Source organism: Coffea eugenioides, chromosome 6 (assembly GCF_003713205.1).
Source record: "Coffea eugenioides isolate CCC68of chromosome 6, Ceug_1.0, whole genome shotgun sequence".
In the NCBI taxonomy this organism is placed as follows: Eukaryota; Viridiplantae; Streptophyta; class Magnoliopsida; order Gentianales; family Rubiaceae; genus Coffea; species Coffea eugenioides.
The window spans coordinates 13,780,344-13,841,291 of record NC_040040.1 but is presented as its reverse complement, the minus strand read 5'-3'; the positions used below and the strand labels follow the sequence as shown (position 1 = coordinate 13,841,291).

At 35.9% G+C, this 60,948-nt stretch overlaps 13 protein-coding genes and 1 long non-coding RNA gene across 14 annotated transcripts; 11 read left to right on the top strand and 3 right to left on the bottom strand.

Moving 5' to 3' along the window:
• Positions 1-5,507: 5,507 nt before the first annotated feature.
• LOC113774704 (EG45-like domain containing protein) lies at positions 5,508-6,609 on the bottom strand. The gene is made up of 3 exons (XM_027319306.1): positions 6,402-6,609; positions 5,828-6,101; positions 5,508-5,727 (listed from the first exon to the last, which is right to left on the bottom strand). Exons 1-3 carry the CDS (start codon positions 6,508-6,510, stop codon positions 5,721-5,723), a joined length of 390 nt encoding a protein of 129 aa, XP_027175107.1. The 5' UTR covers positions 6,511-6,609; the 3' UTR covers positions 5,508-5,720.
• Positions 6,610-10,607: 3,998 nt separating this feature from the next.
• Positions 10,608-11,808, top strand: LOC113773618 (F-box protein At3g07870-like). Its single transcript, XM_027318249.1, has 2 exons — positions 10,608-11,055; positions 11,198-11,808. The coding sequence occupies exons 1-2, from the start codon at positions 10,608-10,610 to the stop codon at positions 11,806-11,808; spliced, it is 1,059 nt and encodes a 352-aa protein (XP_027174050.1).
• A 1,227-nt stretch (positions 11,809-13,035) lies between these two features.
• Positions 13,036-13,788, top strand: LOC113773617 (xyloglucan galactosyltransferase XLT2-like). Its single transcript, XM_027318248.1, has one exon. It carries the CDS (start codon positions 13,036-13,038, stop codon positions 13,786-13,788), a length of 753 nt encoding a protein of 250 aa, XP_027174049.1.
• An 88-nt stretch (positions 13,789-13,876) lies between these two features.
• Positions 13,877-14,533, top strand: LOC113773615 (xyloglucan galactosyltransferase XLT2-like). The gene is made up of 2 exons (XM_027318247.1): positions 13,877-14,162; positions 14,238-14,533. Exons 1-2 carry the CDS (start codon positions 13,877-13,879, stop codon positions 14,531-14,533), a joined length of 582 nt encoding a protein of 193 aa, XP_027174048.1.
• Positions 14,534-19,243: 4,710 nt separating this feature from the next.
• On the bottom strand, positions 19,244-20,276 carry LOC113776501 (EG45-like domain containing protein). The gene is made up of 3 exons (XM_027321680.1): positions 20,155-20,276; positions 19,538-19,811; positions 19,244-19,430 (listed from the first exon to the last, which is right to left on the bottom strand). Exons 1-3 carry the CDS (start codon positions 20,261-20,263, stop codon positions 19,424-19,426), a joined length of 390 nt encoding a protein of 129 aa, XP_027177481.1. The 5' UTR covers positions 20,264-20,276; the 3' UTR covers positions 19,244-19,423.
• Positions 20,277-21,432: 1,156 nt separating this feature from the next.
• On the bottom strand, positions 21,433-24,372 carry LOC113773614 (EG45-like domain containing protein). The gene is made up of 4 exons (XM_027318246.1): positions 24,267-24,372; positions 22,871-23,017; positions 22,735-22,813; positions 21,433-21,520 (listed from the first exon to the last, which is right to left on the bottom strand). The coding sequence occupies exons 1-4, from the start codon at positions 24,370-24,372 to the stop codon at positions 21,433-21,435; spliced, it is 420 nt and encodes a 139-aa protein (XP_027174047.1).
• Positions 24,373-26,235: 1,863 nt separating this feature from the next.
• Positions 26,236-28,138, top strand: LOC113773613 (RING-H2 finger protein ATL56-like). The gene is made up of 2 exons (XM_027318245.1): positions 26,236-26,356; positions 27,747-28,138. The coding sequence occupies exons 1-2, from the start codon at positions 26,236-26,238 to the stop codon at positions 28,136-28,138; spliced, it is 513 nt and encodes a 170-aa protein (XP_027174046.1).
• A 2,456-nt stretch (positions 28,139-30,594) lies between these two features.
• On the top strand, positions 30,595-31,554 carry LOC113773612. The gene has a single exon (XM_027318244.1). It carries the CDS (start codon positions 30,595-30,597, stop codon positions 31,552-31,554), a length of 960 nt encoding a protein of 319 aa, XP_027174045.1.
• A 1,377-nt stretch (positions 31,555-32,931) lies between these two features.
• LOC113773611 lies at positions 32,932-34,005 on the top strand. Its single transcript, XM_027318243.1, has one exon. The coding sequence runs from the start codon at positions 32,932-32,934 to the stop codon at positions 34,003-34,005; it is 1,074 nt and encodes a 357-aa protein (XP_027174044.1).
• A 2,148-nt stretch (positions 34,006-36,153) lies between these two features.
• Positions 36,154-41,402, top strand: LOC113775776. The gene is made up of 3 exons (XM_027320787.1): positions 36,154-36,772; positions 40,814-40,850; positions 40,986-41,402. The coding sequence occupies exons 1-3, from the start codon at positions 36,227-36,229 to the stop codon at positions 41,399-41,401; spliced, it is 999 nt and encodes a 332-aa protein (XP_027176588.1). The 5' UTR covers positions 36,154-36,226; the 3' UTR covers position 41,402.
• On the top strand, positions 37,439-40,716 carry LOC113775777. Its single transcript, XR_003468933.1, has 5 exons — positions 37,439-37,524; positions 38,014-38,099; positions 38,679-38,782; positions 39,911-40,041; positions 40,151-40,716. It is a non-coding gene; the product is annotated as an uncharacterized LOC113775777 (long non-coding RNA).
• Positions 41,403-45,387: 3,985 nt separating the features above from the next.
• Positions 45,388-46,350, top strand: LOC113773610. Its single transcript, XM_027318242.1, has one exon. The coding sequence runs from the start codon at positions 45,388-45,390 to the stop codon at positions 46,348-46,350; it is 963 nt and encodes a 320-aa protein (XP_027174043.1).
• A 2,828-nt stretch (positions 46,351-49,178) lies between these two features.
• Positions 49,179-50,162, top strand: LOC113773609. The gene has a single exon (XM_027318241.1). The coding sequence runs from the start codon at positions 49,179-49,181 to the stop codon at positions 50,160-50,162; it is 984 nt and encodes a 327-aa protein (XP_027174042.1).
• Positions 50,163-52,533: 2,371 nt separating this feature from the next.
• Positions 52,534-57,206, top strand: LOC113775310. The gene is made up of 5 exons (XM_027320130.1): positions 52,534-52,640; positions 53,857-53,941; positions 55,720-55,833; positions 56,706-56,807; positions 56,915-57,206. The coding sequence occupies exons 1-5, from the start codon at positions 52,537-52,539 to the stop codon at positions 56,957-56,959; spliced, it is 450 nt and encodes a 149-aa protein (XP_027175931.1). The 5' UTR covers positions 52,534-52,536; the 3' UTR covers positions 56,960-57,206.
• The last annotated feature ends 3,742 nt before the right edge of the window (positions 57,207-60,948 follow it).

The following is a 60,948-nucleotide window of genomic DNA, read 5'->3' as shown; positions in this document are numbered from 1 at the left end:
ATTGAAGTAAAGAGAAAGTTCTTGGCAAAATACCTTGGAAACTCAAGAAAAATGGTAGCTTAGACTTTCCTCCTCCAAAACAACTCCACCAAAACCTTTAAACTTCCTAGTTGAGCACTTGTATGGTGTAGTTTGTAATTTGGGTAGTTGAAACTCAAGATTTGAGCAAGAATTGAGGCTAGAAAATGAAGAAGTTTCCTTTCTTGTTTTGCTCCTCAAATGGGTCGGCCAAGACCAAGAAAATGGAAGAAATTTGGGTCAAAAATTGGTTTTTAGTAAATGTGAAAATTAGGTCAGGGACAATAGGTTTGTAACACTTGGCACTTTGAATGTTTAATGCTTATCTTCTCACTCCCAATGGTTAGTCTATCTAACTAACCTCTAATCATCTCCTAGTACCTTGTAAAATAATAACACTTAACACAAAAATCACGTAATCACCAAAATTTTATCGCACTAGCGGGTCCCACGTCTATAATGCGTTTCAAATTTAACATACACTAATTTATACTAGAAAAATGATTTAAAACTGTACTTGCTTATAAAAATGAATAGAAACTTTAATATTTTAAAGGTAAGTATAAAAATGTAGGCAAAAATAAATTAATGCCTAGAAAAATGTGAACATTGTCGGATTCTCACAAAAACTCTTTTTTTTTCCCTTTTACTTTAGGGTAAAATACACGGAACCCCCCTATGGTTTCGCGAAAAGGCACATTACCCCCCTATTGTTTAAAAACATACACATAAACACCCTAAACTTCATAACTAAAGTGGAAATAGATTTTTTAACCGGTTGAGTTACTGGCTACAGGTCGAATATCCAAAATACCCTTATTTATAATAGAGAGAGAGAGAGAATCAAGAACTGACTCTCTCTCGTTCATTCTGTGTGAGAACAACAAACCCTAAAACAAGGGATTTGTATACTAAATTGTTGCTGAAATATCATGAATCTGAGTTGAAAACGGCGTGGTTGCATTCGGTCGCGAAGAAAAGAAGGTCAGATTGGTGGTTGTATCTTATCGTGAAGCTGCATTCGGTCGCGAAGAAGGGAATGTCAGATTGGTGAGGAAATCTGATCGTGAAACTTGTTCGACATTTCTAGGTAAGAATCAGAACTTATTGTTCAATATTCAATCCATTTGATGTTTAGGATTTGTATTCTTTTTCCAATTTGTTTATTCCTTTTCCACATTACCCCCCTATCTGTCATTTTATAGTTGATGGTCCATATGTGGGTGATTTATCAGAGAAAATGGGGTTTAAAAATGTAAAGTTCTTAACTTTTTTAGCTTTTTTGAAGAATGTGGGTCTTTTTTGAAGTATGTGGTTGATGTCAGGAGGAAATAATATGTGTCGGGTCTGGATTTGACTACTAAATCAGATTTCACTATATAATCTGATTGTTGTTATAACTAATTGTTGTTATAATCTGAAAGTGTGATGTAGCTTAAGATAGTTTATTAATCTATATTTGAGTTCTGAAAGTGTTGATTAAATAATTTAGGTTGGGGACCATGTCAGATCCTTTTAGGACAGTGGATATCCACATGCACTATGGTGGACGGTTTATACATCATCCTAATATTAGGTATACAAGTGATTTAGTGAGAGTGTTTCACAATTGCGACCCTGATGAGTTATCAACATTTTCATTGTTGAACCTGTACTCCAAAATTGAAAAAGAAGTGGCGTGTGCACAATTTTGGTATTCTATTCCAAACCATGATGTGGATGTAGGTGTTATCCCAATAAATGATGACGTGGACATAGAATTGTTGACTACCTATTATGAAGGGATTCCTTATATGCATATATATATGTAGAGACAGGTCAGACCCTTATCTAAATTGTCTCATCGGATAGCAAGCTCTTATTCGAAAGAGTGACAAATGATGGTCCACTTGCTTTACCATATAATGAAGGTTCTTCAGAAATCAATTTAGATCTGACTAGAAATCGTGCTGGAGTTTCACAAAATCCTGTTGATCTGACTGGTTCAGATCCATATGTTGGTGATGAAAGAGGGCAAGAAAATGACTTAGATGGCACAGCTACTGTAGAACTAATGATGGCACATAAAATTCCTTCGAAACAACTAAGAAAAACAGAAGAAAAGGGTGGTAAAACTCCAGTGAAGAAGAGGCAAACTGTGGTGCAACCTGTGAAGAGAGCAGCTAGAAAAACTGTTAGAAATTTATTTCAGCAAAATACCAGAATAGATGGCGTCGACAGCCAGCAAGAGGTTTCTTCAGTGAACCAAAGTGCAGAAGAATGTGGAAATCAAGGTAACTTTGACAGAACCTCTGTTGAGACCAATCAAGTCAACAATGAACAGCACCACAGTGATGGAAACGAAGAATCTGATCCGGATTGATTGAGAGAGGGTCTAGAATTTGCAGAAGATGAGGATATCTTTGCAACTGCTGGTTCAACTGTACCACAAGGTGACTTGAATGAGCAGCAGCAAGGAGGAGACCAATCAAATCAGCAAACTGATGACTTGAACGAGCAGCAGCAACAACATCAGGAAGCACAATGTGAGGAGTCCACAGCACAAGTTACAAGTTGTAGATTACCTGATATTGGGATGGTCATTACTTGGATTGAAATTTTGACCCAAAAAAAAAATTACTGGGATTGAAATTAAATTTTTTTTTTTTTTTTTTTGTAATTTCCAGTTCAAAGTTTACATAAGTTAAGAGTGATGGAAAACTCTAAACCGTTGATTGAAGAGTGACACATGACTCCTTACAGCTTAACCCTAGTACTACCCACACCATTGCAAAGAAATTAATGGGCACTTTTTACCTGGCAAATAAGTAATTAAAATTGAGAAAAATGAATATATTGATTTTGGGAGGGGATAACTCCACACCCTATCAATTAATTTAGATCAAAACTCTAAAAGTTAGCATTAAATTTTTAGTGGTTAATAGTATTACTTGCAACATCTTGCAATTCTAAATTTACACTCCAAAATTACTCCAACACTTGGTCTTGTGGCGATTAAATCTTGGAGAAAGTGATATTGTTTAAACAAGGATCAATCAATATAATGAAAATTCTGGGGATATAGTGGCAAAAGCCAGGCGCTGGTATGCACCTTTAATTGCGTAAACTGCAACTTTCTTGCTCAATTATTTTGATAAGCAATGAGAATTAAGATCATGGTGATTCAAACGCCATAGTGAAGACGCTTTTCAAGACGGCGAGGTTTTTCTTGAACTTGCAACAGAAATGGTCGAGGAGGAGAAATTTGCCAGCAAGTGCATTAATCAAATTTGACGGTATCTCATCAATTAAGTACTGCAGGCTATCTATTTTGAGTTTTGGAACCAAACTTTAATTGAAGAACATGGTCAAATTAATCGGCAAAACATTCTGCACTCGATTTTTGATGGGTGTATTGGGTGACTTCCTTTTGCAAATCCACATATGTTATCATATTGGCAATTTGGTATTAATGGTGTGAAGTTAGTATGAAAAGAAAATATCAAATTTGCCACTTCCACTGATATTGCATAATTTGGGTGTATCTATGTACATATAACAGGAAAAAGGAGACCAACATGACTGAATATTTTCTGCCAATTTTTCTTTCTTCTCTTTTTCCTCCCCATTTAAGGATTTCAACAAAAAGAAAACCTTATCGTTATGTTATCTTCTATTTAGTCGTTAATCTTTAATTGCACCATTTAATGTCCTTTCATAGATGTTTCGAGTCAATTGAGTCCTTTTTTGTAAAAAGCTCACTTCGTTATTACACCCAAAAGATCCTAAATATACGTTGACACAAAACTTCTGTTCTGCTATTGAATATTTTCCTTTTCAAAAAAAAAAAATTATATGACTAAACAATGTAGAACAACGCAATGAGCAACGTATAGATCATCAAATTTTTATCACTATAATGTATTAGTTTTGAGCACTTTCATAAAGTTTAATTTCTCGAGTATTAATTAGTTGAAAAAAGTGAAAGGTTCAATCCAATAGTGGTTTTTGATTGTATTGTGGTAGCAAATTAATTAGTGGAATAAACTGAGGACTTAACAGAAATTTTCAAAAGTTTTAGCATTTACTGAATCTTTTGGAACACTTTAGGAGTTTCAAAAGTAAATTTCACAAAATGAGAGAATCTATGGGGGGTCAAGTAAACTATCGGACTTGGGGCGAAAAGCTCCTTTTCTTCCCTCTCATTGAGCTTCGGTTTATGGTCCAGAAAAAATGCAAATGTTTCATCATACAAAATGAAAGAAACAAGCAAGTGTAACTAGAAGATAACGCATAAAATTAGTCATAAATTTTACTCCAAAGGAAAAGAAAATGGTAACTGAAGAAAAAGAAAAAGTTAAAACCATCATGTTCCACTCCAAAGAAAAAGAAAATGGCAAGTTAATTTTGGAAGGAAAAAAGAAATGTTTTTTAACAAGCCTGAAGATCATCATGTTCCAGTTTACATTGCTCATGTTTTTATATCGCCCGTCCCCACTCATATAGCTTTACTTTTCCTTCATCACCCACGAGTCAGAGCCAATATTGATAACTTAATCTAAATTCGGTTTACCAATCAACAAAATTATTATTTTCATAGTGGATATTTAATAAGCTAGCTGCTGCATTCTTGTTTTCAAGTCTACAATTTGACGAAGTACTCGTGTTTTTGTTCATATACCTGATGTGCCTTTGTCTAATGAGCACGCCGTGATCTTCAGGCTTTATATCATCTTCGTTTAAAACAATGTTTCCCATGTGCAATGCCAATGCATCTTCCTGCTAACCCTTTTCGGTATGGAAAGAAAGTTCCTCGAAGAAACCCAGCAAGGAAAAAGGAAACTAAAACTTGGGTTCCTCTCAGAAATCTTGAATTTTCCTGCTAGATTTTAGTCTGCAAAATTTGTGTGTGTGATTGGGGTAGAAAGATAGTCTAGTGCGGGAGTGTTTGTGGGCGTCAATGATGCATGTTAAATTGCGCAACGGATCATCAAGTTGTCTGCTTGAATGGTGAAGATGATGAAGAGAGGACAGAGGTTGTTTGGGTTTTAGGGCTTTTTTAATTTGATAAATTGTGATTTTGATTAAAGAGTTTTTATTTTACTTGGTTTTGGTTAAAGAGATTAAGTTTTTTGTCCGGATAATCGATTAATCAATTTAACATGGTCCGAGTTGGGTTGTTTGAGGGTTTGATTTATTAAGGGACACTTGGCAAAATTATAAGGAGTGAGACAGGATGTGAGACAGGGTGTGGTACAGAAGATCCGTTGCGCACCTTAGGAGTTTCAAAAGTAAATTTCACAAAATGAGAGAAACTAAGGGGGGTCAAGTAAACTATCGGACTTGGGGCGAAAAGCTCCTTTTCTTCCCTCTCATTGAGCTTCGGTCTATGGTCCAGAAAAAATGCAAATGTTTCATCATACAAAATGAAAGAAACAAGCAAGTGTAACTAGAAGACGACGCATAAAATTAGTCATAAATTTTACTCCAAAGGAAAAGAAAATGGTAACTCAAGAAAAAGAAAAAGTTAAAATCCAAATGAAACAAGCTAATGCACCATTAAAGTTTCAGAGGCTTTCACCAGATGTAATCTTATTTACTCATAAGTACAAGCTACAAAGTAGTAGCTCATACATAGATTTTGTAGCGTACATATTCCCATGGGAAATCTACTTATTTCTGGACATCCTTTTCGGCCTTCTGAAAGCTTTTAAAATTCAACTTCAAACCCTGAAAAATACGAAGAAAGTTGGAAATCAATTAGTACTTCAAGTCTAAGCAATTCCGTTAGATGAAGAAGAAATTTTTGGTCAAGACATAATAGGCTTACTGGTCATATTCAATGTTAACTTTTCCAGCATTTGGATCAGCAATGATAGCAAACGCTTCTTGGGAGAGATCAATTGTTCCTCTACACCCGGGGGGACAATAATCAACTATTTTAACCACAACACTGCCCCTGCATGGTTGAAGGACACCTTCGTTTGTACGTCCAGTGCATGTCACTCTGTAGTTTCTCCCACAGGCAGCCCTATTGTCCCAGATTGCATCACTTGCAGCTGCAATCATCACCCCATTGTCTTGGAAGCCATAACAAGAAGAGGCTGGTTTAACAAGGCAACAAAAGTACAACATTTGTGAGAAGAGAGGGTCATAATACTTTTGTCTAGCTAATATCACATGTTGCACTTTAAATTATAATAATGATAGTACTAAAGAGACCCCTTACGAAAATGCAGAGAGATTAAAGAAAACGATAAAATAACTAGGAATCATGCAAGGCGTATACAAATATATCTTAACTAGTTATCTCTGGAATTAAATGATGATGGAAAATCAAAAAGAGAGAATAACAGATTTGCAAAATCTTGTGCAGTGCATGATAGTACTGAAGAGAAACTTACGAACATAAGGTGGTGTATAGAAAGTTGCAGTCCCCGTAGCTGCATAGGAAACAGAAACAAGGCTTGCCGCCATGGCAATCATCATCAGAACTCGCATTGTGGCTCCCATTTTATTTTATTTTTTGGCTCTCTCCTAAAGGATTTAAACTCTTCAAGGTTTCACTTTGAGTTTGAACTTTCTTGAAGAGCTTGCTCGATGAGAAAACTGAGCAATGCCTCTGCCTTTTATAGGCGAAATGTTGAAGACATGGGGGTGTTGCCCATGTTTATGAGGACCTCAACCGAATAAATTCATTATTTAGGCCCCGTCAGGTTTTACTTTTCTTGATTCAAATCGTATTACTTGGTATAAACAATGAATTTTTGCTTTGATGGTCGGCGATAATTTATCTCCTGTAGCAGTAGGCATAGGGTCAATTTGTTGGCAAACAAAACTAAATCAATTAAGTTTAGAAATTATTGCTGTGAAAAATGGTTAGAACTTACAATCACAAGTTGGTTTTTTTTTTTTTGTTATTACAGTCAAAGTGTAATAGTCTTTTTTTTTAATGTAAATGGAAGAATTTGAATTTGAATTTGAATCTCTCATTTACACTCTGGTTTTCAAATCACCCAATCCCTCCATCTCCCAAAATGTAATAATATGCTTACCTGCATGGTTGTCCCTTATAGTAGTTACTCTGGCTCCCGAGAACTTTCTTTTGCAGTTTACACAGAGAAGGTTTCAATTTTTTCTTAATAATTATACTGAGATTATACCTCTTCTTTCAATATACTTTGGAGTTAAAAATGTTCTCTCTAATATGATTTATCATTCAAGAATTAGTGCCAAAGCTCAGAATTTGAGCTCCACACGATTATAATTACTTTCGCCCTAACTTTGACTGTTTCCCGTTACTGTTCCTTCTTGTCTTCCATTCTGGATAGCGGAGAGAGATATTGTGAATTAGTCCGTCAACGGTTATGTAGACCAATTACGTGGTAGAATTTTCTCCTGTCGAAGCATTTTCTGAGACGAAAAAATGACCAGACAATATTTTTCCTGTGCCGTGACACTAGGGGTATTGTACAGTTTAAAAAGACCGCAATCGATGAGGTTTAAGCGTCTCATGCACGGTATTGCTCTTTCCATTTTCTATGTGGCTATATTTACAAAAACGTGTAGTAGAGTAGACTGTTCTATATAAGAAATGTCAAACACTGGACAAATAATTTTTGAGAGGTTGATAAATGAATGGATGCCAAATAGCCATTTGCAAGTTTAGATTCTTTTTAAGTGAAGAAAAAGAGAGCCATAAGTGGTCAATGCAGTCCAAGAAATAAATACTGATCATATACAAGCACCTAAATAAATTTTTTTTAAAAAGAAAACCTTAATAAGAATGTTGCCATGTTTGTAGAAATATAAACTTTCCTTTAATTTTGTCTTAGCGATTCCCTGGAACGAAGAGGAGGAGATAACTCAAGGAAACATTGAGCTGAAATTTCGACTCAAATGTATTAGATTAGATCCAATTTATAGCTGTAACAGATAGATTAGCTGTAACAAAATCAGTTTGGCAAAGACTAGCAGTCATCCAGGAATATCACTTTTGACTCGTAACTCTCGGACTGCAGATTCGATGCTGTTTGTTGACAATGTGACCTTTATATCTTAGCAGCCAGGCACATTCCATGCTATCAAGTGTAAAGAAAGTCCATGCTTCGGAGTTAAGGAAATTAGGCCTGACTTTAAAAGTCAATATTTAAGCCAAAAAAAACCCCACCAAAAAAAAAAAAAAAAGGAAAGAGTTCAGATTACTTGCTAGGCTTTTTCACTTATCTATTACATCTCGACGTAAAAAATTGTATGAAAGCTTTAGCAAGTAATCTGAACTTTTTTACATCTCGATGACAATTTATTTATGATGAATTACAAGATGTTAATTAATTAACGAACTCGTACACAGTTCTGCGGGCAACTCCTGGTCCCAAATCTAACACGTCTTCCCTTAATCTGTTTTTGACTTTTAACCTTATTAGACATGTCATATTTTGCTAAACTTCTTCTATTCTCAACAAATGTGATTCTACGAACTTAGCCAGGAATCCTAGCTAGGAAAAGCAAAAATAATTTTACTGTAGTCCTCTTCCACTCGAATCTACAAGTTTGAATCACGAATATTATTGTGTAGTAGATGTGTGATTTTGTGCACCATCCTCACAGGAAATATCTGCCCTCGTAACAAATTGAAAAGACAGTTTCTAGTTCTTTATGTTGAATATTTGATATTCTTATCAAATAATGCACGCTACGGAACTTATGTCTTACGAGTAAGTATATAATAGACAACATATCACTCTCTATGGATATTTTATAAGGAAAAAAAAAACAAACAAAATCACCTTTAAAAATTTTCCCATTTTTAGTTTTTTTTGGGTAAGCTTTTCGAATTTACATCTATCATATCAATCTTGTCCAAATCTATGAGAGAAAGGCATAGTGAGAACATTCACAAAAGGGTGAGACTAATTGAATCCTATTGTTTGTGATCTGGGATTCATTTTTTTTGCTTCAAAAAAAAAAAAAAAAGAAGAGGAGGGAATCAGCGACATTTTCCACCTTTCAGGGCAGACTACAGTGCAGTCATTGGTGCTTATTGTTTAGGCGGTTTACACAGAATAGGCGCAGACATGCAGCCCATTTGATCCCATGATATATATATCTTCAACTGACTCATCGAACAGGCGAAGACCCAAGCCTGGAACACTCTACGCCATTGCTTTCCATGGATTCAATTCATTATTTCGACATAAAGGATGAAGAAAAAGCAGAACCGAGAGCTCACAATTCAAAAGTCTCTTTACAGCTGAAGAATCAACTTGTCAATGACGAAACAAACAACAAAACTCTACTACTGCAACTTATTGAGCCTCTTAACTAATATAGAGCCATTATAAAGATAGGACTGAGTGGTTAGTGGAATCCATTGGCGTTACATGCAAACATATGTATATCATGCATGTGTACGTAACATTTTGCTTGTGCTGTATACGTCTGTTATTAAGAATTATCAGCTGTATTACTTTATACTTAGCAATACTATGGGCTTCATGTGAGGCCTATAAATAACTAGTGAAATTATAAGACAAAGTGGCATACACAGCAGCCACTAAATGGCATCCCAATAACTGGTTTGGATGAACTTTAGTCTCACCCTTTTGTTTTGTTTGAAATTCATGTTACATCACAAATGATGTTTTGATTTTGAATGTAAAATTCAGCAATGTTAATCTCAATCATAGGATGGTAATTCGATAATAGAGGTTTGAGATTCTGGAATTTTCTTGGAAAATAGTTTATTTTTACGGGACTAAAATACTTAGTTCTGACTAATTGTCATAATTCTGAATCATCATAAAACATCAATCATGCACTGTTCATGGTACCAACTAGTATTATTAATCCTGTTGTATGATCAACCCAAAAAAGGTCTTTTCGTAGTTCCTTCATCTCTCAATTGATGCATCGAGCTGAAGGCCACCACGATGGCCTGTGAGTTTTGAGCCCATGTCAGCCTAGACAATTTGAATCCAATAAACTTTAGGCAAAGAACGACCCAAATGTCAATCGAGCCCAAATATCAATTCAGCCCATCAATGTGTCTGTTCGTTAGAAGTGTGTATTTTTTTTTTTTTATGCAGGGGCTAGTGGATATACAGACCCAACTAGATCAAGAGAGTGTTATGGCACAACTCTTAGATTTTTTTCGCTGCTGGTGAGGTTTGAACCCTCACAGCCTTGGTGGCCACTGAGCCATTGACCCAGTGGTTCGTTAGAAGTGTGTAGTTTGTACTTTATGTGCTAGTTCCGTGAGATGCTTCGGAAATTTCTCTATCCATTTGAGTGACAAATGGCTCTTTTTCTAACATAGACTGCATTGCCTAAAAAAAAAAAAACATAGACTGAATAAATTACTAGATATTGTGAAGTAGCTTAGCTCCAATTAAATAGGACAAAATCCAATGGAAAAACTCTTCTTTCTTTTTTTCCTTTTACTTTATCTCGATAACTTTGTCATTAAAACAATAAAGTATTGCAAAAGGCATCAATTTGTTGTTGTTGGATCTTCAATAGTCAAAAGTAGAATTGGCAGATCAAAAGAACTCTATCCTCAGCAAAGTCATACAAAGAGAACAGAGAAGCTAAATCTGATCCACAAAAAAATGAGCAACCAGGCACCATTCTTGAATCTACCAGCACACGTTGTCTCTGATATTTTGTCCAGATTACCACCCAAGACTATCATCCAATGCAAATCTGTTTGCAAATCATGGCTGAGTCTGCTATCTGAATCTGAATTCACTAATTTACACCTGCTAAGATCTCCTCCTTGCCTGATCATAAACAACCTCGATTACCATCCTTCAGATTTGAATTGCTTCAGTTTAGTTGAATTCGAAGATCAGCCTGATCACCATGATTTTCAATATGTTGCAGGAACAAAAATCAAGGCCCCAAAAGGGTGTGTCGTGGAAAATGGTGCGACTGCTACCATGGTTGGCTCCATCAATGGCTTAATCTGCTTGAACGAATTCGATCATAAACATGATGCTGTTTGCTTGTGGAATCCAATCATACGAGAATCCATCACTCTTCCGATCCATAGAGGGGGTAAGTTCATATCCAAATATAGTAAGTTATGGATTCGGATCAAGCTCTGAAACTAGAAAATACAAGGTGGTTAGGATTTTTCAAGAGCTAGAGAAGAAAACACGACGGATATTAAAGTCCAATTGCGATGTTTATACACTAGGGGAAGAAACAGAATCTTGGAGAAGAATTGGGCATGCCCCTTTCCTTTATAATAGTTGTCGCCCTCATGGTGTTTTCCTGAATGGTAATCTTCATTGGCTGATTGGTGATCAAGCTGGCTCTGAATTGATATCCTGCTTTGATCTTGAAACAGAGTTGTTTTCACCTTTCCCTGCTCCTCCAGAACTGAGCAAAGATTTCAATTTAGCTTGCTTGGGACTTTTTGCTGGCTGTCTGAGCTTGTGTGATAACACTTCTGATTATGAGATCGTCATTTGGGTGATGAAAGAATACGGAATCACCAAGCTCTGGACTAAAGAAATTGTTATAGACAAGGAGCCCGCTGATCTTGTCGGGCCATCTTTTGAAGTTGTTCGAGTGTTTAAAGTTTTTGAAGATGGGAATATCTTGCTTTTGTGGAGGGATGACATTTTACTTTCTTATGATTCTCGGAGGCAAATCTTGCATCAGTCTGGCGTTCATAAACTCATCAAGAAAATTGATGATCAGATGAATGAAGATGGCTACCCTTGCATAGAAGTAATGGAATACGTTCCAACCTTTCTTTCCCTCGAGAGTTTTGGGATCCAGATGATGGAAAGCATAAACTAGAATCTTGGTACAGATGTTGGCTCAACTTTGGAAGTTTCTCTTTCATTGGGATATTGTAAAAATACATCTTGTAGTACTACATCATGTATTGGGCAGAAACAATGATAAATGCTAGTGCAATTTATGCCCTGGTAGTGCAATAATAATAAAGAGAAGAAGAAGAAGAACTTCATTTTGATATCTCAAATATGGCATTGTCATCCTTGATTTTTGTTGGAAAATAATTATTTGCAGCTCCCTAATAATTAGTTCTGACTAATTCTCAGAATCATATGCCATCGTGAAGACAACCAATGCATTACTTTATAGCACCATGTGCTATTAATCTTTTTTGTACCTCTTAATCTGTTTGAATTGTAAATTATTTGAGATATTTTTAATGTAGCATTTTTTGTGATGTGATATATGTGAGATAAAAAGATAATTGAGAAGATAAAAAAAGTTTTGAAAATTGTAATGATGATGTAAGCAAATAAATTTTGATAAATAAACCACAATCCAAACGAAACCATAGTTATTGTGGTTGGTTAATGGGTTAAGCCATTCGAGGGAATCGATATACCTCAAAATTTGGCCATAGATACTATTCCTGCAAATTCTGATTCAACAGGCTGGCAAGTGGCAACTTCAAGTTACACGACTTAAAAAAGTACTCTAATTTACTTACCGAAGAATACGATGAAAGCCCCACGTGAGTTTTGAGCCAATCTCGCCCAAATGCAGAGTGTTTTACGCTCTTTGAATCCAAATATTTTAGACCGAGGTCAACACAAAACTCATGACTCGTGCCTATCTGACCCATCAATTTGTCTCCAGGGTTGAATTCCCCAAGAAGTTGCAACTTTTTTTCTTCTTCTTCTTTTAACAATGCCAAGAATTTGAAATTGAATTGCATTCATTGATGAACTCCCAAGAAGTTGAAACACTTTATTTTTTTTTTTTAATTTTTGTAGTGAGTTAGCACTTAATATTACGTTTTTGTTGCTCTTTTTAGGGAAGAAGATGCCTCCTTTCTTTGCAGCAATATTCTAGCAAATATCAACCTTTTGTGATTCGACAGTGAAGATGAACTGGACGACCGATGTATCATCCATCTATATCATTTTAAAAAAAAAAACGCAAGCTACAAATCTTGAGCCTCATTGTTCCACTAATGGTCTCACCTACTACACTAATTGATCCCAATGCTTCCGTCTTCCAAATCCATATCCCAACTTAACAGTATTTATGGATATCCCAATGCTTCCCTCTGTCAAATCCTCATCCCAATTTGCTTGGGCCCTTCTCATCTTTCTCTTCCAAATTGGATTTATCGTCCTAGTCTTCACTATTACCACCTCTCGTGCTCCCAGAGTTTCGACGACGACGACGGCAGACGACCAATTATCCTCAGCCACCCATCCGCAGCAGCAGCAACGACAGATACCGAAGGAACAGATTACTCGACAGCTGCTTGCTCCTCCTCCTCCTGATCAGCATCCTGATGTTGTTGACCAAGCACAATGTGAATATGGGAAGGTTTACGTATACGACGACCTTCCTCCAATTTTCAACAAGAAACTGCTGGAAAACTGCATTATAGACTCTCGTAAATCCCAATGCGAGGCGCTGTCCAACGGTGGATTTGGGCTTGAAGCCACTACCGCTCTCGCCGGCATTGTCCCGCCTGAGCTTGCTCGTGCTTGGTACCGGACCCACGTGTTCGCGAGCGACCTTATATTTCACAATCGGATTCTCAACTACAAGTGTAGAACCATGGAGCCGGAATCCGCTAAGGCATTCTACGTCCCATTTTATGCTGGACTAGCGGCCTCCAACATTTTATTCAGTGGCTACACTGCCAAAGAACGAGATGAACCCTTCTACACTTTCCTCGAATGGATCAAGAACCAGCATTATTGGAAGAGATCCAACGGTTCTGATCATTTCCTTACTGTGGGTCGAACTTCATGGGACTTGAAAGTTGAAACGGGTCCGTGATGATCAAGCCTGGGGGACAAGCTTCCTCCTCATGCCCTTGATGAGAAAAATGTTCAGTTTCACAATAGAAAGAAGCCTAGGGGATCCAATGGAAGTTACCGTACCCTATCCTACCGGATTTCATCCCCGGACCGTGACCGAAATTAAGCAATGGCAGGAATTTGTGCGAGGTAGAAAACGGACGAACCTCTTCACGTTTGTAGGGGGAAAGCGTGGATCTATAAAGAACGACTTCAGGGCTTTGCTGCTGGATCACTGTTACAACGAATCTGATTCGTGCAAAGCTATAGATTGTGCAAAGACAGCTTGCTTGGACAGCTCTACAGCGGTTCTTGAAATATTTCTGAGCTCAGACTTCTGTTTGCAGCCCAGAGGTGACTCGCATACGAGGAGCTAGGTCCACGTTTGATTGTATGCTGGCAGGTTCGATACCAGTTTTTTTTGGAAAGAAAGGATTGTGGGTCAGTACGTGTTGTTTATGTCCAGTGAATTGGAGCCTTTCTCGGTTTTTATACACAGGAATCGGGTAAGGAATGGGACTTCGATAAGGAAAGTATTGGAGGGATATAGTGGAGAAGCTATCAAGAGGATGAGGAACACGGTAATTAACATGATTCCAAGGATTTCGTACAGCTTTTCTGGAGGAAGACCTGGCAATCTCAAAGATGCGTTTGATATAGCTGTGGAGGAAATGCTAAGAAGAATAGTTTCAAATAAGCCAAGCCTTGAGGGACCATCATCATGAGTCACACAATCAATTTTGATATACCTACATCTCAAAGGTTGTTACTGGCTGTGAAGATGACAAGGAGTAGGGGAAAGTTTTTCCCTTTTTTTTGTGGGGGATGGGGGTGTGGGTGGGCTGGCGGTGTTCTCCAAAATATATACTTGATTGAATGGTGACTAACTTGTTCAATTGCTTTTCTGAGTTTAACCTGTAACTCATAGCCAATTTAAGGAAAGAATTCCTTGAATCTACCATACCACGTTATCCAGATTACTATAACCAAGACTTTCATCCAGTGCAAATGCGCTTATGATCAGATGAATGGAGTTGGCTATGTCGAAGAAAGCTACCCTTGCATAGGAGTAATGGAATATGCCCTCAAGCTTTCTTTCTCTCAGAACTTTGGGATCGAGATTGTTAAATGAATAAAGTAGAATTGGTATGCTCGCTCGAGTACTATTTGAAGTTTCTTTTTTCTTTGTGATATTTTTTAAAAATATTTTACCGATGTATCTTATAGCACTACTTGTTATATTGACGGGCACAAACAATGGCAAGTATTAGCTCACGTTATGCCCAAACTTTGCTCTTGGTATGAGTACGACGCGCCTGAATTTGTGTCTAATTAATGATGATATTCATTTTAATAGTCAACTTCTTGCAAGACTTTACATTTTTTTCAAGTGGTTAGCTAACTAGAATTTTGTAAAGTCTCAAGAAGAGAATACTCTTAAGACACTCTAGTAGTAGTGTTATATCACAAGACGATGTAACGAGCTTGGAAGTCTACAAAGACTACCTAAGCATGTGCGATAATAGTTTGGATTTTGAAGTTTCTATTTGGATAATGAAGGATTTTGGTATCAAGAATTCGTGGAGTAAAGAAATTGTCATCGACAAGAGCCATATAGATCGAGTTGGTTGCTACTATGAAGTAGTGCACATTGTCAAAATTTTCAAGGATGGATAAATCTTGTTGATGTGGGATGACTTTTATTTCCGTAAAAACAATAATCGGACAAAAACATTGAAAGATGTTGACATTATGTTAGGTTCATGAATAAAAACTTATATTTTATATTGATTCAAGAGTTGAAAAAAGAGCGATTAATATGTACCTAAAAATCCAATACCTAATAATTTAAGATTTTATGTCAGAGTTGAGTTTTGACTTATATATTGAACTTTTTGATAAACTCTTTCGAAATGTTTCTCCTTAACACACTAATGCACTCCTTGGGGTTGAAAATTCCAGCTTCGAAGTAATGGATTGTGCTCCAAGCTTTTTCCCGCTAAGGGAGCTTGGATCGGAGATGGTAAAAGATACATTCCAGAACATAAGGATCTCGTCCTGGATTGCTTCTTATATGCTTGACTTGGTTGCATTATGATCCTTCCTTTATAAATAATTTATTTGATGCATATTCCACCCTCTTGTCCTCTTTAATTAAATATCACAGGAATTGTATCATTTTGTGGTTTCCCAAAGCCACCAAAAAATTTCAAACCTGTTTACTAAATGTAATCTTACATTTTGGTATATTTATGCTAAGGTAGTATCTGAAGCATAAATTTTATAGTATATGAAAGTAGCTAGCTACTTATTTCTCTAAATACAAATTATTGGCCTTTTGAAGGCTCTTCAAACATGATCCACCTCAAAGTTCAAACCCTGCAACATACGAGTCAACAAAGTTGATTAAATTAGATTGCTGAAATTAAAATGAAAATTTGCTAAGATAAAACCCTTACTGTTCATAGTCTATGTTGACTTTTCCAGCATTTGGATCGGCAATGAGAGCAAATGCTTCTTGAGAGAGATCAAAGGTTGCTCGACAACCCGGAGGACAGTAATCAATTATTTGAACCACAACACTACCCCTACAAGGTTGTGCGATCCCTTCGCTATTAGTTCCAGTGCAAGTAACTCTATAGTTTCTTCCACAAGCTGCCCCGTTATCCCATAGTACGTTACTCGCAGCAGCTATCAACGGCAACGTCCCATTGACTCGGACGCCAATGCAAGCATTTGCTGGTTTATGACGAGAAGAGATTTCATGTATGTGAGATGGGTTTTCAGGTTAAAGTCATGCATGCTTCAATCTTGCAGCTTTCACAGGCTGCAGATTTCATGAAAGTTGTCTTGCATGCTTATAGGCTAGATACATTTCTAATTTTATTTTATATCTTTAAGCATTTTTAAAAATCATCCACAATTTTTCCCTTCAGTTGTAACATTAAAAGTTCTTTATTGAAAACACGAAGTTTTGTTTCTTTTCATTTCTTGGAAACATGCAGGAAATAATTTCATTAACCCCTTTCTAAGCTAGGGTTTTTAGTCAACTGTGGAAAAGGGTGTTAATTTATCGTGTTTCATACATGCCAATATAAGCACATAAACATATGGATGGATATCTATGTGATCGTTTGTGTATCATATCTAATCAATAGTATATCTTCCAAAGTGTTAAATTCCCATATAGAAAATGAAAATGAGAAAAGATGTTGCCTTTTTCAAATTCGCTAGTCTTGTGCTTTGAGTAATAATCGAAAGAAACACTTACGACTGTAGGGGGGTGTATAGAAAGTGGCTGTCCCCGGAATTGCATAAGCTACAGAAGCTAAACTTGCCACCATGCCAATAATAATCATGAGAACTCCCATCCTGGCTTCCATTTTCTTCTGTCTCAAAATGATTCGAATAGTAAACTTTGAGTTTGATCTCAATTTTGCACGCAGAATGGGAACCAGCCTTTTATAGCGAGGGGAAGAAGATATGACAACTGGACCATGTCGTAGTATTTTTGTAAAGTTTATATTATATATAAACTTAGTGTCAAATTTTCCACCATTTAGGCAATTAGGTGACTGTTTTTCCAAAGAAAGATGGAATTGCGTCGCTGACCTTTCAAATTTTCAGACTGCATTATTTCTCAGATCTTATCACATTCCCACTTTGTTAATTCAAGAAAACCTATTAGAAGTCAGAAGTATGTAGATTAATTAGACCATCCGCATAGGCAGAAATTTCTTCTGTACAAACATAAAAGCTGTTATTAGAAGTGCAAAACGGTCAAGATATTTGATTGTTCCCCAGGTTTTAGTGTCTCATCATGCACGGCATTGATCTTTCTGTCCATATCTCTATGTGCTAAATTGAGCTATCTCGTCTGCTATATAAGAGTAGATAATGGTGATCAATTTTGACGAGGAGGTGAATGATGATAGTTGACTGTTTTGAACTAAATAATAATAATAATAATAACAATTAAATGATAATTGACAGATAAAAAAGGAATCGATCAGAGTTTATTATGAGATCGTCTGAGTTGATTATTTATTTTTATTTTGAAAACTGATATTCACACAACCTTTTTAGATTTTTGGACACTTTTTAAAAGTATTTTACATCAAATGACAAGCATTTATGATGGGCATATCTAGTAGGAGTGTACGAGAAATTTTTTTTTTTTTTTTTTAAAAAGGCGTGTCAGAGGTAGCCGACCCCAAAATTTTGAAATTCCTAATTTGTGCCGGCCGTATACTTTTACTTTGACAAATTAAATTGCTATTCATCTTTGCTGCCAGATTTCATATCTAATCCTTGCCCGTAAACTTGATTATTAGTGATTTTTTTAATCACTCCATGTCCTTATCAATTTAGTAAATTATTTTTTATACATGACAATAATTAAAGATATTTAATAGGAGTAATTATCATTTCAAGCTGTATGGTATATATGTCCGTAATTTTCATGGAAAACTGTAAAGGGGGATGAGACCCGTCAATGGAATGCAAGGAAAAGATTAAAAAAAAATGCTTGAGAACAAGTTTCAGGTTAACGCACTGACCCGGAAATAATGAACCAAGCCCCTTCTGTTGCATAACCTTAAAAGCTATAACAAAGTCTTTAATAATAGTTGTGTATGAAAAATCTGTCATGAAGTTTGATTGTGTTGCTTCAGCTTAATTTTGCTGATGACATTAAGTTGTGCTTATAAGAAGGTCATTGCTATATATATATATATATGATAATGAATTAAATCATGGATGAGTTTCGTCAATTGTGATTTGGGCGTCGACCAGCATTAATTATTTTCATCAACATTAATTGTCGACGTACGTAATTTTTGTCAAAAAAAGGCCGCTCTGGGATGATTGAAGGGGAAATGTCTGTTGTGATGCCAATTCTAACTGCAATAAATTTATATGATTGGTCAAAGTTCTATACCCTTATGCTTTTGTGGATATTTTCAATCTGTTAATTTGTACTGTTTTTTCTTTGTACATTTAACAAGCAGCACCAAACCATTGAACCAATCTACTCTACTGAAATTAATTTAATTTATTTGATTCACCAATCTACACTATCTTCCTTTTACAGTCAAAGTGAGAACAAGTACTGTAGGACTTGAGAAGAGACATGGAAATTGGACAATTTGGCCTTATAGAGTTACGGTATAGCAGCCACGAACAGGATATCAAATCAAACACATCTTCCTCCCTGACTTTGCTCTTTTCCCTTTTTTTTTTAAAAAAAAAAATTGTTTTATCACCATCCCTTTGATTTAAGATGAAGTCAGGTGAAAGTCTGGCTCCTACTTTAAGAAGATGAGTTGAATTCTCCTTTCTTGCTGCAATTCTAGATAGGCAGATAGAAAGAATTTACTATCTCTTTATGTTACTAACGCATACAATTTGTAGGAGAAGGGAATAATATTGCCTGGTTTAATGCACCAAACAGCTTCGACAGCTTTTTGCTGGTTATTATATTTTTTGACACATATATGCTACTCAGTAGTAGCTCATACATAAATCTTGTACCATATAAAATCCCACAGGGAAGCTACTTATTTCTAAACATCATTTATTGGACTTCTGGGAGCTTTCTGATTCCAATCAAAAGTTTAAACGCTGAAAAAGTCAAAAAAATAATAATAAAGATATGTATTATTAAATAAAAAAAAAATACTGCATGGTTATCTGAAGAGAAATTTTGCCAAGATATATAAGAGGCTTACCAGTTATATTCGATTTTAACTTTTCCAGCATCTGGATTTGCAATTTTGGAAAATGCTTCTTTGGAGAGATCAATGGTTCCAGCACAACCGGGAGGACAGTAATCAACAATTTTAACCACAACACTACCCCTGCATGGCTGTGGGATCCCCTGGTTTGTAGGTCCCGTGCATCTAACAGTGCACGTTTTCCCACAAGCTTTCCTATTGTTCCATATTGTGTCACTTGCAGCAGCAATCATCACCCCATTGTTTTGGTAGCCATAGCAAGAAGAGGCTGGTTTAAGAAAGAAGCGATGAACGAGATTTAACATAGGTCATGTGGATTAAGGTCATGCTTTAATAAGGCAGATAACAAATGCAGCAATGCCAATGGAATGCTTCCATGACTCGTAACAGCTGAGGATATATTACAGTTGCTTCCGTTTTCAACGTTCTGAGCTTGCAAATGTTTAGTGAAATCTTTCTATAAAATTGCAAGTGACTTGCACAGTTATTTGAAGTAATCCATCTCCTGAGAATAGCTAGAACTTTGTTGGCTACGAAACGTATTCTCTTCAGCATTGCTAGATCTTTGGCTATGAATAATGAACATATAGAGCAGTTTACAGAAAACTTACGAACATAAGGTGGTGTGTAGAAAGTGGCCGTTCCCGTAGCTGCATGAGCAATGGAAACAAGACTTGCCACCATCCCAATCATCATAACAACTCGCATTGTGGCTCCCATTCTCTCCTCTCCGAAAAGCATCATATAAATTGAAACAATTCACTCTTTGAGTTTTAGGTTGATGAGCAAACCAGGCGAGGTTTGTACCTTTTATAGATGAAACGTTGCAAAGGATTGGCTGTGGCCTAAGTCTATAAAATTTTGGTTAGGGACTCCAAATGGTCCCTGAACTTTTGGTTTACTATTACTGTGGTGAACAAACCCTCTTAATTGTAGTATTTTTTTTTTTTTGAGCAATAGTATCTGATTTTTTCAACATGGTTCCACTCCAAGTTTGTGAGGAGAAAAATAGAACAGACATATTAGCTACTCTAATTAAGAAATAAAAACGTTAAAATGAAGCCCATAATAGACAACAATCTAATTTTCTTGTATATGGATTTCCTATTTTTTTTTCCCTTCAAGATTGAAGGTCCAAACATAGAGTTCCCACTAAAACTTGGGGGCTAGAGTGACACTGAGCAAATAGTTAAGGGACCTCAAGTCATTAACCAGTATAATTTTGTTAGATTCACTTGATAAACGGGTAAGCGTCTATGTCAAATTCTTGTTACTTCCAAGGTATTTTGCTTTTATAAGGAAAAACTAAAAAAAATATTAATCTGATGTAGATAATTAACATGTTAAAAGTATCTTCCATCCATTGCTTAAGTTTCTTAAATACCAAAGGACTAAGAATTTCTTTCTGGCCAGGCTACAGCTAAGAGGGACCAAAATTTTTAAGGACTTAAGCGTCTAATGCACGGTATTATCCCATTTCCAGTGCTCAATTAAGAGAAGTAATCGCCCATTGTGCAACAGAAATCCCAAGTAAGTGGTAATCTATCACGGAAATGTAGAACCCTAATGACAATTTGCTGTGTCGATTGTTTTTATTTTATTTATGTTTGATTCTTGAGTTAATTGTTGGTTTCTGATTTTCATAACTTTCGAGAACCCAAAAAAAAAAAAAGGCAATCGAGGAAGATGAAATATACAAAGAAATATTTCTCGAATTAGAATAATTTAGGTCGTGTGCTTCTTTTTCTGGGAAGAAAAAAAAAGGGGAAATATCTGCCTGTGGCAACCTTGGACTACTTTCCTCAATTTCCTCCTGGACATGGTGTAGCATTTATTGAATAATATTTATCTCCTTGCGCCGTCGGAGACCCAGTTTCTCAATACCATAATTAGGCAGCCAACCTCGACTCCCAGATGATATCAACCCTATCTTCCTCCATGATGTCACTATTGGAATTTTTTTCCCCACACAAATAACTGTATCGTGTGGGAAAAAAAGAATTCAATACTGCAAAAGAGCATTAAAAAAGAAAAAAAAAAAAAAAGTGCTGCCACACAGAATAAAAGAAGTTCCCAGTTTCCATGTAGTTGATCTTATACTACTTTTGTTGAATCTTCGACATATGATCATCGACTTCTGACTTCGATCCTCATCATTTGATGCTTGTAGGAGATTTCAAACTCTGCAATTCCTTCATTAGATGAAGAATGAAGGGGATAAACGAGATTATAATTCCGTAATCTAATTCACATAAAATTAATAACTGTAAATTAGAGGTGGCAATTTGTCCCAAGTCCCAATAGGTTACCCATGCCCATGGGGACTTTGGGCGGGTTGGGTATTGGAATTTGATATTGGGTTTAAAATGGGACAAATCCCAATTATACCCATTAATTGATGGGAAATTTTGGAAAATACTTGGGTACCCATTGGGCTCAAATAGCAAGGGCTCCGTTTGGATTAGCTGTTTTTGGGGGTGTTTTTGAAATATTTTATTGTAACAGTGTCTATGAAAAAATTTTACTATAATTTTTTTTAAAATATTTGATATACTAATGTGGATGGGATGTTTTTTGAGTTATTGTATATTACTGTAACACTGTATTTGAAAATTTTATTTTTTGAAAAAATAGCCAATCCAAACAGAGTCTTAGATTCAAAAATTATCTTTAACAATTTTTATAGTCATACTAGCGAATATAATCTAGCAGTCTTCCTAATCATTATCCACAAGAATTTCCAACATTTCAGTCAGTTTAAACCTGTCATCCTTGGACAATGATGAGGATAAATATTCAACACCCTAAGTGCCTTGGCCATCTTAATATATGTTGGAATATGGCTGTATATCTATCTTTTCCTTTATTTGTTAATCCAAATTTTGGTGGGAATCCTGAATATAAAGCACTTGTATGTTTATTTAATAAAACTAAAAGAAATTTAATAAATAAAAAATATTAAAGTTATATAAAAAATAAAAAATGAATTAAAAGAAAAAAATATGTAGAAAATAGATTTGGGTATTGGGCGGAATCAATGTAAACCCATCCCAAATTGATCCCGCCCAAGTTAGTCCCAAAACACATATGGATAAGGTTGGGTCCAAACTCATACGACTCGATTCCATCTCAAATCCAAGCAAATCCCGCCCATCCGTCCATTTTGCCACCTCTACTGTAAATGGACTTACTGATCGTATTCAATCAGGGTACGCCCCTCATCAACAGCTGCAATGACGGCAAATGCATCTGGACTGAGATCAAATGTGGCTGGACAACCAGGACAGAAATCAACTACTGTACTGTAACTTCAACACTCTTACTGACCACTGCATGGCTCTGGCACGCCTAGGTTGGTTCCAGCAGTGCAAGTTATGCGATATCTTTTGCCACAGGCAGCACGATTTTCCCATATTTCAGGACTAGCAGAAGCAATCAGACCAGTTGGGGCGTCATACCCACAACACGCTGAAGCTGCAAAAACAAATTTCGTTTTGATCATTTCAGGTTTCTTAATCTCATGTTTTCGAACGTAGGGCTTGTTCTTTTCTGTTGTACATTTTAGATAAGTTGATTATAGGAAGTGATTACAGGGAATTAATCAGAATCAGCTAAAACTACTCTTTGATAAATTCTAAAAATGTATTTTTTTAACTATGTAAAAATAAAAAATTTAGATGTAAAAGTAAGCGAGAACATCAAAAAGCACTGATTATTCAAATCAAAATGAATAATTAGGTGAAATAATCAAAGGAGGTCAAGCTTGTAATTAGGCATGTCCATGGGTCGAGTTATACTCAGATCCAATACATTTTGGTAGGGTTTAGATTTAATTTTTCAAATTCAGATTCTATCAGACCCAAACCCTGTGAGAGAGTCATGGGTCTGGGTAGAATCTGGGTTTCTAAAATCCATATCTAAATCCAAACTCATATCAAACCCTATCCAAACTCATGTATATTTAATTAAATAATATATATTAGTAAGTTTATAAAATAATCTAATATTCTATGGTCATTTAATGTAAGATTTCATGACTGTTAGATTAAATGATACGTTCTTAACCTAATAAAACACTAATTAGTTCCACAAAATTACATTTTTTTAATAATGTTGAATATTTATATATGTTATTATTGTTTTCTTTTTTAAAAACTAATTGTAGTTGTCATTGTAATTGATGCAAACTTTTTCAGGAAAAGGAGAAAAGGTAAAGGCAAATAAATGAAAATTTTGGATGTGAATGCAGTTAAATTTTTGAAATTATACAGAAGTAGTCAATAATAGTTTTTTCTTTAAGTTCATAATATTGCATTCAACTTGTTGAATGTTATTTTTATTATTTGAAAACAAAAATTGGATGGTATTTATATTATATATGAACTCTATACATTTTTTATACATTTTTACTTTAGTGTGTTCAGAAAATATCCATGGATACCCATTGGATACCTAAATCAATGAGAATTTGGATATGGATTTACTTTTTCAAATCTAAAAGGATCTGATCTGAGTCTGGGTTTAACTAAATTAAATGGATCTAGAATTGGATCAAAGAGATCCAACCCAGACCCTACCCATTGACATGCCTACTTGTAGTAATCTAAGAAAACCTGATAGATATAGGTCACATGGAGTTTAAAAAAAATTTAAAAGGTTAAACTTTCCTTCTGCATTTTAGCTTTAATGATGAATTTCATGTAATTGTTTACAAAACACTTACGGTTAAACAGAGTGTAGCAAGTGGCAGAGCCAGAATTCGCATGTGCAGCAAGAACAAGGCTCACCAATATCCCTATGAACAAGAATATTTGATTTATTGTTGCCATTATTCTTCTATACCAATTTACTCGAATGTGAAATGTAACTGAGACACAGCAGATGATCCCTTTTAATCTTTTATAGGGAGAAGGTTCACCAATATGGATCAAACAACAATTCTATGTAGGAAAAGGTCTAATGCTATGAATAAAACAAAATATACATAAGCTCGAGGATATTCTCTAAAACTAACAATTATTTCTTACATTTATGTACTTTTTCTATTTAATCTTACCCACCCTTCCTTATATTAATTTACTTTCCCTAATTAATCTAATATTTTTAAAAATATGACACTGAAAATGTATTTTTACGAGTGCCCAATGGATATTGAACGCCTGTTAGACTGACTCTTTTTGTTGTACAATGTGTCAAGTTTTAGGACTATAGTCCCCAACGCTGTGATTTTAAACATCACAAACGCAACCTAAACGCGTGAGATTAAGAGATCAGAACAGTGTTCACCTTTCATGGGATATGTATATCTAAAGTTTTTGAATGAGATTAAGATTAAATTCAAAGATTGATTTATATTAAAATGCTATCACTGTTTTATACACACCTATAATTCTGGATCTCTACTCTACGATAGATTCCTAATTTTTGAACAAAGAATTCATTCTCGGGGAAGGTGATGGTAAGTTTTATTTTAAGCCAGAGACGTTGCATATCTTTCTGCAGTAGTTGTTGTTATATATTTGGACAAGAACATTTTGCCAACTCCATTTAAAGCGTAGATAGATTTCAGGCGGAAGCTGACCCAACAACTTTCGATTGGGCTTGAAGTTAGGACATCAAATCAAACATCCTTGAACTTCCATGACAAACGGATTAAAAAATGAAGCCCAATGGTATTTAAGGACTAAATTAATAATCATCTAACAAATCATCAGGAAAAGCCAACTTGAACCCTTGTGAGCCGTGAGTTTGTGAGATCATCTTGGAGTAGTGGATTCATATTCAGCTTCACGTCCAACTAAGATAATATAAACAAGGGAAGGATAAACATTTCCTATTTTTCTCACTCCTGCTTTCACTGGGTGGAGGACTAAATTGACCATGACACGACATTTAAGAATCTCTTTTTCATGCATAAACGTCAAACACAAGATGTCCGAAGTCTAAAAGTAAACCCGACATTTGTTTGATTAAAATATCCGTCCATGAAAAGAACGCAACTTTTTTGAAATCAAATGTTGTATCATATGTATCACGTACGTCCAAGAAAGGATGGTGGCAACTTTTTGAACCAAGAATATACAATAGTAACCATTTACATGGGCTAGATAGACTAGGTTTAGTGCTCCACTATGTGAGCTATAGAGTTATGAAAAACTGAAAATAACTATTATGATGGAAGAAAATATATTATAGGTTTATACTATTTCTGACTAGTTTATTGATAATACTAGCTTCTATTTTATCTCCAAAAAAAAAAATAAAACTATTAAAAATACTACATATTCGATGTAAATGCGGCCGTAAACCACCGCGTTTACTTGAGCATTTTTTTTTTAATACCATAAACTCGCCTTCCATTTCGAAATGAACTGTCTCTCTCAATCCCAAAATAATAGTCATTTTTCGTTCTTTTGTTTTTTTTTTTTCTTGAATTAGTATAAAAGTTCAATTTTCTGATAATGAAACAAAATCTATATCATGTGAAAAATTGGAATACTACCATGGGCTCTATCCGAGTGTGTTTTGTATGAACGTTAAATTTCTTCTAGCGGACATGCAAATTTTCTATCCAGCAAACAGACAAATTAGCTATCACGTCCACAACTTCGGGACCTGCGACGGCAATGAAAGGGCGGAAAGAAACAACCTACAACTGTTACCATGTGTACGTATTTATTCCAATCCCGCAGATGTCTTTTCCGCATTCTCGTGACTGCTCCATCCTCATCCCCATCCATATCCCTGGCAACCAGGAAACAACGGGCTGCAACTTGACGCGTCAGTTAAAGAAACCAGCAGCTACGAATCAGCGTACTAGTTGAGTGTTTGCTTGGCAAACATTTTCTCGAACCGTGTTCATCAAATCCGACAAGCATCTGATGAAAAAACAAAAAAGAAAGAAAGAAAAACAAACTTCAACAATTTTAGGCCTGAGAAGCTGGAACTGCCATACAGTTCGTTGAAACTTGATAGTATTAAAAGGGGTGGGGGATGATATGGCCAAAAACCAAAAACCAAAAAAAAAAAACAAATTAATTGATGTATGCTGAAACTAATCAAGAGGCTTATTAGTTTTTTGGCCGATTGCTTCTGATAATAAATTCAAGATTTACAGCTCAACTTATTCTCGAAATTTCATCATTACGAGGTAATGAATGAGAGTAACGAGCAATACCTTTTTTTTTTTTTGTGTGCGTGACTGCGTGGTTCTCAAGAATTTCATCATTAAGAGGTAATGAATGAGTAATGAACCATACTTTTTCTTTTTTCCTTTTTTTGGTGGTTCGCATGTGAAGCTGATTTTCAATTGCCTGTGGTGGCACGACGACAAGTTACCATTTTTACAAATCACAGAGTACTGTTACGAATTGATGAATTGTAAAGGATGGTACTATTTACCTCCTCGGATTGAGCGCCTGGAAAGCTCTTCCATTTTGCCATCCTATCTGGAAAAGTACATTTGGTGCCCAGATAACTTTCACAGCAAAGCACTTGAATGATTTTAAGGCTCAAATCACCTTTTGTATTAGTGGGGTAAAGATATTATTAAAGATTTGCGGAATCAATCTAATGGACTGATTAGTCCGGAATCCTATGATTATTTCTAATCCTAAACCAAACAAGTCTTGGACCTTTTTGACCAAACAATTGTATAACCTACCATGCTTTGTCCACTGCAGATCAAATAGTACTTCGTTCATTACTGGTTGTACCGTATGACATACCAATTTAAGGAATAAAAAAACCCCCATCCTAGAACAAAAAAGAAAAGGCCTAGAAAACCCAAAACAAACCGACGGGGCCTTTGCTCTTGAATAATCTCTAGGATTCCAGCTCTTTTCTTCTCATCTCACTTCATTCCATTTAAAAAACCTCCGTTTCCATTTCTCCTCCTACATGTTTATAGACCAACAAATATATAAGTGTCACGAACTTTATTTGTTCTGAATTTCTAAAATCTTGAATTGAGGAATTCACAAATTCCAACACCACATGCCAATCATCCAAGAAATCTCAGGAAACTACCACCGGCGCCCCCATGAACATGGCCAGAACGACCCTCAATCACCAGCGGCGCCACCTCATCAATTGCATCAAAATCGAAAACGAAAGATGGATTCAGCCCCAAGAAAGCTCCTTTTTCTCTTCCTCAAATGGATCATCATGACATTCATCCTGTCTTTGTTACTGATCTTTGTAGGCTTCGCTGCCCTGGTCCTCCTTCACATCCTCCTCACAACCACAGCGGTCCACCGCCACCGCCGACGCCGGCAAACCCGCCGATCTTTTTCCCGCACCTCCTCATTATATTCCATGCAAGACCTCTATGACCTCCTCCCGCACCTTAACTACTCTGCATCAGAACAGACCACAATGGATTGTGCAATTTGCTTGGAGGGTTTCAAGGAGGGAGAGCTTAGCCGGAAGCTGCCGGATTGTAACCATTTATTTCACCTGAATTGTGTGGATAATTGGCTTACGAAAAAGCCCAACTGCCCTGTTTGTCGAACCCGGGTTCAGCTCCATTCTGGGGCTTCTAGGTCAAGAGACAGTGATGATGACGGGAAGTTTTGGTGGCCTGTTGGGGCCTGAAGATGGCAATGCTGGAATTTTGGATTTTAATGAAGGAAATAATTAAGGTACGTGAAGAAGAAATATATAAGAGAGGCTTTTTGCTGAGCTGCTTAAGTGGGTAATTTTAGTTAGCAACTTAGCATAGTGTTTTTTTTTTTTTTTTAAGATCTACTCTTGTTATGTTTAGCTTTGTATCTAAATACTTCTCTGGAGGATAGTTTGATCAATTTGATTTTAAATAACTCCTCCTTGTTTTGGCCATTTAGGTATATCAGTACAAGTTCTGAGCTTGATTAAATGCTTTTAGTGTTTTACAACTCTTGCAATTTATTGAAGGTACAAAAAAAAATTATATTTGATCAATTTTAGGTAAAGGAGGTTAAAGTGTTAAACCGAGAGGTTTATTACAATTAACACCAAAATTGACCATATGAATGAACTGAATTCTGGTCCCTTTTCTGTTCCAGTGGCTCATGTCATTATCTGACAGTAGGTCCGGAGGTGCTTCGAATATTCTGTGGTTAGTTTGTATTCTAGGTGTTGGTTAGATCAAGTACTTTTAATTACTATGTTCTAAGTACTGTTTTGGCATCATGTAGTTTATTAAAAATGAAGTCCCAGTCTGGTGGGAGCTTAAAAATTGTCGACCATAAATTGGTGCCCTTAGGGTGACAGGGAAGTGCAAGTGACTCAGCGAAGCAGAGAAACAGAACTGGAGTGTCAGCAAAGGTTGCTAATGATGGTTTATTTTGAATGACAAATTGGTGATAATAATTTGTTCTCCTGAGTTCGGAAATAATCACCGGATCACCTCTTGATAATATTTGAGGAGGCAAGAGTACTAGAGTAGTTTATGCCTGTTCTTGCTGCATGGTATGGTGTGTTATTTTGTTGACGGTGGTTGCTGAATTTAGACTAATTTTCCCAGGCAGCATCTTGCGGCCAACTGAGTGGCTGGAACCTGGAAGTGAGACGAACTTCTGGCAGTGGTGAACATTATGTTTCCAGATTGTAAGCTGTGCATAATGTCTCTAATCATACAGTAGGCTGACTTTTCTACGTACCTAATATATGTTGGAGAGGAAAAATCATCAAACATTTGTGCATCTTATGTGAAATTGGAATGAAACAGGGCATTCTTGATAGCTCAGCTTGTAAATGAGATGACATGAGCTGATTTAATCCTTGTGCCTCAGCGTGCTACTGACCATTGAGCTAGCTACTTCAACGCCCATTGAAATTTGTACCACCATTAGGGGGAGGGCAAAATGAAGAAAGGAAGAGCAAAGGGAAAGAGACGGAAGTAGCTTTGGGTGGTGGAAGCCTGGAAGGGAAGTTCAATGTTGGTGGGTATGGGTTTTTCTTTTATTTTATTTTTCTGGTAAAAAACATAATGCCATTTTAGGGTATTCATTATACATATATAAAATGTTTTGTTACTTCAACGGTGGGGTTGTAGTATATGCTACTTTGCATATGTTTCAGTTCTCTATCAATAAAGTTTTGCAATTTTACTTGGAAAAAAAAATAGGGGGTGTAATATTGAAAACCTTTGGGGAACTCGGTGAAACTGTTAGAACTCTAAGGGGAGGTTTTTGAAATTATTCTATATCCTCTTGAAACAGAGCATTGAATTCTCCTTCTATGGTTTTGGCACGCACAATCTTGACCTTTACACAAAAGTTGGAAATTCTAACTCGCCCTACTCGCAAGGCATAATTGGTTGGTATCTTGATTTTTTTTTTTTTTTTTTTTTTTTTTGTGATTTGCGTTTCATGGAAGGGTAGACCCTGTCAAACAAATAGGGTAAGAAGCTATCTAAAGAGTTTCTAAATTATTCTAATTATTGATTTTTGGCTCATTATCTATTTCAAGTCTTCAATTCATCCGTTAACAATAAAAAAAAAGGGTATTAAATTTTGATCCTTTTGTCATCCTCACCGTTTAAGTTGATAGATATAGGGGCAAAATTTTGACAGATCTGATGGTGAAAATGGACTGAAGTATCAAAATTAGACGCTTTTTTATTACTGAGGGACTAATTTAAGACTCAAAATAGATGAGAGATCAAAAGTTAAGTATTAAAATATTTGACGGTTCCCAAGCATTTTTATCCCAAACAAATAGAACGAGATGAAAGATTTCAATCTTTTATCGACGAATATTAATGTTTTGTGTAGACTTTCTGGTTCTGATTACAACCAGTCTCAATATTATCGACGAATATTACCTATTCTCAATCACACCCAGTCTTCCCTCCATAGTTGTCACCGGTCTTATAAAACCGAGGGTCCGCGAAAAAAGTCTCAACCATTGCGGGAGGACTTATTCTACTTGAATTTGGTAGTAGTATATAATACTATCCCAAAGCCAGACGACGACCAGAAGACGAAAGAGTTGTTTATGCCTTGCAAGTCACAAAAGCTAAGCAGAGTTTGTCAAGAAAATTTTTAGTCCTTGGAAGAGAACCAGCAATGGAGTTTTTACAGCCTATTGGTGCTGCTGTGATGGTTTTGCAAGAGTCAATTAAACTTCTTCCGAAGAATGGGAAGCTCGTAGCCTTAACAATTCTACCGACTCTCCTCTTTTCGTCCCTCTTCTTCTTGGTTTTCAACTTCTCCTACAAATCATTACTTCGCGATATGCTCATGAGGGAGTCTATGTTACCTCTTACCAGCGCCAACAGCGCAGAATTCTCCAGCATTCTCGCCCATCTCAAAGAAGATTTCGGCCTTATGCTGGTTGTTGATCTTACTTTCATTCTTGGCTACTATATCATCTCCCTCTTGTCGATAATTGCAACAATTCTAGTATCCACCATTTCGCATACTGAGAGGACATTAAGCAACAAGGATTTCGCTCTCCTAGTACTTAGATCCTGGAAAAGGCCGTTGATCACTGGGTTTTACACAACTCTTCTTGATATTGGCTATATATTTTTGGTTCTGTTTGTGGCTAGCCCTGTCATGATGTTATTTAGTAATTCCATGGAGGAGGTCTTCTTCACCATTTACTTGGTGGGAATTGCTGCCTACATCGTTTATCTGTACTTATCGATCACCTGGATTTTGGGCATAGTGACTTCGGTGATTGAAGAAGATTGTTACGGGATTCAGGCACTGGGAAAAGCGGGGGATCTGATTCAGGGAATGAAGATTCAGGGATTCGTTCTGAATATGATGTTTGCTCTGCTATCTGTGGTTGTATTTCAAGGATTCAGGATTATTAGAGGACACAAATGGCTGGTAAATCAGACAATTTTCGGATTGTTTCTTGTGAATGTCTCGTGTTTATTAAGACTGTCACAATTTGTGGGGTATACGGTCCTATATTTCCAGTGCAAGAAGAAGCATGGTGAAGAGATTGAACTACAAGGGGAAGTTGAGTATACTAAAATATCTTCTACGCCTCTTGCTGATGTTGGTATGCCATAAATACGAGCATGACATGAACAAGACTTGCAACTTGCAAAGCTGCAACCTAGATGAATTGCAACCTAGATTTCATCTGCTGTTGTTGTAATTTTATGATATTATCTTTGTCATTCATTTAGACATCCCTTGTTGATTTTTACATTTCCTTGCTTTTATGATGTAATAAAGTAGTTGAGGTAAGAAAGTTCTGCTCATTGCTTTTTGTTGACATTTCACATGTTGCATCTCTGCTGTTGTATTATGGACACCCTTGTTTATTTCTTGTGCTTCAGTCATTTTGATTCAATCTGCTATGGAATTTATTGCTATATGTCCAGTTATCCTTTTCAATTAACGTGGTACTTGTTTCAGGAAACAGGAAAACCTACATAGCCTTTTCAGCTTGACAAATAGATTTTGGGATAGTGTTTGTAATTATTCATAATCCTCAAGCTCAACGGCGACGGTAGAAAAATGACACATTTTCTTGTACGTTGTTTAGTTTTAAGAAAATTCAATCTCCTCAACTTGAGCAAACATTATTATGCTTAGGCCAAGTGCGTAAACCAAACCATCAAAAAAAAAAAAAACAAAAAAGCCTCTGGATATCGCATCACGAAGTAGAGTTTGTTTAATTTATTGAAAAGTGTTCAATGGCTTATGAGCGAAAAATTTTTACTAGGGTTAATTTCACTTGACACCTTTCAATTATACTTTTTTTTTTTGTCCTAACAAGTAGGTACGTAGACCTGACTAAACTAAGGAGGTGCGATGACACCATCCTTGAATTTTTATTGCTGCAGGTGGGGTTTGAACCCCCTAACCTGGTGGCCACTGAGCTTAGCTCAGTGCTTTTCAATTATACTTGAATTCTCACTTTAGTTTCTAACTATCTTAATGCGAGGCACGCGTTCTACTTTAAAATTTAAGGACCAAAATGAGAATTTAAATATAGTTGAAGGGTGGAAAATAGAATCACTTTTTTACTATTGTAACTGTACAGAAATAAGGCCAAAAAAAAAAATATATATATATATATGAATTTGCAGGAAAAGTTCTTATTGTCTACAATCTTTAACTGCATGCGGCAACTAATAATTACAACACGCTCATTTATTAAAGAAGAAGAAAACTCTTCGGGCAAGTTCGAAATCTTAACCTAAGATTGTCAGCAATTGTGAGTTGAGTAGACCAGGTGACAGAATCCTTTTTTATTTTCCTTTTTTTTTATGTAAAATACTTTGCAATTAAAGACTTTTTTATTCTGATTACTATTCTTCGATTCTTTATCGTGACTAGGCTCTCTTAATTCGTATCATGGACTTTTATTACGAAAGCGAGTGCTGGCCCTTCAACCCCCTTTCCAGGATCAAGCCATGTGCCAACTCTCAAGCGTCCATGGCGTGGGGACCTGTTCAACTTAATTCACATATCTCATCTATCTGGTGCAACTTTTACAGAAAAAGCAAATTACAAGTTGCCCAAAAAAACTTGAAACCTTCAAGAGAGCTAGCAATGAAAGTTTTAGAGCCTTTTGTTTCTGCTGCGGTGGTTTTGCAAGACTCAATCAAACTTCTCCCCAAAAATGGGAAGCTCATAGCATTAACCATTACACCTGCTCTTCTTTTCTCCTCCCTCTTCTTCTTGGTTTTCAATTTCTCCTGCAAATCAATGTTAAGCGACATGCTCATGAGGCAGTCTTTCATACCTTTAACCAGCACCAATAGAGCTGATTTCTTGACCATACTCGCCCGTCTCAAAGAAGATTTCGGCCTCTGGCAAGTTGTTGGTGCTACTTTGATTCTTGCCTACTGTATCATCTCCCTCTTCTCCATAATTTCAACCATTCTGGTGTCTGCCATTTCATACACTGAAAGGACATTAAGCACCAAGGACTTTATTTTACTTGTACTGAGATCCTGGAAAAGGGCGTTGATAGTCGGATTTTACGGTACCATGGTTCTTGATGTGGGCTACATTTACTGTCTTTTTGCTTTGGCTCGCCCTGGAAGTTTGTATTTTGGGTCTGTTGCCTTCTTTACCTTTTACTTAGCGTGCATTGTTTTCTACAATATCGTTTATTTACACACATCGGTCTTCTGGGCTTTGAGCATAGTGATCTCAGTGATGGAAGAAAATTGTTACGGGATTAAGGCAGTGAAAAAAGCAACAGAACTCATCCAGGGAAAATCGATTCTGGGTTACATTTTGAATACGATATTTGCCGTGCTATCTGTGATTCTATTTCAAGGGTTCAGGGTTATTAGAGGACACAAATGGTTGGTAAATGAGACATTTTTTTGGTTGTTTCTGGTGAATTTCTCGTGTTTATTAAGGTTGTTGAATGTTGTGGTGTTCACAGTCCTCTATTTTGAGTGTAAAAAGAACCATGGTGAAGAGACCGTTGATCTTCTAGCAGCAGAAGAGTATGCTGAAATATCTTCTATGCCACTTGCTGATGATATGCCATAATTCAGACTTGCAAGGCTGCAATGAAGTTTCCATCAACTGTTGTTGTAATTTTCCTTGTAATTTAGGCATTTAGCGTTCTTCGTACATTTGTACTTAATTTTGTTTTTATTATATAAATCAGAAGTTGAGATATGCAGAGAGATTCCTGCTCATTGCCTCGTAAACTGCTTTTTTGTTAAGCAGGTACTTCCTCCCCACCCCCAACCCCAACGCAATAAAATTTGTACAAGAGACAATCAAACAACAAAATATATCCAGGGAGGCGATGGATTTCTCGAGGTTCTTAGTTCTGTTGCTGATATTCTGGAGGAGTCCATCAAACTTCTTCCTAAAAATGGGAAGCTTGTTGCGTTGATCACCACACTTTCCCTGATACTCTTCTCTTCTTCTTTCTTGATCTACAGATTCTCTTCTCTATTTTTGTCAGATGATATGCTTGCCAGGCAATCCTCATTTTCCTCTAGCAGCTCCAACATCTTTGCTGGTATCATGGAAAATTTTCGGCTAATCATGCTTGTCAACGTTTATTTTTTGTTCTTTCTACATTTATCATCAGAGTTTTCCTTGAAACTGCAATTGTTATTCTATCAGCGACAAATAACTGTACAGTGGCAAGACCTTCTCTATGAAGGAATTGTGGCTTCAGATTGGAAGGACATGGAAACGGCCATTTGTCACAGGATTTTTTACAGCACTATTTGCAATGGGATATTTTTTCCTTGTTTCAGCTCTTGCTAGTCCGATGTTAAATTGTTTTCTGGGACTTTTATCCTCCCACTTGCAATCTTTCTTGGTGGGGTTGCCTGCATCTTTAGTCTCAAGTTATCGGTTGTATGGCTTATGGCCTTGGTGATTATTTCTGTGATTGAAGAAAATTGTCATGGAATCAAGGCCTTAGGCTTAGAGAAAGCTGAGGAACTGGTCAAAGGACAAAAGCTACATGTGGTTTCATTTTAAATTTGGGGTTCAGTCTGGTCTCTTTGACACTATTTCAAGGATTCAGGAGCACAATAGGTGAAAAATGGTTGAATAATCACATGACAGTTTTTTGGCTTCTTGTGTTGAACTGGTCTTGTTTACAAATGATGTTCCAGTTGGTCATGACATGCACTGTGCTGCACTTCCACTGTAAAAAATACCATGGTGAAGAACTTGAAATGCATGGGACCTTCGGCTACAGTAAAGTATCAACTGTACCACAATTCGTCAATATATTACCACAGAGTTAGGAGTTAGGACCTCAAGTTTCTTGAGCGTCAAATGTTGTATTTTGTTTCAGTGAGTAAATTCATTCAGTATTTTACCTCTCGCATTAAATTTTTGCATTTTTCAGACAACTTACTCTGGATAAACTCTAGCCTTCGAGTTTCTTTAGTGTCAAATGTTGTATTTTGTTTCTGTGAGTAAATTCATTCAGTGTTCTACTTCTCGCATTTTTTGCATTTTTCTGACAACTGTGGATAGACTCTACTAGCATAACATGTACCTTTGGGGAATAGCTGTAAAATTGAAAATAACTCAAATAGCTGCATCAGGTAAGTCTAAGAACTGTAGACGTGTGCAATTTCTTGATGCAAAAGCCAGTTTAGGTACTTAAGCATATCCCTCGTAACTCATTTTCCCGAGAAACTAATAAATTCACCCCAAAACAAGAAAGGTAAACAAAAAAAAGAAGAGGAAAATTGCTGAAGACAACATTTAAGGAGCGCTAAAATTTTTAAGAAATAAATTGGATGGACAATTCCAGAAGGCTAGAACCAGAAGAGTTGCTTCTACTTGATGGAAGAATGAAAACACAGGAACTCATTCCTTACGAACTATGGAAAAAGGTTTTAATGCTTTCACTTTCTTTACTTTGAAAGAGCAACTCTATTTTAATTTAATGAATCTCATGTAAAAAGAGTAAATTAAAATATCTTTTACAGCTAAAACGTGGATTATTTTTTTAGATAGTATTTTTCTGCCAACTTCCTTTTGTTTTTAGCTTCTTTCGTTATGCTCCTTGACATGTATTTATTATCATTATTGCTTGACAAGTAGCTTTTGGCATTGGATAACCCATCAAACTAACACGTAAAATTTTTAAATCAATTTTTACCATTAATCTGATATTTTGCTGCTTCGAATTATCAGTAAGACAGACAGAATTTCTCTTGGAAATGATCAAACGCCTACTCGGAGACAAACATTACAAAACACAAACCAAAGAGTACGACTATAAATGCTTTACATGTCACCAAGGCATTCCCATGAAAAATCAGATATGGAGAACCTAAAAACTCTAGCCTCCTTTATCAAGAGAGAAGTGCAACCTTCCTCGGGCATCCTAGGAATTTTGAGGGATTCCTTCAAGATTACCATTAAAAATGGGAGGCTTGCTCTGTTCATCACATTTGTCATGTTCTCCTATTACTCCCTGTTGGGATTTGCTGATAATATACTTCTGGCGCCTGTATTAACAGATATGGTGGCCAAATCCAAGCTTGTACCCACAGATGTAAGAATTAGCAAAGCTGATCCGATCTTATACAAAGGCATTATCAAACATGTTCGATATTTTTTCACTTATGAACTGGTTGCATTGTTCTTCTCGAGCCTCTTGTTGACCTTTTCGCTTGCAGCTTCTGTTCACTCAACATATGAAGCTTATACTGCAAAAGTTTCAAGCTTGAAAGACATGTTATTGGGGACTAGGGGAAGGTTCAAAAGGCCTTGGATCACAATCCTTCTGATGATTCTAATAATCTTGGCAAGTGCAGCCCTCTTATCAACATAAGTAGATAACGTCCCACCAGCATTCAGCCAAAACTTTCGTCGTCCTCTCACGTGCCCGGCATGTGTATTGGAAACATCATGTTGTTCGCGCATTGCGCGTCAGCTTCCCATCTGGCTTCGCCTGCCAGTGTCCCATGTGCCCGTCCGTCCTTCTTTCTGTGCGTCTGCTGCATTTGCTTTCTTCCCGCTCCCTTCTCTCTCCAACTGCATTTACTTCTCCCCACAATGTTGCTCTGCCACTTACCCGCATGCTCTGGAGCCTGCTGCAACATTTTGTTGAGCTCTGGTATTTGGTTCTCCCAAGCCCATAGCCTTCTTACCGCCCAATTGCTCTGCCACTTACCCGCATGCTCTGGAGCCTGCTGCAACATTTTGTTGAGCTCTGGTATTTGGTTCTCCCAAGCCCATAGCCTTCTTACCGCCCAAGGAGCTGCCACCTTCGCTGTCGGCTGCATCGGTACAGATCTTGTGCCGTTCGTTTGCCTCTCCTTCTCTTTTGTTGTAAGCTCTCTTCTTTTTCTTTTATTTTCCTTTCCAGTGAGGTCCGATCCTTTCTTCAAGTTTCCTCTGTTCATTTTTTTCCCCTGGCGTTCCTATTTTTTTCCCTTGTCCGGTGACATGCAGCTTTCTGTTTTTTTGCTCAGCCACTGTCTTCTTTCCGCCCAAGGAGGTGCCATCTTCGCTGTTGGTTGCAGCTGTCCGGATCTTCTTCCATTCGTTTGGATCTCTTCCTCTTCCTTCGTTGTAAGCTTTCTTCGTCTCTTCTTCCTGTCCAGTCAGCTTCAGTCCTTGCTACAAGTTTCCTTCTTTCTTCTTTTTTTTTTTTTGCCTGAAATTCGTATGTTTTGACGCCATCATCGCCGACCTTCAGTCCCAGCTTCAGTCCCTCGATGCCTCCCTTTCCGACGCTTCCGACAAACTCACCTTCACTGACCAAGAAAAGGTCCGATTCTTATAACCAACCCAACCAAGTGAGCACTAATAAAAAAAAAAAAAGGAAAGCCTGCCAGTCTATATTTTTACAATGAAAGAGAAATCCATGACCCGTATCAGTTTTCCTATGCCTCGCTCTCCCTTTTTTTCTTTTTTTGTCAATTTAATCTATATCTCAAGAAAGACATGGAAAATTAAGTTCATGCTTCTGAATATCATTGATCAGCTCTCTGTGTTCGTAGAAAATTCAGCCCAACTCTTTGTGCCCGTTTGTCTAACCTCCTTTCCTTGCTTAAGCAGGTCACTCATCATGAATATGAAGTCGAAACAGCAAATGGAAGAACAATTACAAAAAAAGGAAAACCAAAAGTACTGTAATGTTTGCGGTATGTAATTTTGATTTCTGATCAGTATGCATTGTCGTAGGGGAACGATTCTTTATGTGTATATTTCTTGGTTATGTGTAATTGTCCCTATTACTACAGGACCCAAGTAGACATAAAAAACTAGAGACACCAAAAGCTGTTACACCTAGACCTGTTACTAAGGTAATTAAACGATGAACTAGGATAAATTTTCCTTCTCAGTGTCATCATGCTGGTTGTTTTAGCTTTTGATCTTTTGTGGAGTGTCAGTCATGTCTCACCCAACAAGAAGTATGATTTTTGCCTATTTTTGATGAATGGGGTGTACTAGACAGACAATAATCGTGGTCACGAAATTCTCTTACCTTGAAATGGTGTTACTCTTATTCATATCATTTAGGATTAAGTTGTGATTACTAATAGATTAATGCAATGAAACAGAGCAATTGGTTAACCTGAGCAAGGTAAAGTAGAAACAAGGAGAAATTTAACTGTATGTGATGAAGTTTGTCTCTGTACACTGCAAGATGCCTTGTGATTACGGTCACATATAATTTTATGTTATGTGTACTGACATTTGTGATTGGAATTTCATGATAGGGAACAAAGGGACAAGTTCATACAAATTCATCTAATATAGGTGATCTGTTTTCAGAAGGATCTCTGAATCCTTATGCAGATGATCCCTATGCATTTGATTAGAGGTATCCCCGTTTCATGTTAGTTCTATTTGAATTGCAGTACTTTAATTAATGTGCAGTTGACCTTTCCTGCATTGGGTTAATAGTTCATGTACTCAGGTGCAAGATTTACTCCATAAACTAGACAATTATTTTTATTTTTTTTGCTACTGGAAATGGAATGGGACAGCTTTTGATTGTTAAACATTTTCCTTTTTATTAAGTATGAAGTGTTTGGGTCGACTGTGAAGAAGCCGGTGCAAAAAAAAAAAAAGGATTTGTCTACAAAAAAGGTTGCTTCTACCCACTGATTATTCTATAAGATTTATTGCATGCATTGTTTTCTATGTCCTGAGCTACATTAGACGAGGAAACTTTTTTAAACGTTTAGCTTGTTCAATATTGATCAGGTATAATGCTATGAGATCATTTTGGTAAATCTGCAGTCTGGCATGAATACTAAATGTTCAGTTGTTCTTGATACTGCTAAGGAGCTGTTTCTCTTAGTTAAGTTGTTTGTAGTATCAAATCACTGCTGCATCTGGATTTTGGCAGGAACTGTATCATGCAATAGAAGGCTTTGCAAATGGAGGATGAAATTTTTTAATTCTAGACATTTTAGCACACAAAAAATGTACATTGCAACTGTAATAATGTTCCTTCATTGATAAACAAGAATTAAATGTTTGCATGTGTCTGAAATGCGAAATTGCCTGTTTTCGTGGCTCCAAAACTCTTATCTGGAAGTTTGATTGCTATAATAACACAGAGCTCTTGTTAAAGATGTATGGCCAATATTGCATTCCCCTCTGCATCTTGATTTTTTGTGAAAAGAAATTATGTTGATTTTTCGTGTCACTTTTGTTTGTACCTCCAATCTTTTACCCTAACGGTATCGTGCCACGTGAGAAAACTAAAATCAATTGAGGGTGTCTTGTCAACATATAAGACTATTTGTATACCTTGGTTGAGGTCAGGGAATGTTTGATTTCCCTAGGTGCACCGTGGATTTGTTATTAGTTATTAGTTTTTAAAAACCCTATGTATTCCTTGATTTCCTTTTTTTTGGTGGTTAATGTTATTTTTGTTATAGAGCATGGATCCGGCTCACTTTTCATGATGATACTGGGTGTGTAAATGTTATTGCATTAGGTGTCGAAGCTGAGAAGCTGATTGGTGTTAGCGCGCTTGACATGTTTGAGGCTGCTTACAATGAGGTTATGTGTTGCTCTATTCTCATGCATAGATACCTGAACTTGGAGATTGTTCAACTATGTAGCCAGGTCATTTGGATTTGTCATTAATGAACTTTCTTTTATGCAATTTTAATGGTCTGATTTCTGTACATGGATTCTTGAATTGCCACTTTATTTCGATTCAACCTTTTTGCAGACCTTTAAGTTGTACCATCGTGTGGCTTGTCGAATTGAACTGACCAGGCTCCTATGCTATTTTAAGCGTTCATCCGATGTGTTCAACAAAGTGACGTGCACTAAATACACTGTTGTTGCTTGCTACCCAGTTTAGAGAGGTTGTTTTTGGATGCTTATTTCTTGTGCTATCTTGTCAGCTCGTGAACTTCTTTGAGCTTGTAGTGGCGTCGGTATTAGTTTTGAGGCTTATATGCTATTGATACTAATAGCATTTAGTGGTTCTGTTCTTTTTAAAAAATTTTCTTTGGGATGCTTTGTTATGCTGCCAGCTCAGAGCCTTTCTTCTTGGGCTGAGTTCTTAGGCAGCAGTAGTATTTGGAATAGTGATATGTAAACTATAGACCACATGTTTGTTACTTAGACGATTCATTCACTGGACAATTACTAAACTTTGTTTTGTTTCTGCGTTTCTAAAGCCTAGATCTTTGTATAGTTCTTTAGCCTTTGGAGTTTTAAGCAACAAACATTCCTTCTGTCCTAGCTGTTACTTTTGTTATTCCAACTTATTACATCTAATAAAGTCAATGTCCTTTTTATTTTCAAAATTATATACATGCTACATATGTTTTATGGGCATCCATAATAAATTATCACCGCGCAGGGCGCGGTTCATGCCTCCTAGTTCATATTAATTGGAGTAACAGGAGTGATGACTGAAGGTCCTCTCCTGACTGTTCTTGACTGGACACTGCTAATTTTTGGTGTGTGCTACTGTATTTATATCTCTGCTTTGTGGATGCTGAGCCTTGTGGCTTCTGTGATGGAAGAGAATTTGTCTGGAGTGATGACTGAAGGTCCTCTCCTGACTGTTCTTGACTGGACACTGCTAATTTTTGGTGTGTGCTACTGTATTTATATCTCTGCTTTGTGGATGCTGAGCCTTGTGGCTTCTGTGATGGAAGAGAATTTGTCTGGACTAAAGGCAATAGACAAAGCCAGCGAGCTCATGAAAGGTAAAAGATTGCAGGGTTGTGTTCTGATGACGCTCTTGATGTTTGCAAGTGGTGCAATCTATCTGACCTTCTTTATCTTGCCCGCTAACCAAGTGAAATTGGTTGGATTGACAATGAAAATTGCAAAGATTTGCTCATTTTGCCTGATGAAGTTGTCTTTATTTGTGGTGTTCACCCTGTTCTACCATGAATGCAAAAAGAGGCAGCCAGTGGAGGAGAATCTGTATGCTCCAGTCTCTGCTATTGACCAATTTTAGTGGGAAATTTACAGCAACATTTTGGATGAACAATGAATTTGTAGTTCTTATCCATTTCTGGAATCACTGTACGGTATTGCTTAGTGCTTTCAAATTACTAGTTTGTTCAATCTCCACTGCAACATATAAACTTGCCTTTCTCCAAACGTTAAACATTACTTTTTGCCTTTTCATTTTATTGTCCTTTGAGCATTAGTAACTCAGAGAAATCTTTTTGTTTTTTAAAGATTAAAAAATATTGACAGATTGACAATCATGACTAAGTGAAAGCAACGCATTTGGATCTTGCAGCCAATTTACCAATAATATGTTTCTCCCCTTTCTTAATTCTTGTTTTTTTCTTCTTCATCTTTTGCCTTTTTTTTAGGGCAAATTACCTTTTACCCTCCTGTGATCTGATACTTTATCACATAACCCTTCTATGGTTTAAAAACCTACTCCCTCCCTTTTTTTATAACTGACGTTTAAGAAATTTGCTCTAGTGTACTTTTATCTGTCGTTTTATTATCCCCATACAGTATTAATTATTTTTTCACAATTTTACCATTTTATCTCTCTTTTCCAATACAGGGTTCTTAATTACTACTCCAATTTTCGTGGGAGTTAGTTTGCATTGCTTTTGGCCTAGTAAAATAGCACCATTTAGTACTCTAGTGAGAGAAAACATGGGTGAATTGGATAATTAATGAGGGTACAAAAGGAAAGTAGTGTACAGATTTAAGCAATGAAAAACTTTTCTTAATTGGTGTGCAAAACCTTAAACGTCAGTTATAAAAAAAGGGAGGGAGTATATATAACCCGCTCATAATTTGGATTAAAGTATCGTTATTAGTTTTTCCATTAAAACTAGTGGTCAAAAGTACAAAGTCAAGTCAAACTAATAAACTTGACAAATTCACACTTTTAATATTTGAAAACAAATTCTCTCTCTCTCTCTCTCTCTCTCTCTCTCTCTTGGAAGAGAAGAGAAGAGATGATTTTGAAAACTTATACTTTGGTTTAGAAAATCTTAATTTTCACCAAATACAAAAGAGATGAAAGGGAAATAAAAAATAAAAAAATGGAAGAGAAATATAAAACAAATAAATAAGAAACAAAAAACTCCAAATATTTTTTGTCTACATATATCATTATAGGTTTTTAAACCAAAACTTTAATGGTATTTTCTAGTTCTTATTTAGCTATTTTTTATTTCAATTTCTTCTTTTTTATGTTTGGAGAGAAAAAAAGAGTTAATAAAAGGATATATTTGTAAATGTAGTAGTTTGATTTTGACTTTTTACTAATTGCGATAGTTTTAACGGAAAAACTAATAGTAACATATTAACTCAAATCATGAAAAGATTATATATAAATTTTTAATTCACAAGAGATATGTAGTAAAGTATCATATTACAGAAGAGTAAAAAGTAATTTATCTTTTTATTATTATTATTTATTTGAACCCTTTGTCTCCAACCTGTCAAGTCCTAAATGGCTTACCGGTGGCCTGGTGGTTAGTATTTGTTTGTTGATTGATTCGTCAGTTAAACTGCAAAAAGCCGGTGCAAGGTGCATATCGTGACTTGTGCGATATTTATACTAATTCTATTTGATCAGGTCAAACTTTCCCTCTCCCGACAGGCTGCATGATCCTATTTTCTGTCATCACGACAAATGCTGCTGCATTCACTACTGGTTCAAAATGTCAATGCCGCTAATCCAACGTCTTAATCAGGTGATTGTAACCATACATGTCACGCGTAAAAATATGTGGGCAAGGAGGACTCTTAAAAAATACGCAGAATTTGTATAATATCTTCGGAACTCATTCTTTGCAACCAAAATCACCAACCCTGTACCCAAGAAAATACGAGGCAAAAATATTTCTTCAAAACAAAGAGTCCAAAATAGAATTTAACCTTAAATTATGGAGCAAAATAATTTGTAAAAGTTTCAACGCATAATCTTGTCATAAGGCCAAGGCGACTTTAGTCTAATGTTGAGGTTGAGATTTCATAAATTAAAGATCTTAAATTCTAATCGTAGTTATTAAACCTAACTCGAACGGGCAATTGATCCGGTTAGTCCGATGACCCAGGTATAAGATCAAACGGAGTCTCTAATTTGACCGGACAAAGAATTGACCTGATCAAACGCGAATAAACCCATTTGACCCAATGGCTCAACTGAAAATCCATCCAATTTTTCAATTTATGCAGTTTATTCATTTAGTTTTTTTACAATTGTAAACTATATTTATATATACACACACACACACTTTTAATAAGATTCATAAATTGGATCTTCATTTAAATGTGCATAAAACTTTACCACTTGCTTAATTTTTATTTGATAATTAAATATTTTTTTAATAAACTTGTTTACTTTTTTATTTTACAATTAATCCTTTTAATTTTAGACTGACAATATTTGAGTTCTAGAAAATTACTTTGTTTTTAAACTAAAAGTAAAATAATGAAAAACTAATGCTATATTTTTTAAAACAAGTGATATAATTTTGTTTTATACTTGACTATATTGTTTATTTATGTAAAAGTACGATAAAATGAAATTAAATCTTCTAATAATTTCTATATATTCATTATATATCTTTCTAAGTACAATTATTAGTATCTAAAAGCACTTTATTGTATATTTTATGTATATTAAAATTGCTATTTATATTTATAAATATTAAATTAATGATCACCGGTTCAACCAGTGATCCATTGACTCAATCCTTTTGCCGAATTTCTTGTCGGGTTGGGTTTAATAACTTATAATCTCTCCTATCATTTATTATGGTGTGATGTATGAAGTTAATTGAGAAGAAAAAAAAATTGATTGAAAAACGTGTTTGTGAGGTAAACAAGTAACTTTTTTGCAAATAATGTGATATCCAAACAAATAATCTTGCCGAACTTCCATAAATTCTTACTATTTCAGCAATCTTGCATCTTCAAACAGTGATGCTACCAAGGCACCAGAAGACTGTCCTTCGTTCGAATGGCCACTTTACCGTGTTGAGGGCGGTGTACGTTGTCTATATGGATTAGGTTTACAGATCTATTGGACCAGAGAATTCGAACGTCTCTAGAAAGAGATGAATAGAAGAAATTGCATTTGACTGTTACTAAACATACCGTTGAATCCGTCAATTATTAGATTTTTCTGTGCAAACAACTAATCTTCAAATTGTGAATATGTCGATAACAAAAGCAATTTACCGAGCTTTGAGCACTCAATATCGTAATATTATGTGACTTTCAACAATGAATTTGATGTTAATTGTCTTCTTGACTATGCTTATTATTATTTTTTATTTTATTTTATTCGTGCTCATGTGTAATTCAAACATATATCCAATCAAAAGCGCACACGTAAAACTAACTCATTTGCTCAAAATGATTCCTAAAAGGATTCTCAACATGTTATTGCACACACGGCCTTGAGTCAAGTCTACTCGCGAAAATCATCTTTGGATTAACCGTCCCCAGATCTGTTTTGTCATTTGTGCGTATCATATCATCTGTGACTTGGTCATTATCATATTAATTACTGTATTTTCAATTTCTTTTAGTTTATTATCTAGAAAGCTCCGTTCAAAGAAAAATGTAAGCCAAGTTACCAGCCAGTCAAGTTGCCTCCAAATAAGAGGTTGTTTAATTATGTAATCTGAAACGGACAGCCTTTGGCAAACCGCTGCCGTGTGGACCAAAAAAAGACAAACATATCAATTTCCATGAAATTAATGTGGGACAAATCTCCTGGAAATTCCAGCGTTGACCTGAGCTTTTTCTCCAAGAAATACTAGATGGGAACAAAGTCTTTAACTATGGTAACTGATACCTGAGAAGGCTTATCTTTGTTTATGATCAGAAAAGGCTTACCTTAGTTAAGAAGGCTTTACCATAGTCACACATTGAATCCTTTAAAATCATATTATCCCTCTATAAAAAAGCTTCACACATCTGATATCCCCATAACTCTCCCAAGGAATACCGATGGAGAAAAAGTTGAATACAGTAGTGCTCTACATCAAGAGAGAATACCAGCCTTCTTTGCTAAAGGAAGCCTTCAAAATCACCATAAAAAATGGGAGTCTCGTGCTTTTTATCACCTTCATCATGTTTTCCTACTATTCCCTGATGAAATTTGCCGATCATCTTGTTTTAGATCCTGTATTATCGAGCTTTGTGGCCAACTCCAAGCTCCTGCCCAAAAATGGTTCATTCACGGATTCTGATCTGGCCTTATACAAACCATTTCTCAAAGATCTTCGATTTATCCTCGCTTTCAAATTCGTGGAATGGGCTTTCTTGTGCGTTGTTCTGATGTTTTCAGTTGCAGCTTCTGTTCATTCAACATATGAAGCCCATACTGCGAAACAGTTGGGCCTAAAAGATATGTTGTGTGGTCTGAGGGGAAAAATCAGAAGGCCTTTGAAGACGAGTATTTGGATGGTTATCATCAGCTTGGCAAGTGCAGCACTGTTGTTCTTTACAGTCGGAGTTGTTGGAGTCATGACTGAAGGTTCTGTTTCAAATTATCTGAGTTTGGCAGTGCTGGTTTTTGCTGCTCTCTATTATGTCGGAGTCTTTTCTCTGTGGATGCTCAGCCTTGTGGTTTCCGTGCTGGAAGAAAACTTCTCCGGATTGAAGGCGATCTACCAAGCCAATGAGCTGATGAAGGGCAAAAAGCTGAAGGGTTTTGGTCTAATGGTGCTTTTGATATTAATCAGTGCAGCGATCCATATGACCTTTGCTTGCTTGGCATCTCTCGCCATGGCTGAGAAAGTAGCATTCGTTGGTGGGGCAATCAGTACTCTGAAGATTTGGCCATATTGCCTGATGAAACTGTTTGTTTTTGCGGTGTATACCCTGTTTTACCATGAATTGAAGCAGAAGCAGCAGGCGGAGGAGAACGCAGCTCTGTATACTCCTATCTCTGCAATTGCAGAATTTTAGTGTGAAATTTGCAGCCAGATCTACTTCTTGTCTTGTCGATGTACCAAACCTTTTGTATGAATAATGGCTCAGCCGTTGTGTAATGTTACCAGCAAAAGAGGGCTGTATTTGTGTATTGCTTCGTGCCTGGTATTTGTTGTTTCGATCTCTGTCTCAGTAGACAAGCTTACAATTTTCGGAAGAATTACGAATAATATACTTTCCATGAGAAACCAAGGACACGAGAATCTTGCAAACATTTCTAATCTAGTCCTAAGGGAAATGCAAGTCTACTAAAACAACCACCACCTAGCCACACACGGTCAAATACTTCATCTTGGTTTTCTTTTTTTCAGTTACTTAATCTTAGTTACTCATGGATATTTCATTTTGTGTCAAGTTCATAGAGCATTTGTACGATTCCTAATAACGTAATATTAACTGTGCTTATACCGCAATTTTCCTTATTCAGTCATGCTGCAATTTTCCTTGTGAGATGTGCAATCGTTCATCAACTTGTGTTTGAATGAAGGCTACGTTTTAATAGAAGAAGGAAAGTTATTTGGAAAGGTGAAGGCCAAGAAAGATGTGAGGTAATAAAAGGGTAAAAGTTACTTTCCTATGTAGTATGAGATTAACAAGAATAAATTTAGAGGACATAGGAAGCTAGCAATCCTTAGTGAAAACTCTTATTTCGAAATCTTTCAAATTTTGTAGGACGAAAGAAAGATGCACGAAGATCAATAAGAATAAATTCTAACTTTTTAAGCAAACACACAAAAGAAACAAAATATAAAAAATGTCTTACACTTTCCTAAGCTTTATTATTATTATTATTATTTTTTTTACTTCCCAAAGTTTTACTTGCTACAAATACTAACAAATGAAGAGGATAGGGAAAAAAGATTATTTGATCGTCATTTACAATCACTTTTGTATTCTTTCTTGTATACGTTTTCTAATTACTTTTTTTTTCGTCTTTTATCTCATATAAATCTCATCGGACAAATGCTAATAATAAAAAATTTTATTAAAAAATGCAACGCAAATGGATTTCCACAAGTTGAGGGCTGAATTAACAATTTTCTGTCCTTGAAACTGCAGAAGCTTAACTAATTAACAAACATCTTTTCCAAGGAACTAATTAGAGTTTAGGAATCGAAAAAGAAAGTCTGAGGAAACGGGTTATTCTTTTTTTCTTTGTTAGTAATTTAATATTTCTCAATTATTTACTGCTTCCAAAATTTACTCAGAGATGGTCCACTCTGGTTGCTCAAAAACCACTCAAAGTTTGCCATGAACCGCGTTGTGAGCAGTTCTCATCTTTCATCCTTTGTGATAGTACGATGCATCCAATAATTGTCATCACCATCACTACTTGACCGAAGGCAAAGAATTAACGTCCTTTACCTAAACTGTTGCAGAATACTTTAGTTCTGACTTCTGACAGTGAAGAAGACATTTTATTGGCAAACATCTAGAAGCTGCCCCACTCAGTTGCCCATCTCCTCATGCAATGCATACAATAATAGGGAAAGTTCCGAGTGCACATTCTCTCTTCTTTCTTTTGTGCACCCTTCTTTTAAGTTACTCGTAAGAAACATTGACCTGCATGAATGGAAAGTTTCTTTTTCTATTTTTTATTTTTTGAAAAAAGTTTATTGGAATTGGACTATGTTGGAATTCCAAACAACGTAGAGACTTTTTTTTTTATATTGGTTACGGTAATTTCAGTCACCTATTATAATTTGACTATTGGAGTTCTTGCATAACACGCACAATAAGTTAAGAAAACTGTTGAATATTCCCCTTCATCTTCTGGTATGAATGGTCAAACCATAATGTCTAATAGTAATTTTAATTTATTTTATTTGGGAATATCTTATATATAGTAAATTAGAGTAAACGAACAAATTAAATGTTATAATTCTTGCTTACCTGTCTTGTTTGAACCACTACCAAGTTATGAGACCTGGTCACATTCCCTTAATCTCACATGAATGCTCGGTGACACTCTGTAAACTTTTAGATGCTGCGTAAGAATTAAGTGACTTTATATGCATTATTAGTGACCAAAAAAGGAAAAAAAAAAATTGTGCCCGAATTAAATCCACATATTCTTTTTTTTTTTTTAAGAAAAGCATTTCAATGTTATTGTTCATGTGAGTTTCTGAATACTATAATAAATTTCATTATTTGGAAAGTACATAGAGAATTCCCATTGGATAGCATTTCAAAACCAGTGTGCGAGCATTACATAAGAAAAATGTCAACCCTTGTATTTAAAGTTACCTTCTAAGAATACTTTTTTTTTTTAATGATATACATGTGACAAAACATTTTTTTATTTTGTATTTTTCAAATTAATCTTGTTAATGCACTGGGTTTTTGCAAAGATTATTTTGGATGTTCGAGCTGTTGCCATTATGTGGAGGAAGGTAAATATGAATAGAAGAAATTGAGAATTAAGCTTAGCTTGTGATTTTTTTCTATCTGAAATCTTCCACTAGTATTTGGGCTTTTTATGCTCTTTCTGATTTGTAATAAAAGTTACACTAATAAAAAGAAAATTACTGCGCTGGGTTAAGATCTAGAAATGGTTGACTGGACGAAAGAAGTGTAGCACATCAACTTCCAGGAAAGTAATAAGAAGCAAGCCCAATGGGCTAAAAAAGCATCGACTTGTAGACTTTAGAGCATTGACTTGAGAAGGACCCAATAGGCTAAAAAGCATCGACTTGAGAAGGTCTGAAAAGACCGCAACCCCTTGGGACCTCCTCTATAAAAGCTTTAGCATTAACACGTCAAATGCATAGAGTATTCATACACACTCCCAGAAAAATAACCAGATGGACGAACAACTAGAGATAGTAGCCCATACCATCAAGAAAGTACAAAAATCTTGCTTATCCATTTCTCTAATTCTGAGGAATGCCTTGAAGATCACCATCAATGCAAATGGGAGGCTTGCATTTTTTATCACATTCGTCATGTTTTCCCTATATTCCCTGGTGGGATTGGCTGATCATCTAGTATTGCGACCTGTTTTAAGAGATTTAGTAGCCAATTTCCTACTTGTGCCCACAAAAGTCCGAATCACTGAAGCTGATCCGACCATATACATAGCTATTGTAAGAGATGTTCGTTTTCTTCTCAATTACAAATTTGCAACATTGTCTTTCTTGTGTGTTGTTTTCATGTTTTCAGTAGCAGCTTCTGTACATTCTACGTACGAAGCCTGTACTAATAATGATGCAAAAGCATTGAGCGTAAAAGAAATGCTGTCCAGAGTCACGGGACTAGGAAGCTGGAAAAGGCCTCTGAAAACAAGCATTTGGATGATTCTGATCAGCTTGGCAAGCGCAATCCTCTTACTAGTCATGTTTGGATTAATTGGAGTCATGACTGAAGGTCCTCTTTTCACTACCATGTATTGGATACTGGTGGTTTTAGGTGTGGTGTGTTGTGTTCGTATCTGTGCTCTCTGGATGCTAAGCCTTGTGGTTTCTGTGATGGAGGAAAACTTGTCTGGCCTGAAGGCTATCCATGTTGCCAATTCTGAGCTCAGGAAAGTCAAAAAGTTGCAGGGATTTGTTTTAATGATGCTTCTGGTGCTTGCTTCGGGTGCAATGCATCAGAAATTTTCTTTCCTGGAAGCTTATGCCAATTTGGTTGGTTTGGCCATTAGTGTTCCAAGAATTTGGTCATATTGCCTGATGATACATTTTTATTTTGTGGTCTACACATTATTTTACCATGAATGCAGAAGGAGCTATGCAAAGGTGGAGAATGCAAGGCTATATGCTCCTACCATTGCTGATGCAGAATTTTAGATAGAAAATTGGAGCGACTTCTTGTATCATATGTAATACTGATTGCAGGCCATTTTGTATGAGAAATTCAATATTCTCAGCTATCATGATTAACCAAAAAGCAGTTAATTGGAGGCCAGAAAACAACTAACGCCTACACACAAAAAGAAAAAGCAGCTAGAATCTAATCTGTCTTACAAATGTCTAGCTTGCAATCTTCAAGTACTTATAACAACACTCTACTTTTTTGATCAATTAGTTCATGGGGATTTGATTCAGCATTCTAGAATTCCCGAGAATTGCTAGTGAATTGGAACTTGATATGGGAATCTTTAATTTGCTAATGATTTGCTTATGACGTCTAAACTCATTTCATCCCATTATTTTCATTTTAAATCACCAAATTGGGTGTTTAGACAGTCGACTGAAAAGCAAGACTTACAAAGGCAACCGATTGACGTTCAGCTTTCTAACAAGAAAGACGTTTTCTCAATTTGTGTGGCGCAACTCTTTGAGGAGGTTGCAAGAAGATTCTTGTAAAGACATGATTTAGGTAGATTTTTTCCATTTTTTTTATTAGATTTTGAGTTTTTTCAGATTTTAATTATCAAATATGAAATTTCTTGGATCTATTCACGATAATATCCAGATTTGAAATAGTTAATTAACAAATTTAACGATTGAAGACATGCACGTTGGATTATAATTATTATCTTATATTTTGAAGTCCTTTTTAGAGATTTATTCCGTAATCTTTATCTATTTTTCAGATCTGTAGTATATATCCTTTAGATCTCTTTTTTCGATATCTATGTATGTTTGATGATGTATTTTGTCATTAGTACATATTTTAATAAAATTATGATATTTTATTCCAAAAAAAAAAAGTCAGGTATTTAGCAATGATCACCGACAAGGGGCAAAGCCCGTTATGTTACAATGAGGGTGGGCAATTCAACTTCTGAAAAATGTGAACTTGACTAGTACAAGATTTTAATTGTTTTTTTTTCTTTACAATTGCACTCTCTAAATTTTTTTTTTTTTTTGAATCTTTCCTTTTCTTTTAGAATGGCCCTCAAAAAATTGCCCAGATTTTCATCATGGTTATAATCACCTTTAGAGAAATAAAATATTTACTTCTATCTTATTAAAAATTAAAAGATTTACCATAGCATTCGAAAAAGATTTAAAAAAATTTTAAATTAACCTTATTTAGATCTAAAAATTATTTTGTTTATATAGTCACTGAAATAGTTGTCCCAGTCTCTAACCCTAACCGATTCAAAGTATAATAAACCTTATTCAAATTACAAGTATGCCTCACACCTAATGGGTTAAATAAACTCACAACTTAGTAGTGAAACTTGAATAGAAAATTTCCAGACAAAACATACAAAAGAAACTACTTTCACTTTCCTAGAATTCACAAAGAGTCTTCATTCCTTTGCTGTTCATATCCCCTGCAACACAAAAGTCAAAACTTTTCACCAAAAAAAAAAACAAAAAAACAAAAGTCAAAACTTGTCGCTATTCAAGTGGAGGATAAGTACACACGTGGCTGGAATTTATGATAGGACCATTCTCCCAAATAGAGTTATTATTAGGCCTCAAAAAAGAAAAGGAATTCAGCAAATAAGGACTCGAGTGAAGCAAAATAGTAGGCTTCTAAATCCAATACGGATCCAGCCGTTGAAGAATTATCTACAGTAACTACCACCAAAATCTAGAGCCAAAGTTTGGTTATATATGATTAACCCCCTGCAATTTTCTGTCTCTATATTCATTACCCCTTTCAATTGTCAAGTTTTCAAAATAGGCCTTCTTTCATTTTCAATCATTCGAGGCTCTAGTCCTGACTCCTGAGTGGAATAAGTGATTAATTACTTGGTTCCGATTTTACCCATTTCCCTTTGGTGCTAGCCATTGGCACAAGTCTTGTGGTGGACACTTACTTTGAATAATATCTGATGGTGTCTTTAAAATAAGTAAGAGGAAAAAAAAAAAAACTTGTTTTGACGAATCCCAATATTAGGCAAGAAGATATGTGACTGGGGTCTCAGTAATTGCTTGTTCCAATTGCACGAAACATTATTAATAAATATGGACCCTAAATTTGTAAGAATTAACCTTTAAACATTATACATGTATTATCTATCTAGACACTCGATAACTTATATAGTGTCAATGAAGGAAGTAACAATCCAATTTAAAAATAAATAATTATGACGGTGTTTTCAAAAAAAAATTTCACGTTTTAACTCACCAATATTTTTATTCTGGAATTCTGGAATTTCCACCGTAAATTACCTATTGTTGAGGCCCTCATCCAGAAAATACCTAGTCCTGCTGTCCCATAATAAACTTTCAGCCCTCGGAGGGAAAAAGTTCGGCAAGGATGCTGTGTTGCTGGACAATGCAGGTGATGAACAAGGGTCTCTCCTTGCTCGCCCCACAACACTTAGCTCCCATTGATATCATCCGTTCTTCCTCTGATTTCAGGTATATTTGAGACATCCCACTTGTCTACTGCCTCATCTCTTTCAAGTTTTGGTTAGTTTTTGAATCTTTCTATTAATTATCGGTTTGGATATAGTAAAACACTGCAGTGGGTACCTTAAGAATATCCCTCTTTCACTTTGGGTCGATTTATTCGAGGCAAGAATCCATTTTTATCATTTCTTCAGAGAAAGAGCAACTAGTATCTTTTATCAGTTCTGACTTGTGCAAAAATTTGTTCTTTACCGCAACGATACTAAGAAACTGAATACAACACTCGTATTCCTAACTACGTACTTTGTGGATTTTGGATTTTAGTTAAGGGAGTAATAGACAGGGCTCATATGGATATTTGTCTGGAAAATTGTATTTACTATTATCCTGCTTTTGATTGTTTCTGACCTGTGAATTACTTGCTTTTAATTTTCTGTAGTCTTTTCTGGGTAAGTTTTGTGTTTTGGAGTTGAGACAGTGTGAAGTAAGTACACGGAGAATGTATTCATTTTTGGAGCATGAGTTGTATATGCTGTTAAGATGGTCTGCCGGTGTCAATCTTGACCTTATGAATTGGAGTTTTTTTTGGTTTTAGCTAACCGAATCTCATGAAACTTCTTCTAAACAAGAAGATGTTGGTAGTCTATTCGACAATGCTAGAAACATTGTTAATCTAGCAACTCTGTGTATGACATGGTAAATTGTCAGTTAGAATTGCTTGGATCAAGTTATTTTTAATTTAGAAGTCACAGGTGAGAAGTTGTTACCCAATTTATTAAACGCTAAGAAGTGCAGGCAGTGTTAAAAAAACTTTAGGTTTGATTATTTGGTGGTCTAATTGAAGTTTAGTGACAATCTTGGTAGGCAGATACTCAAGAAAGTCTTATCCACACTAGACCAAGAATAATGCACCAAACTGTGTTGTTTTGATCGGAAAAATCCTTCCTTTTTCATATTTCTTAGGAAAAAAGGATGGAAGTCCGCTGTGAGTGTGGGAAACTACCATGAGTTAAAAAAATTTATGACATCTCTTGCTGTCTTGTATTTATTGAGAATCCATTCAGATTTTTGTAGTTTTCTGTAAGAAATTGCTTGGAAAATTTGTGACATTTCTAGGACCTTATTTACACTTTCTGAATCTGTAACAATGGTTGTTATAAAATGAAGAAATGTCTTAGTTTTTTATTTGATATTGTTCTCCTTTCATTCTTTACTCTCTTTCTAGATGGGGATTGAGAAGAGGACAAGATGCAATACTAAGCTTGCAAAGTAGGAAGATTCGACCAATTCGCGTGTTGGCGAACCCTAATGTATGCATCACCTAAGGCTCCCACATTATCCTGTCAATCTGTTTGGTTTCAATATGCACACAAATGTTTGTGGGTATATCCTCGGTGTCCTATTGAAAGAGTATATTTGGAAGGGTATGTTTTCAGAGTGAGGCTCAAGTAATCCAAGACACATTTTTATTTGAAATTCAGCTGTTTTATTGGTACATGAATATGCAAAAATAGCAGGAATAAGTGCACTAGATATAAAGATTAGACAGTGTGAATTTTAGGCATCTCTTTGGTCATTTGTTGTACCAAAGTGAATTTTAGGCTACTTATTATGGAGTATGCTAAGACAGTGGTAACGTTGAACTCTACTGATCCTTTAACTGTTGTAAATGATGAGAAACTGATTCTGGGGGTTGCTTGGAGCCAGATAAAAGAACTAAGTATTGGACCGGTGGACTCATATTAAGTAAAAAAGGAAAAGAAGACGAAGGCTTTTAGGTTCATGCAATTTTAGGGGGAAGATATTTAATGAAACCATTTCATTGTATGTGGTCTCTCTTACATGAACTTTCTTCTGTTTCCTCTTCAGCTGGTGTTAGTTACCATGTCCTTTTTTAGATAATGTGTTACAAAAATTTGTTATCCCCTGATGCTTTGAATATTGTAATCCACATCTATCATGTCAATGCCACTAATAAATGTTTATCTAACAGTCTTCCTTGGGGAGATATTGCAAAATATCCAGCTAGTTGTAACTTATTTCATCTTCTATAACCATTACCTTTGCCATCTTGCAAACATAATACTTGTTCTGTTGTTCTACACACCCATTCTAACATTATCATGTAGTCTGAACTTATTCATTAATTTCCTTTTGAACTTCCATGAAAGATATCTTATGTTGTATCTATATTTACCATTATGGGGATGAAGGAATGACATGGACAGCTATGATATATTTTCTTTATATCCCACTTGTTTAAAATCCATGAGCATCATCTCTCTCTCTCTCTCAATAGAAGTCAAATATGGAATTGTCATCTCTTAGGCATTTGCTTAGAGCTTGACCACTTCTTTATCCTCATAGTTTCAGCCTCCTTATGTAGGGACTTTGGTATAAGATGCATCCTACTCCATCTAATGGTTTACTTGTCCAAAAGTATCTTCCAGTTGGCCTTTGTTTGTGCACTTACGTTTCAGAAATTATTGTTGTGCAGCCTACTATACCTATTTTGTTGGCAAACAACACTCTGGGAGAAACTAAGCAGACTCACCTGCATTTGTTTTTAGTGTGAGTCACAGAAAAAGAAGAGCTTGTATGTAGTCTCTCTTAAACTTGGCAGAATGCTGTGCATGTTTTGTAGCAGGCAAAAAAAATTATGAAAAGGAAGAAGAAAAGGTTCATACCTGAGATCCTTTTGGCATAATTCTCAAATTTTTAAAGGGAAGACAGAAGTGTCATATTATAAATGAATGAACTTTTGGCACTCACACATCTGTAATTTAGACATCAAGATCTACAGCATCACGTTTTCAAGCCTGAAAACATCTCAGGTAAACTGGTTGAGAATTTCAAGGTTGCTACTAGATTTAGTACATAACCAAAATGTCAAAGTTCATCTTTTTCTGACAGTAAACATTCAATGCTCAAACTGAATGTGTAGCAGGGTCATAGTCAAAGCTAGAAGTCTAGAGTATCTAGATTGCTGTTTTGCACAGTGTTTCATTGCATTGTTGATGTATATCCTGAAGCCACAAGATTCCATATTATTTACGGTCCCATTTTTTTTTTTTTGGTGATTTTGTAGGTGCCTCCAGGAAGAAGAAGTTCAAGCAAAGTGGTGAACATGGTTGACCCGTTGGAAGCCAAGCGGCTTGCAGCAAAGCAAATGGTACAGATTAAAGCTAAAGAGCGACTAAAAGTGAGTCCAGCCCCTTGTTAGCATACTCTCCATTTTGCTATGTGAGGAACTTTTGCTTGTCTGCTTCTTCTCATCCAATTCGCAATTGATTGAGTAAAAATCATCCATAAAACAGGATTTATTAGCTTTATCTCAAACATACAGGTGTGCATGCAGGCACATATGTTCTCTGGGACTAATTCAAATGTACCCTGTAAATGTCATTGATTTCTTGTAAGATACATGCTTTCGTGTAGGGTTATTTACCCAAATATTGTCCTTTTTTTATTCAACATTAAGCTAATATTGTTGGTTTTAATTATTTTCCAAAAATCATTTAGCTGATGCTAAAACTTTCTTTTTTGCTTCTTCTCTTAAGCAAAATTCATCCTGGCACCTCTCTTCATGAAAGCTCAACTTTCTCCCTCTCTGTTCCATCTTCAAAATGTAATCTTTTCCGTTTTCCTTACATTTTGACTTCTCTCCCTTCTTTCTTTATCTGCTTTGATTTTGCCCGATGTGCTGTTTTTCAACCAATTCCAGTTCTTTTGTTGCTGGCTATTCTGGCTCAGCCTCCAAATGAAATTTTTGAGGTGATGCCTGCCTCATAGGGTGTTAAACGTGAAAACTGATTTGTCATTGTCGGAGGGGTACAGATATATACAAGCGATTTGTCGTCGTTGGACGGGCATAGATATGTACAATGAGCTGTGAGTTTGTTGTGACTCTGACACGCCATCATGTTCCAAGAAGATTAATTTGAGTTTGCGATCTGTTGTTTCCTTGTCCTTTCTTCTGATAAGGCTTTTCTTGTACCCTTGGACCTGTTTTGTATCTTTCCTACCGTGATTGTACAGATGATTTCTAATCTGTTCTAGTGTGATATGTTACAGAGACGTCGAGAAATCGAGGCCATCAATGGTGCTTGGGCTATGCTTGGTCTGACTGCTGGATTAGTCATTGAAGGTCAAACTGGGCATGGAATTCTATCTCAGGTACCTCATTCTCAGCTGCATCGCTCGTAGGGAAAGTTTCAGAAAGAGGGCTTAATTTCGTAAAGCTGAACACATTTTCTCTGTCTCTGTTTATTTCCTTTTAACAGTTGGCCGGATACTGGGCTGCATTTGTTGGCCTTTTCACAAGATAGAACATTCCAAGTCCACCTGAGCAATTCTTTCAAAGAAATTCTTGTAAGCGAAGCCCAGAAATTATTCAGTTGATTGTTGTGTTTGTAGTACTTAATTCATTCTTTTACATGTTCTTGTTTGTAAGTGTTGTGCCATTACACGTACTACAGATGTACCTAACTTGCTACAGGGCTCTCTATCTTTTCGATGCCAAATTTGTCTCCTAGGAACAAATACGAGGGCAATGTATTCACTAACTTTATTCTCCGTCCTCTTTCTTTTTCTTTTTTTTTTTTTTATCTTTTGTTTAAAAACCATTTGCTATAAAATCGCTTCTATTCTGTATTACAATCCCAAGTTGGCATACGCGAATCAAACTCGCCGTTGTACTACTTTTGAGAGTACAGAAAAAGTGTCCCATTATTACGAGCTGTGGATTTCTAATCTCCATATACCCCTATATGTACATACATGTGCGTGTGCTTATTTCTTACGGTTAATTCCAACAAAACTCCCTCAATAAAAATGCCACTTTCTCATATAGCCTCCTTGAATGTTTTTTTGAACTAATCCACCTCTTCAGTCCTTACAATTTTGCCAATCAGGTTAAATTTGTCATGCTGACACACACACAGTTTCGTGAACTAACCAAATTACCCTTCCACTGCTATAGAAATTTTTTTTGTAAAAACTCTTAAAAGTGATAAAATGAATCAAAATGAACCCCGAATAATTGCAAAAGCTATTGAACTAATAAAACATGAATTATAAAAATAGTAGCAACAGGCTAATATATATTGAAATAAACGTCAATTGTGATCATAAGTCAAACATCACACAAAACGTAGAATTGTTAACAACTGGATTGTTTTAGAAAGTTTTTCAACAAGAGCAGGCACTAAAAAAAATAGCAATAAAGAACTTGTGGGGTAATTTGGTCACTTCACAAAACCATGCAGCTAGCAATCATATGAGCTTCTTGATCCAATTGTACTAGATTGGGAAAATTACACGTAGCACAAGAAGCGAATTGATTCAATTAAAGAGAAACAGACAGATATATTTTGTGGGGGTTTATTAGAATTAACCCAATTTATTATTTGAGCGGTATAGTATAAGCCTGAAGATTCTTTCTTTAGACGCTAATTCGTCTTCCATGAACAAACTCCATAAAACCAATATAGTATTACCTGTAGTGTTTTTTTATTTTTTATTTTTTACGCTCTGGAGGGGTATCCTAGAATCACCCGGACTAATTTCCCCAAGCTGGGCAGAGCTCGCCCCAAAGATGCCCAGCAACGGTAGCAAATGGGTGTCAAACCTGAGACTTTGCTGTAAAAACAGACGACTGGAACCAGCCGAGCTACCCACTGGGACTACTATTACCTGTAATAGAAAAACGGATTTTTTGCTTTCTCGTTCTTGCCCACTTCTTGCTAGGTGGTAGACGTCTTGTGTTAATAGCCCAAGTAGAGAAAGCCCAATGCCAATTAGAGAATACAAAACAGAAAGCTTCTTGGTTTCGCAGGAGATAATGAGGCAGAATTTGTGGTAATGATAATGAAGGATGGATGGTGTTTATGCTTGCCACTCGAATGAAAAACAAGGGCTAGTCCAACATGATACAAAATTTGTCCTTGTTCTTGATAAAGGGTGTAATAGGAAGACAATATTTTGATCTTGAGATTAAAAATTGGAAATTCCTTTTTTTTTCATTAAGCTTGCAAAACTTTGTTTCTGTTTTTTTTTTCATTTTTTGTTAATTTTCTTTAATGGGTCAAACTGCTTAATTTGGGCACATCTGCTCTTCAATTGAGGCAGGCAAAAAATTGCCAAGTAATGGTATGGAGTGCAGAAGTCAAAAAATTAGTAAATGGTTAAAAGGACAAACATTTTTTTTTTCCCCACAGATGATATAAAGAAATGCAATAAAGTACACATCACTCTGTCAAAAAATCTACAAGGCAATTTGTCTTCTGCAAACAAAGAGTCAACGGATGTTATTCCTTGTTGCTGACAAATTTTCAATTGATTCAACTAGTTTCTTGTTTTTTTCCCCTGAAGAGCCCAGAAGAGTTGAAGAATATGAAGTATTTGTGAGAGAAGTTAATGCTTGTTTTCTTCAGATATTTTTTTTTTAAAAAAAAAATACCTATACCCTGATATTCTTCTCTGAAGATTCCTCCTAACCTACGTCACATCTTTAGTTTTTCTTGGTGCAAATTGTTTCAAAAAAAAAAAAAAATCTTACCTAATGCTCCAAACAAAATAGTTGTATATGAAATAACCCAACGAAGCATATGGTACATTGATTGGTGAAATTAAATGGCCCTCTAGACTAGAGAGAGATGAAGCATGTGATGAAGAAATTTTCGAACCCAAATGGATAAGAATTCACGTTTGGCAGTGATGGCTACTGAAAACTGAGGATATCTATTCTCGTCTTGTGAAAGAAATCTATATCCTTTTGCATGGTGCTGCGTGGGGTAGGCATGGCCGCATCCACTAGAACCTTACCAACTCAGCCGATAAAACGTAAAAGGTCGTCCTCATATTGATATTAGTGTTACTGTTCTCTGCAAATTTATCGCAATTTTTTGTCCGAAGCTAAAAATGCCTTTGGATAAGTTTCAATTCTGTATGGAAAGTTGTATACTTTCAGCCTTCTAGCACTTTTAAGATTAAACCAAAAAAAAAAAAAAAAATCCTGCGTTGAATTTTGCGATTATATCCAAGTGGCATGCCAGATTATGGAGAAAGAAAAATTAAAATCAAATGAAATATTGCATGATCAGGCAAAATAATACAGTAGATATTTTGCTTGCTATGAAAGATAGTTAACAGCTTATTCAAGAGGCAGCATTCAGAATAAAAGAAGACGACTCTGAGGTCATAACCCGGACGTACAAGTCTACTGAAAATTGGTAGTTTTATTACTAATTGATTCTTGTAGATTTTTAATCTTTAATGGTACTAAATAACTACCATCTTGTTTTGCTGAAAGGGAAAGTTCATCTCCAAGATCACCAACTCCGTATAATAAAAGCTACGTACATGTTCTGCCTTGCCATACATCTGTTCCTAAAGACTGTTACCAACACCGTATTTTTCAAACTTGCTTGTTCAAGTGAACATGCGCATATATACGTATCGGGAAAAATTGAAGTCTACCACCTAAAAAACCTCTACTTTGTAAAGTTTTCTAGGACTAGGTAAAGGTGCCATAATCCAAAAATAAGCCCTTATAATGATGGTTTCTTCAATTAAGATTGAAACGCTTAAGAATTGAAGGTCTTAGGTTCAGATCCTCCTTCGCCTTTCTCCCTTCATGAATCCCAACTCTTTTCTGCTTTAAAAAAAAAAAAAAGGGATTGGTTCCTTTAATTATTTGTATCGCCATTTTATGCCAAGTCAAGATATTTGACAGTAGTATGTTTGATAAAATCTTATTTATAAGAGGCCAAGTACGGATGGTGCCTATAATCCAGATCACTTGGTTTAGGATAAACTCAAATCCGAATGCTCTTAACTTCAAAGTGTTTGCTTTCTTTCAATTCTAACATTTAAAGCACGCAAATGATATAATACTCCAATAATTTTAGCCACTCCAAGTAGCCAAGGCATATCACTCTGAATAGATTATACATTTTTTTAAATCCATCCTTAACAGTCAGCTTTTAAGATAAGAACTGCAAAGATCGTCACCTACACTAGAAATTCACCTCTCAAGTTATCATCAAAACTCTTAATCCGTCAAAACTTTTGATAGCCTGACAACGACTTTACCAAGTCAATAAAAGAGACTGCTATATATTTTGTTTGTGTGTGTGTAAATTGGTTTTGAGCTAAATCGTTTGTGTGGTTCCTAAATGGAAGCAGTTTCCTAGGAAAGAGCATCATGCAGCAAACAACTTGCGAAGAAAAGTAGATTAGATAGCTATCGAGTCGACCCCAAGAAATATACAAAAAATCAAGCAGTTAGTTGCAAGTGAAATGAACCAACCCAATC

Coding starts and splice junctions, on each gene's coding strand:
- LOC113774704 (XM_027319306.1), bottom strand. CDS start 6,510: ATGGGAGCCACAATGCGAGTTCTGATGATGATTGCCATGGCGGCAAGC. Junction 6,102..6,401: donor CTATACACCACCTTATGTTC/GTAAGTTTCTCT, acceptor TTGTTAAACCAG/CCTCTTCTTGTTATGGCTTC.
- LOC113773618 (XM_027318249.1), top strand. CDS start 10,608: ATGAGCAACCAGGCACCATTCTTGAATCTACCAGCACACGTTGTCTCT. Junction 11,056..11,197: donor TCTTCCGATCCATAGAGGGG/GTAAGTTCATAT, acceptor TTTATACACTAG/GGGAAGAAACAGAATCTTGG.
- LOC113773617 (XM_027318248.1), top strand. CDS start 13,036: ATGGATATCCCAATGCTTCCCTCTGTCAAATCCTCATCCCAATTTGCT.
- LOC113773615 (XM_027318247.1), top strand. CDS start 13,877: ATGGAAGTTACCGTACCCTATCCTACCGGATTTCATCCCCGGACCGTG. Junction 14,163..14,237: donor CTTCTGTTTGCAGCCCAGAG/GTGACTCGCATA, acceptor TTTTTTGGAAAG/AAAGGATTGTGGGTCAGTAC.
- LOC113776501 (XM_027321680.1), bottom strand. CDS start 20,263: ATGGGAGCCACAATGCGAGTTGTTATGATGATTGGGATGGTGGCAAGT. Junction 19,812..20,154: donor CTACACACCACCTTATGTTC/GTAAGTTTTCTG, acceptor TTCTTAAACCAG/CCTCTTCTTGCTATGGCTAC.
- LOC113773614 (XM_027318246.1), bottom strand. CDS start 24,372: ATGGCAACAATAAATCAAATATTCTTGTTCATAGGGATATTGGTGAGC. Junction 23,018..24,266: donor TTGCTACACTCTGTTTAACC/GTAAGTGTTTTG, acceptor TTGTTTTTGCAG/CTTCAGCGTGTTGTGGGTAT. Junction 21,521..22,734: donor ACCCTGATTGAATACGATCA/GTAAGTCCATTT, acceptor CACACGATACAG/TTATTTGTGTGGGGAAAAAA.
- LOC113773613 (XM_027318245.1), top strand. CDS start 26,236: ATGTCTTTTCCGCATTCTCGTGACTGCTCCATCCTCATCCCCATCCAT. Junction 26,357..27,746: donor ACCAGCAGCTACGAATCAGC/GTACTAGTTGAG, acceptor TGATCTTTGTAG/GCTTCGCTGCCCTGGTCCTC.
- LOC113773612 (XM_027318244.1), top strand. CDS start 30,595: ATGGAGTTTTTACAGCCTATTGGTGCTGCTGTGATGGTTTTGCAAGAG.
- LOC113773611 (XM_027318243.1), top strand. CDS start 32,932: ATGGCGTGGGGACCTGTTCAACTTAATTCACATATCTCATCTATCTGG.
- LOC113775776 (XM_027320787.1), top strand. CDS start 36,227: ATGCTTTACATGTCACCAAGGCATTCCCATGAAAAATCAGATATGGAG. Junction 36,773..40,813: donor TGGCAAGTGCAGCCCTCTTA/TCAACATAAGTA, acceptor CATGCCTCCTAG/TTCATATTAATTGGAGTAAC. Junction 40,851..40,985: donor AACAGGAGTGATGACTGAAG/GTCCTCTCCTGA, acceptor TGATGACTGAAG/GTCCTCTCCTGACTGTTCTT.
- LOC113773610 (XM_027318242.1), top strand. CDS start 45,388: ATGGAGAAAAAGTTGAATACAGTAGTGCTCTACATCAAGAGAGAATAC.
- LOC113773609 (XM_027318241.1), top strand. CDS start 49,179: ATGGACGAACAACTAGAGATAGTAGCCCATACCATCAAGAAAGTACAA.
- LOC113775310 (XM_027320130.1), top strand. CDS start 52,537: ATGCTGTGTTGCTGGACAATGCAGGTGATGAACAAGGGTCTCTCCTTG. Junction 52,641..53,856: donor CGTTCTTCCTCTGATTTCAG/GTATATTTGAGA, acceptor CTCTCTTTCTAG/ATGGGGATTGAGAAGAGGAC. Junction 53,942..55,719: donor GCGTGTTGGCGAACCCTAAT/GTATGCATCACC, acceptor GTGATTTTGTAG/GTGCCTCCAGGAAGAAGAAG.